The sequence below is a fragment of the Ruditapes philippinarum genome, unplaced genomic scaffold (assembly GCF_026571515.1).
Source record: "Ruditapes philippinarum isolate M1 unplaced genomic scaffold, ASM2657151v2 ctg4712_1_1_1_1, whole genome shotgun sequence".
NCBI classification, from domain to species: Eukaryota; Metazoa; Mollusca; class Bivalvia; order Venerida; family Veneridae; genus Ruditapes; species Ruditapes philippinarum.
The window spans coordinates 1-61,592 of record NW_026860575.1 but is presented as its reverse complement, the minus strand read 5'-3'; the positions used below and the strand labels follow the sequence as shown (position 1 = coordinate 61,592).

General features: G+C 33.2%; 2 protein-coding genes across 4 annotated transcripts; one reads left to right on the top strand and one right to left on the bottom strand.

The window, feature by feature from the left end:
- Positions 1-4,761: 4,761 nt before the first annotated feature.
- LOC132760661 (peroxisomal acyl-coenzyme A oxidase 1-like) lies at positions 4,762-40,472 on the bottom strand. The gene is made up of 14 exons (XM_060752690.1): positions 40,313-40,472; positions 37,149-37,311; positions 35,493-35,653; positions 32,947-33,054; positions 32,378-32,497; positions 31,406-31,521; positions 25,244-25,413; positions 18,879-19,041; positions 16,108-16,298; positions 14,019-14,171; positions 13,059-13,164; positions 12,759-12,905; positions 10,780-10,986; positions 4,762-6,582 (listed from the first exon to the last, which is right to left on the bottom strand). Exons 1-14 carry the CDS (start codon positions 40,425-40,427, stop codon positions 6,502-6,504), a joined length of 2,001 nt encoding a protein of 666 aa, XP_060608673.1. The 5' UTR covers positions 40,428-40,472; the 3' UTR covers positions 4,762-6,501.
- Positions 40,473-42,571: 2,099 nt separating this feature from the next.
- LOC132760660 (interferon alpha-inducible protein 27, mitochondrial-like) lies at positions 42,572-58,681 on the top strand. 3 transcript variants are annotated; one of them, XM_060752686.1, is made up of 4 exons: positions 42,621-42,696; positions 44,796-45,021; positions 52,268-52,544; positions 58,496-58,680. In XM_060752686.1, exons 3-4 carry the CDS (start codon positions 52,274-52,276, stop codon positions 58,663-58,665), a joined length of 441 nt encoding a protein of 146 aa, XP_060608669.1. In that variant the 5' UTR covers positions 42,621-42,696; positions 44,796-45,021; positions 52,268-52,273; the 3' UTR covers positions 58,666-58,680. The 3 variants fall into 3 exon arrangements, with proteins under 3 accessions (XP_060608671.1, XP_060608669.1, XP_060608672.1); XM_060752688.1 differs by lacking the exon at positions 44,796-45,021 and having other exon boundaries at positions 42,572-42,696; XM_060752689.1 differs by lacking the exons at positions 42,621-42,696; positions 44,796-45,021 and adding an exon at positions 45,113-45,174 and having other exon boundaries at positions 58,496-58,681.
- Positions 58,682-61,592: the final 2,911 nt, after the last annotated feature.

Sequence of the window (61,592 nt, the reverse complement as noted above, 5' to 3'; positions counted from 1 at the left end):
GAATTTGAAGTGACAGGTAAATGAAGCAAAGAAATAGTATTATACGATTGGTCAATAGTATTCCGGTAATTATCTTAACCAATCAAATCCTTATATAATATTCAGAGCGGAACAGTATATACCATGTATACATGCGCTATACATGGCGATAAAATACTGTCACAAGCGAGATCCTTGTGTATTTTTTAATGAATTACGTGCGAAGAGGGCATTTGATCAGTGAAGACTTCGCAGATCGATAGGAAAAGAGTTTGTTTATGGAACGTACGTGGAAATTCTAGCCGTTTTTTGTTTTTTTCGTAAAAATCGATCAGAAATCGTGTTTGTATACATAAATGGACTGGACGTCGAAAACGACATGGATTGAAAATATTGGCATTTTCTGAAACTTTTACTCATTTCTTTGCTATTTGAAGAATTTTAATGAAATAAAAAGCTTTAACGCTTGGATTGATCCTTTCAGATGGCGACCAGAAAGAGATAACCGTGATCTGGTCGTTTCCTGCAGCAGTGTTCTTGTTTGTTCCGCATGATGTTTTTGTTTCGTTGGGGGCCTTATATCTTTATATACGTATATAGACCGATTATGTAAAATATTTGATTATCATTATGTGACTAGCGCCTGTGCTACGGTCACTACCACAAGCACGAGTATCGGACCTGGGAAGAAAAAAATAAGACCAGATTGATAAAAAAAACCTGTGTTCATCTCAAAAGTATGGTGGCTGATTTGTGCCATTCGTGTTTTCGCCCCGCGACCCCGCCAAGCGAATAGTCGATAATTAACAAGTTAAATTGGCGGGGGCGGAGGAGGAGCGAAAACAAGCTAATAATTAGCGAGGTGGCTGGACGAAAAGTCTATATCGTTGGTAGCTCTATATCATTGGTAGCTCTGTAATGGTGGTAGCTTTATATCGTCGTTAGCTCTGTAATGATGGTAGCTCTATAATGTTGTTAGCTCCATATATTGGTGGTAGCTCTATAATATTGTTAGCTCCATATATTGGTAGCTCTATATATTGTTGTAAGCTCTATAATTTTGTTAGCTCCATATAATATTGTTAGCTCCATATATTGGTAGCTTTATATATTGGTTGTAGCTCTATATATTGTTGTAAGCTCTATAATTTTGTTAGCGCTATAATATTGTTAGCTCCATATATTGGTTGTAGCTCTATATATTGTTGTTAGCTCTATAATATTGTTAGCTCCATACATTGGTGGTAGCTTTATATCGTTGGTAGCTCCATATCTTGGTGGTAGCTCTATATTGGTGGTAGCTCCATATATTGGTGGTAGCTCTGTATAATGTTGGTAGCTCCATATATTGGTGGTAGCTCTATATTGGTGGTAGCTCCATATATTGGTGGTAGCTCTGTATAATGTTGGTAGCTCCATATATTGGTGGTAGCTCTATATCGTTGGTAGCTCCATATATTGGTGGTAGCTCTATAATGTTGTTGCAGGTAGCTCTATATCGTTGGTGACTTCATATATTGGTGGTAGCTCTATATCGTTGGTAGCTCCATATATTGGTGGTAGCTCTATATCGTTGGTAGCTCCATGGCATATATTGGTGGTAGCTCTATATTGGTGGTAGCTCCATATATTGGTGGTAGCTCTGTATAATGTTGGTAGCTCCATATATTGGTGGTAGCTCTATATTGGTGGTAGCTCCATATATTGGTGGTAGCTCTATAATGTTGATAGCTCCATATATTGGTGGTAGCTCTATAATAATGGTAGCTCCATATATTGGTGGTAGCTCTGTATAATGTTGGTAGCTCCATATATTGGTGGTAGCTCTATAATGATGGAAGCTCTATAATGTTGCAGGTAGCTTTATATCGTTGGTGACTTCATATATTGGTGCACGGATTTATATTACATAAATCCGTGATTGGTGGTAGCTCTATATCGTTGGTAGCTCCATATATTGGTGGTAGCTTTCTACAGGCATTCAAATAAAAATAATAATTAATATATACGGATTAAAATATACGAGTGACATTAAAAAGGCCGGCACGAGAGTACTTTACTGTTACGATAATTGTCTACTTCACTGCACCGACATTTGAAAACAGATTTACAAAAAAAAAAGAATAATGATATAAATGATGAATGAAATTTAAATATTCTATGAATATGGCAATATTGACAATCTCGGCAATATTTTGTACTAAAAAAAAATGAATAATTTTTCTTCACCTGTTGAGCGAATTGTAAAGGCCGCAATACATTACCCGTAAAACAATTGTGCGTTAATAAATTTGACTACATAACCCAATAAATCTTAAATATCGCATCTTTGATCATCTGTGAATAACTAACATCGGCTTCTTTTTTATTTTGAAATTGAAATTATTATGGTACCGTAATAATAAATTTCAAATACCTGCTTTTTATATAAAAAACGTAAATTTACCGCGGATTTCGTCAAGTTAATTTTTTAATCGTCGCTGCGGACAGATGAACTGTACCTTTAAAAAATAAATTAGATATTTGAATTAAACAAGTATTTTTCTTCAAAATAAACTTTAAATTTCCAAAATCGGATAATAAATGGAAAAGCTGTATGATATTTTGTAAAGTAGGTATCCGTTGCGAACGGGCATTTACGCTTAGCGCCGGTAAATTATCGATCTATGTACCTTTATCGGGTGCACGACAAGATATTTAAGCATTTATATAGGGTTAACTGGGAGTGTCCGATCCTTGTAATATAAATCCGTGATTGGTGGTAGCTCTATATCGTTGGTAGCTCCATATATTGGTGGTAGCTCTATAATGTTGCAGGTAGCTCTATATCGTTGGTAGCTCCATATATTGGTGGTAGCTCTATAATATTGGTAGCTCCATATATTGGTGGTAGCTCTATAATATTGGTAGCTCAATATATTGGTGGTAGCTCTATAATGATGGAAGCTCTATAATGTTGCAGGTAGCTCTATATCGTTGGTGACTTCATATATTGGTGGTAGCTCTATATCGTTGGTAGCTCCATATATTGGTGGTAGCTCTATAATGTTGCAGGAAGCTCTATATCGTTGGTAGTTCAATATATTGGTGGTAGCTCTATAATGTTGCAGGTAGCTCTATATCGTTGGTAGCTCCATATATTGGTGGTAGCTCTATAATGTTGGTAGCTCCATAAATTGGTGGTAGCTCTATAATATTGGTAGCTCCAAATATTGGTGGTAGCTCTATAATGTTGGTAGCTCCATAAATTGGTGGTAGCTCTATAATATTGGTAGCTCTATATCGTTGGTAGCTCCATATATTGGTGGTAGCTCTATAATGTTGGTAGCTCCATATATTGGTGGTAGCTCTATAATGTTGGTAGCTCCATATATTGGTGGTAGCTCTATAATGTTGGTAGCTCCATAAATTGGTGGTAGCTCTATAATATTGGTAGCTCCATATATTGGTGGTAGCTCTATAATGTTGCAGGTAGCTCAATATCGTTGGTAGCTCCATATATTGGTGGTAGCTCTATAATATTGGTAGCTCCATATATTGATGGTAGCTCTATATCGTTGGTAGCTCCATAAATTGGTGGTAGCTCTATATCGTTGGTAGCTCCATATATTGGTGGTAGCTCTATAATGTTGCAGGTAGCTCTATAATGTTGGTAGCTCCATAAATTGGTGGTAGCTCTATAATATTGGTAGCTCAATATATTGGTGGTAGCTCTATAATGTTGGTAGCTCCATATATTGGTGGTAGCTCTATAATATTGGTAGCTCCATATATTGGTGGTAGCTCTATAATGTTGGTAGCTCCATATATTGGTGGTAGCTCTATAATGTTGGTAGCTCCATATATTGGTGGTACATGTAGCTCTATAATGTTGGTAGCTCCATAAATTGGTGGTAGCTCTATAATGTTGGTAGCTCCATATATTGGTGGTAGCTCTATAATGTTGGTAGCTCCATATATTGGTGGTAGCTCTATAATGTTGGTAGCTCCATATATTATTGTTAGCTCTATAATATTGGTAGCTCTGTATAATGTTGGTAGCTCTAAATTATTTGTAGCTCTATATTGGTGGTAGCTCTACTATGTTGGTAGCTCTATAATATTGGTACCTCTATATATTGTTGGTAGCTCTATAATATTGGTAGCTCCATATATTGGTGGCAGCTCTATAATGTTGCAGGTAGCTCCATATATTGGTGGTAGCTCTATAATGTTGGTAGCTCCATAAATTGGTGGTAGCTCTATAATGTTGGTAGCTCAATATATTGGTGGTAGCTCTATAATATTGGTAGCTCCATATATTGGTGGTAACTCTATAATGTTGCAGGTAGCTCCATATATTGGTGGTAGTTCTATAATGTTGGTAGCTCCATAAATTGTTGGTAGCTCCATATATTGGTGGTAGCTCTATAATGTTGGTAGCTCCATATATTGGTAGCTCCATAAATTGTTGGTAGCTCCATATATTGGTGGTAGCTCTATATATTATTGGTAGCTCTGTATAATGTTGGTAGCTCTATAATATTGTTGGTAGCTCTATAATGTTGGTAGCTCTATATATTGTTGGTAGCTCTATTTTATTAATGGGGAAGTGGATTGCGAGTTGGTACACATATAAACTCTTTGTTGAAAGACAAAAATTAACCCCCCACTCTCTGTCCAAAGACAAAATTTATCCTCCCCCCCCCCCTACTTATTAGACTACTAATATATACCTTTGGTTATTGAAATCTCACAGCAATTAAATTGATGACCAGAAAAGAAGAAAAAAACAATAAAAAATATTTTTTATTTCTTTATCTTACATTATTTTTCATTGTATTAGCAAATTTTCTTTTAATTATAACGCATACACATAAAATAAAATATTTTAACAATTGTTTAATCAATCAATATATGTAATAAATCTGTTTACATGGTATTCTATAACAATTATATAAAAGTGTTATCTACATCAATATTTACAGTACTGCACATTAGTAACATGGATTGAAACAGAGTTTCAAAATGATGCCTTGGATATATATATTTATTACCCTTCCAGATTTTTTCCGCCTTTTTGATTGGATATTGATCACCCAAAAGAAATTGATATTACCGAGCCAGACGGGTAATATACACACTAAATAAACAACATGCGCTATGGCGATGCGCGCACAGTTTGATTTTACGCAATGTAAATTCCGATTTACAAGCACTTTTTAACTGTCAAATGATAAATATTTACCAAAATAGAGTAATGATACATATTCTCATCAGTATTGAAAACAAATATGACCTTGTGAAAGCTTGATATTAATTCCAAAAAAGTGCTTTCAACAGACTACTCCTTTTCTCTTGTTTCCATTCGTTAGGTTCGAAAGAATTACCTCATGTATTTATGTGACGTCATGTTGTGGTGAAAGGGTATCCTAAAGGGAATCTTATTTTGATGTTTCATTTGAAGTAGCAATGATTTGTTTTAAAATTGTCTTAACTCGGCTGGGGAAGGGTAATAAAATTATTATTTTGGTTTTAGAGTGATATATGTGGATATATTACCTGCCAAGATAAAATATCACCCGAGACAGCTCGGGTGATATAAAATCTTGACAGGTAATATATCCACATATATCACTCTAAAACCAAAATAACATTGATGCCTTGGAGATATATATATATATATACGAACAATGATTCCTAAAAACAAATTATTTCTACTAATATGCTATCACATTTATAAAGTCTATATTTAGGCTTAATTGTTTTGATTTAAACAAAAATATCACAGACTTTTAAATATCTTTGATCTACTTTTTTATTAATGATACAAAACTTTAGAAGAAAATTTTAGATCCTATCATTTACAATATAAAACAAAAATATAAATTCTGCCTTTAAGATAAAAACACAAATAATTTAAACTCACAATATGTTAACATTATCATCAACAATGTTCTGATAAAACCCTAATGTACATAAACATCAACACCACATAAACACACACCTGTTTAATATATTATATAAAGCATTTAATGTAAATTGTTCAGTTTTCAAACAAGTTAAAAGTATGCTAAAAATAGTCTTGAAGATCAATTTTTTTAAATTATTCACTAACAAAAATTTTACTGATATTAATTACAGGTTTAAGTAGTTTTTACATGTAACTGTAAACAGATATTCATATAATAAAAGCAATACAAGAATTATGTGCAGGAAACAATGTTCATATTTTTTTACAATTTATTGAAGTTTATTTATTTATTTAACTGACCTTTAGAATTAAAAACAGTATAATTATTTAGTAATATTCATGGTATGATTAAAGTGGTTTTCACAAGTTGTTCAATTCATGATTCAAAATAGTGACGGGAAAACAGATAAATATATTTTTAAAATGTTATCTATAAGACATACCATATATATTTAAAGTAGTACATGCATATTGAAGAAGTCACTGTATCAATTTTTTTTAACTTAATTCATTATATATGTCCATTGCAACAATATCACATTATGTTATAACTGTAATTGTTGTTTATTCTATAATTTGGCTGTTGGTACATCAAATGTAAGTTCACCTTTCATCAATGGCCTCAATGTTGTGTAATATGAATCCTGCACCTGTAAAATAGAAAGAGTTTCTAATCTATGTATGTATCATTTTAGTTCAATATTTTATTTCAATATATATATATATATACTCTTGTTATTGTCCAGAAACTGTTTTTCTATTTCAAATAATGGTTACCTTGACCACAATGGGGTCTAAAAGCAATACCAACCAGGGTTTTCATATAAGGTTGCCAGATACCAAGTTTGACTACAATAACTCTTTCCAAACTGTAGTTATCATCTGGAAACCATGAGGTGGACTGACCTACGGATCAACAAGCTGACTCCTATATACCCCTTTAAACTTTGTTTGTTGAAGTATAATTAAGGATTTATTAGATGCATTAGGAACATTTATCAAGTTTATATATTATTTATTATATACATTATTATGATAAATTTGTTTTTCCTATAAGAATTTGATACCACAGCAGTGGCCAGTGCTTGAATGTCAATTTATCAATGAAACACCCAACTTAAACTAAAGGTCATACCCTTAATACCATAGTACATTCACACTTTAATATAACATTATGTAATAAAGTATTTTATCTAACAAGCAATTATCATAGTATTGCAAGCAATCCATGAGTCCCCTACCGGTATGAACCCCAGCTACATTCTGAAGGGCCATTGACCATTCACTTATGTCTCTATTTTAAGTAAATTTGTTGAAAAAGATCACAGGAAACAGTTTTTATGTACAGACAGATGGACGGACTGAAGGACACTCTAAAGCTATTTTTTAAACATCTCTGTTATCAAAATATAACATTTTTAAAAACAAAATTCTTAAAAAGGAGATAACTCTTGAAATAAAGATGCAAGACATCATACATGATGTGAGTGTAACAAAGAACAATTAGTAATGAAGGTGTTGATAATGAATGTTTATTTTGAATTTGAAGTAAAATAAAGTTAAAAAAAACAATATTTTTTTCATGAAAATTCTAGGTTCAAGGGAGGAAAACCTGATAAATTTTGTGCTAGAGTTGTAAACCTTGTCCCATATGATGTGGTTGATGACAAGAAAATCAAATTTCTATTTAAAGTTTGAAGAAAATACCTTAAGAAATAAAGACCTTATAGTGAAAAAACGTAAAAACTAGAATCAGAAATCTTGAAATTTAGTCTATTTGTTGCCATAGCAACCAGAATTTTCAACATAAGAAGAAAATAAAAGACGGGTAAACCGGTAGGGGACTAATTAAGCTGTATACGCAGTCCCAATGATATCCTTTCCAAGACCGACCCTCTTTTTCGGACTGACACCCGTAACATTTTAAAAAGGCACATTATTTCAAACCCTAAAAGCGGGGTCTGAATTAATGAAGGAAACCCGAAACCACAGGCGCTAGTCACATAATCAAATATTTTACATAATCGGTCTATATATAATCTTTATATACATATATAGACCGATTATGTAAAATATTTGATTATCATTATGTGACTAGCGCCTGTGCCCGAAACGTAATAAAACGTGTGTTTTTTCAACAGTCTTAAAAACTGTAACGGAAATCAGCGTAAAAGATTTAAGTAAAGACTTATTAAGCGTAATTTCTGATAAATCTTACACATAAATACGGTTCAGACTTTTTTGCGAACGAGGAATATACCGTATTTGAACGATATTGTTGTCCATCGTTAATATTGAAAACACCGTCATTTTACCTTATGGGGATAGGTGTTTGTTTGCTGTGAAATAAAAATCTCAGATATTTATAAATGCCCAAATACGTTTTAGTATGTTACGGGTCAATATGCGGTATAGGTAAATACGATATCCACTACTTGTCAAACCGTAAATAAGAAGTTACCGTTAAATGACTGAAACGTAGAATTCCGTAAAAATGATGAATCTTTCTCGCAATAATTAATCATCTTGTCTTTAGAAAAATGTCATAAATAAGGTTTTGACAATTAAGACAAACATATCTTCTATAAGGTAGAAACATGTTTTAGAAGCCTTATTATTAGTTAAATGGAAAAACACATGGTTTAAATAAGTTAGTATTTGTAGCTTACTTTACCTACAATTGATTTGAACTAAATTACAAATTTTATTATCCAATAATATGATTAATAAACGATCAGTGACACTCTTAAACCGATTTTTATAAAAATGACATAGTACTTTTAAAAAAACTTGTTTCTTAAAACATTTATTTTTTTTACAATCTTTTGCAAAATGCTTTCAAAGTAGCTTATGCAAAATAATGTGATGAAAATATTGCCAGGTTTCCTACGACAAATCAACACCTGCTTTTGAGAATAGAAAATTTTGACACGTCTAATTACGTTTTGGGTGTTCTTTCGAAAAATAGGGTCGGCTTTTCGAGAAACGAAAATAGATACATTTAAATACATTACTGTCGCGGAAAGGATATCATCGTTTTTACACAAAATAGAAATATGTTATAATCCAATATTCTGGCATATTGACTGTTAATATAGCTTGAATTTTATAGTAAGTTGGCTGTTGGAAGATATTCATAACTTAATTCAAAGATTTTGACACATCTATTCCTCCATACTTGTATTTTTTGGGATTTCTAGATACCATAGTAACCTCCTCTGAAATCACCCAAATTGGCAGACATTAATGGAAATAGTTTCAACAAGAATGCATTTGTGAAAAAATGCTATGCCACTGCATTAATATAACAGAAGTTGATTATTTTTGTTACTATACGATTGAACTTTGACTTGGTATTTGAAATAATTTTTGTCCAATATAGGATTGCAGTATTTCAAATGAATCGTAACACATTTACTTCGGTAAATCGGCAAACTATTAATCAGTCTAGTAAGTCGACTGTTTATAAAAAAATAATTTAAAACACTAAGCCAGTTAAAATTTTAGTAAAATAATTTAAAACACTAAGTCGGTTAAAATTTATTAGTACGCATTTACAAAATTTAATTGGTGGCAATTTAATTTTGTAAATACGTTCTGATAAACTTTAACATATACATAATGCAGTAGTGTCTAGTGAATTTGGGGGGGAGGGGGGGGGGGTCAAGGTCATATTTCAGCATGTCCAATCTTTAGACTCATGTGCATATGTGTCTAATGTTAAGATACAAAGGCCATAGTTCAATAATTGATTCAAAAATAGAAGAATTTTTTATTGACAAAAAATAGGTATTAACTGAATAACATAGCTGTATTAAACTTAAAATGCAGGTAGAGTAACTCTTTTTTTTTAAAATACCATCTTTTTAATTAAGCATTATCAATTTCTAAAAACATAATCATTATTGTATACATGGTGTGAATGATAATTTCCTTATAATGTGCTCAAATTGTTTCATTTAATATCTCTACAAAGCTCATCACTGTCTTGCTAGAGTTCATAACTATTGAATATTTTACATAAATATGCATAACATGTATAATGAAAATCTATGACCCAAGGGCAGGGCAAATTTAGACCCCAGGGCTATAATTTGAACAATCTTTGTAGAAGTCCACTACACAATGTTTGATACCAAATTTCTAACCTCTAGCCTTTGTAAATTCCTAGAAATATTTTTCGTAAGATTTATGTTATACACATAAGGAAACCTATAACCACTTGGGGCTGGGCCAATTTTGACACTAGGGGCAAAATTTGAACAACTTTGGTAGATGACCTATAGATGATATTATATACCAAATATCAAAGCTCTAAGGACAAGATGATTTTTCAAGTTTTTATGTACATAATGAAATCAATGACCCCCCCTCCCCCAAGGGCAGGGCCAATTTTGACTAAAGGGCTGTAATTTGAACAATCTTGGTAGAGGTCCACTACATAATGTTTCATCCCAAATATCTATTCTCTAGCCTTTGTCAATTCAGAGAAGAAGATTTTTTAAGAATAAATGGAAAACCTATGACCCCCCCCCCCCCCCCCCCATGGCGGGGCTAATTTTAACACTAGCTGCTAAATTTGAACAACTTTTGTAGAGGAACGGAAGACAAAAAGATTTTTGAAGTTTTTATGTACATAATAAAATCAAAGACTCCTCCAGATGCTGCGATGGTATAAAAATGAAATTTTGATTGGATCTTTTTAAATAAATCTTTAACAAACAGTTTTGAAAAAAGTTCACTTATTAAGTAGAAGAAAAATCACATATGTATGGTTTTAATATTTAAATATTTTCTGATTAACATTAAGTACCATGATATCATAGACACCCAGGCTAATAACTTACATCCTGTTTATTTAGAGGTGACATTTTGGCATACTCATAGAGAGCCTCATAAACATTCCCATCATAACGTCCAATACAACTTTGCAGGATTTCATCAGGATAGTCAAATGCATCAACCAGGGCTACAGCATCAGGTCTGATCTCAGCAAACAGGGTCAGGGTCTTGTTTTGTATCAAACCTGCTTGTTGGCCATTCAGAAAACCATCCTGGTAAAATAAGAAAGAAAATACATAATAAATTATTAAGCCATTAGTTCAGATAGAACATAAGATATTTCCAACTTGCCAGTTTAGGTTAACCATTATTCATTTTCTAAGTGCTGAAAAGGGCCATAACTTGTGAAAATGGAAGCCATAGTTATGTAACTTGCCCAGATCATATACTTTGTATGGATTAGTAAGTGTGTAAATAATGAAGCCATTGGTACAGGTAGAACTTAAGAAAAATCCAACTTGCCGTTCTAGGTTAACTTGTACAGACAGACGGTTCAATTACTATATGCCCGGGGGCATAAAAATAAACAAATAAACATAGAGATAACATGTAGAGGTTACACTACAATATGTATACCTGTACAAACTCTCCAACATAGAGACAATGTGTATAGGTTACACTACAATATGTGTACCTGTACAAACTCTCCAACATAGAGACAACCTGCAGAGGTTACACTACAATATGTATACCTGTACAAACTCTCCAACATAGAGACAACCTGTAGAGGTTACACTACAATATGTATATCTGTACAAACTCTCCAACATAGAGACAACCTGTAGAGGTTACACTACAATATGTATACCTGTACAAACTCTCCAACATAGAGACAACCTGTAGAGGTTATACTACAATATGTTTATCTGTACAAACTCTCCAACATAGAGACAACCTGTGTATAGGTTACACTACAATATGTGTATCTGTACAAACTCTCCAACATAGAGACAATGTGTATAGGTTACACTACAATATGTATACTGTATAAAACTCTCCAACATAGAGACAACCTGTAGAGGTTACATACAATATGTATACCTGTACAAACTCTCCAACATAGAGACAACCTGTAGAGGTTACACTACAATATGTATACCTGTACAAACTCTCCAACATAGAGACAACCTGTAGAGGTTACACTACAATATGTATACCTGTACAAACTCTCCAACATAGAGACAACCTGTAGAGGTTACACTACAATATGTATACCTGTATAAACTCTCCAACATAGAGACAACCTGCAGAGGTTACACTACAATATGTATACCTGTACAAACTCTCCAACATAGAGACAACCTGTAGAGGTTATACTACAATATGTATACCTGTACAAACTCTCCAACATAGAGACAACCTGTAGAGGTTACACTACAATATGTATACCTGTATAAACTCTCCAACATAGAGACAACCTGTAGAGGTTATACTACAATATGTATACCTGTACAAACTCTCCAACATAGAGACAATGTGTAGAGGTTACACTACAATATGTATACCTGTACAAACTCTCCAACATAGAGACAACCTGTAGAGGTTATACTACAATATGTATACCTGTACAAACTCTCCAACATAGAGACAACCTGTAGAGGTTACACTACAATATGTATACCTGTATAAACTCTCCAACATAGAGACAACCTGTAGAGGTTATACTACAATATGTGTACCTGTACAAACTCTCCAACATAGAGACAATGTGTATAGGTTACACTACAATATGTATATCTGTACAAACTCTCCAACATAGAGACAACCTGTAGAGGTTATACTACAATATGTGTACCTGTACAAACTCTCCTAGCCTCCATAGAGACAACGTGTAGAGGTTACACTACAATATGTATATCTGTACAAACTCTCCTAGCCTCCATAGAGACAACGTGTAGAGGTTACACTACAATATGTATATCTGTACAAACTCTCCTAGCCTCCATAGAGACAACGTGTAGAGGTTACACTACAATATGTATACCTGTACAAACTCTCCTAGCCTCTGATTGATACCATACACAGCATATAACTTGCATAATGTCTGTAGAGCTCTAGATACAGCAGGGTCCATTCCTCGTCTGTTGACAACACTATTAAACATCTTCACAACAAACGCTTGACAATGAGCCTAGATACAAGACAAAACATATTCATATGAAAACACATTATTTTCATGTAAGTCTTTATTATTTCATTGCAATTTTCTATTTATATTCTTATTTATTTGAAAATTTAATAGAGTGTTGTATTTGTTTTGTAATTTAGAAATAATAAATCTCACCTTGGCAGCATACACCATGGGGACAGCAGATTTATTTCTTGCTTCCTCCATACTCATGCCACTCTTCATCAATATCTGCATTCTTGTTGCTGCAACCTTGATTAACCTGATCATAAACATAACATAATATTTTATACTCTTATAAAATTTGCAAATGTCCAGTATATCATTTATGTCCAAACCTAAAATATATAAAATACAGACTAATTTACCCAAGCCATTTTTGTCTTTATCAATCACTTAAAGATCCTGTATGTTGTAATTGAGGTTGTATACCACACTTAAGTGAAATTATATATATGTATATAATTATGCTTATAAAACAATTTTCAAACATCAAAGAATATGTAAAATATGTACTGCAAATATTTGTACATATTATATGTAATCATTAAAATATATGCATTCATTTCTTATTGAAAAATTTGACTTAGACTTTATAGAAAATAAATTTTTTATTACCTCCCTTTATTTACATGAAATGTTAAATTCGGTAATATCTTTATAAATAATGCCTTTTGGAACTTACAAAATTGATAAATCTTAATTTGAGCATCATATTTATGATATAAATCCATAACAAATTTGTGTTACAGGATCTTTAAAATCCCTGCCCCTTCATTTTCTCCTCTTACCTGAATATTGTCACAGAACATAACAAATTTAATATTGATAATTTTGGAAAAATATCAAACATGTACGTAACGGATCAAAACAGTTTTGCCAATAAATATCAGAAAGTCACGTTTTATTCTAGACACTTTACACAGTACTGGAGATGTTATGAATGTATATAAATAAAGTGAACAACTTCCCACATCTCAAAGAAAAGATATAATAATTATTAATAAATTTTGACTTATTTTTTGATGATGCTTTGTCTAAAGAAACTGTTTGTACTAAGTGATCATTTTATGTGTTTCCCTCGAGTCTCTTAATGTACAAAAAATTATTTCTAACCTGGCTGCCGTGTGTTCATATGCCTCAATCAAATCAACCATGTTGAGGGAATCATTGAGGGAACTTCTCTGTTTCACTGGATTGTTGAGGTAAGACATAAATCCTACAAGTGTATGTCCACTGGCAGCCTGGGCATACTGTTTTACTAAATATCTGTAATCAAACAAAGCCATAAAAAGTCTTATGGAAAGAGACTACAACAATATCTGTTGAATAACCGACAACTAGAACTGCAACAGGACTAGCAAGGATAGTCATGCTCCCCACTTTGTCAATAGGGTATTCATTTTGATTTACATCCAGTTCATTTAAGCTGTCTAATAATACAGGAACATGTGGGGGTAAGAGTGAGGTTTGATGCATTAGTAACCAGTTTATACTACTCTGTAGTACTATTGCTCTGCTTATTATTCCAATATGGTGCCTTCTACGGATGTTTGTCTTTTTAATTGTTGTGACACTTGTTTATCTGTGTGTTCCAGTTTGTTATTTATCAGTAGGTATCTCCTCTTCCCTAATTTTACATTTTCTACCCGCCCCCTGACAATACAATAGTAGAGATCAAAAAGGAAATGGGGCATTAAATGAACACAGCCCCAATGTTATCTGGCACCACAATACTTCCAGCACAGATTTAACAAGCAGGGCACCAAACAAAACAAGAGGGCCATGATGGCCCTGAAGTCGCTCACCTGTATATAGGCCCCCAGAGCGGAGCCAGTTTAAACCCCAGGGCTTTTATTTGAACAAACTTGGTAAACACCCATTAGAAGATGTTTCATGCTAAACATCCAAGGTCTAGCTCGTTGGGTTTTTTGAAAGAAGATTTCTTAGTTTTTTTCTTTACACATATAGTTAAAAACAATGACACCCCTGGGGCAGGGCCAGTTTTGACCCCAGGGCATTTTATTTGAACAATCTTTGTAGACACTTACTTGAAAATGTTTCATGCTTAATATCTAAACTCAAGCTATACGGGTTTTTTCAAAGAAGATTTTTAAGTTTTTGCTATATACATATAAGGAAAATGAATGACCTCAGGGGCAAGGTCAATTTTGACCCCAGGGCTTTTATTTGAACAAACTTTGTAGACACTCACTAGAAAATGCTTCATGCTTAATATCTAAACTCTAGCTATTTGTTTTCTTTCAAAGAAGATTTTTTAAGTTTTTGCTATTCATATATAAGGAAAATCAATGACCCCCAGGGCGTGCCAATTTTGACCCCAGGGCTCTTATTTGAACAAACTTGGTAGACATCCATTAGAACATGTTTCATGCTAAATATCTTAGCTCTAGCTCTTTGGGTTCTTTAAAAGAAGATTTTTTAAGTTTTTACTACATGCATATAGGGAAAATCAATGACCCCCTGGGGCGGGGCCAATTTTGACCCTAGGGTTTTTATTTGAACAAACTTGATAGACACTCACTGGAAGATGTTTCAAGCCAAATATTTAAGCTGTAGCTCTTTGGGTTTTTTAAAAGAAGATATTTTAAGTTTTTTCTTTTGGATGCAACCAGAGTTCTGCATGGAATTAAATTCTTGAACAATTTTCAAAGGTGACCACCAAAGGAACATTCCTGTGAAGTTTGGATGAAATTGGCCTAATGGTTTATGAGGAGATGTCATTTTCAGTAAAAGTTTACGGACAACGGACAAAAAGCTATCACAAAAGCTCACCCTGTCACTTTGTGACAGGTGAGCTAAATAGGATAGGGCAGCATTATTGTTCACAATTTAGGAAATCACAGGAAAATCAATAAATACATAAAAGAAGGTAATTAATTAATTAGGCTGAGACAGGGACAAGGGTGTGAGGGAAAGGGACCACAGGCTGAGAAGAGACAAATGACCATAGACACACAGTCTTGTTGATTGTCATGAAGAAGTTTTGTCTTGCCTATGGATCAAACCAGTGAATCCTAGATAACAAATCAAATGCTGTCCCTATTGAGCTTAGCAGGCCAATGATAGTTCTATTTATTCGCAGCTACTTTAGTATAATACAACTGTTATGACACCTTTACTATTCTACTCTGAACAATTTGTCAAATTAAAATGTGATGTTTAGAATTATAGCTAAATTAACCTTGCACACTGTAAATACATGACAGTATTTTCCCCTTCATATGTACAGGCTGGTGTAATATTGGCCCAGATTTTAGGGATCCCACTGGCATGTGAGTAACCATGGCCACCACAAGCCATACGTAGTTTGTCTATACCATTACTGGTTGTTTCTGAAGAAAAAGCTTTTAAACCAGCTGCCAGTGCATGAAGCTGTAATAAAAAAGATCAAACATAAATACACAAACATCAAAAGAGTTAAAGAAACACAAAGCAATGCTACAACATATATACACTAAAATGCAACAGTCCAAAAATGTTAGCTCTAGGAATCATAGTATCACACAAGAAGACTAAAATGTGCTTTCTTATGTATTTAAACCACGTCTGACCCAAGGGGAATGACTTATAATTCTAATTTTAGTAGAAACTACAAAGTAATAATACATGCCAACAAGAGCCACTGGCAGGCGGGGCAACACTCAACATTTTTTACTTTTTCTATAAGCAAACAAGTGGTTTAAAAAATCTTTAAAAAGAAAACAAAAAATATATCCTTTTTTAAAATTATAATAGGCCTGTCTAGTCACATTTGTTGTTTTAGTCCAAATATGAATTATTTTGATGAAGAAAAAAAGGTTTAAGAAAATATAGGCAAATTCTATCATTTGACGGTCAAGGTCATTTAAAAGTCAAGATCATGTATAAATCATTCAACAAGTCTGTTTGGTCCCAAGTGTTGTTTTGCACATGTATGAATCAAATCCGTACATAAATAAAAATTATGACAACTGAACCAAAATTTAATAAGTTAACCACGGAAGTCAAGGTCAAAGTCAGTTCAACCTTTTCGAAGGTCTTGTCCAAAAGATTCTCTCTTAGTATGAAGACAAGAGGGCCATGATGGCCCTGAGTTGCTCACCAGAAACAACTGCTTTTCAGTGTTGGAAATTATCCATTGTCAATATTTTCTAATAGTAAATTTGAGCATAGAATATCTTTTAACAATACTTTGAAGAAATGCCATGACCTGGAGCATTTAAGCTTTAGCTTAAACGGGGCCAATCAAATTAATATGAGCAAACTTGATAAAAGACTACCTAAGATTAGTAGGAATGCTACAGACAAAGTTTGGTGATCATCCATCAATTATTTCAGTAGTAGATGATGTTCAAAGGTTCTTTAGTGGCCCCTAAAAGGGGCCAATCAAATTAATATGAGCAAACTTGATAAAAGACTACCTAAGAATGCTACCAACAAAATTTGGTGATTATCAATCCATTAGTTCTGTAGAAGGAGACATTTAGAGGTATTTCTATTTTTAGCTTAAGCAGCCCCTGAAAGGTGCCAATCAAATCAATATGAGCAAACTTGATGAAAGACTACCTAAGAACATTGAACATTGTGGGTTAAATGGAACTTAAGTTATGCTCCAGAAAATGTTTTCAGTTTTAAGGTAATAGTGACCTTGACCTTTGACCTTTTGACCCCAAAATCAATAGGGGTCTTTTACCCAATATGGACAATCATCCTATGAAGTTTGAACATTGTGGGCCAAATGGAACTTACGTTATGCTCCGGAAACCAAATTGCTAACGGACAAATTGCTAACGGACGGAAACTGTTTTCAGTATCAAGGTAATAGTGACCTTGACCTTTGACCTTTTGACCCCAAAATCAATAGGGGTCTTCTACCCAATATGGACAATCATCCTATGAAGTTTGAACATTGTGGGTTAAACGGAACTAAAGTTATGCTCCGGAACCAAATTGCTAACAGACGGACGGACGCCAGGGGGTATAACATAATATGCCGTTTCGGGCATATAAAAAATGACATAGGTCATGGTCATTTATGTGTGAAGGTCTTTCATCTGTCCGGTTAGGAATGAAGGTCAAGGTAAGTCTAGTGTCCTTGAAGGTCTTGTCCCAAGGGTTGTCGTGACCAAGTATGAAGACAGCACACAAAGAAATAAACAAGAGGGCCATCATGGCCCTTATATCGCTCTTAAATTATATTACGGCTCTGAATTATTTTTGTTTACAATGAATGTAAAGCAGATAATATGATATCAGTTTATGTTTATGACATTATATTACAATGTCATAGACATAAACTGACAACATAACATTCATATCTGCACATGAAATAGTGCAAATGTTAATAAGATTTTTCCATATATGCCTTTTTATGTGCTGTCACCTAGTATTTAACCCCAGATAAGCAATATTCAAACTTGAGCTAGAAATCATCTAAACAACCTTTCTGACCAATTTCCAGAATATCTGAACTGAAATGGTAGCCCCTAGAGTGTTAAAAAAGGTTTTACCGTATGTAGGTTGTGTGACCTAGTTTTTGACCCAGGTGACCATGACCCATATTAAAACTTTGACCAAAACAGGAGCAACTAGAGTGTTAACAAGATTTTTCTATTTCTGACTCCTGTTACTTAAATTTTCATCTAAGATAACCAATTTTCAAACTCGTCCTAGCAATTACTTGGACAAACATCCGTAAAAGGTCAAGGTTATTTCACAGTAAAGGTCAAGTTCAGTCTGGCCAACTTGAAGTACATGTCCAAAGGGTTATTGTATCCTCCAAGTATGAAGGGAATCCATTGAGAACTTAAAAAAAATGACTAATGTTAAAGTTTATGGGGTAATGCATTGAGAATTATAGAAAATTATGACAAATGTTAAAGTTTCCGGCAGTGTCACCATGACTGTAGCAATAGCTCTTGTTTTCTTTAAAAAGGTTGAGCTAAAAAATTCATAAATAAAATAAGCACTAACAACTTGCATCTCATCAAAGCGCCCTTTCTCCATGTCTGCATTAATTCTGTTATACTCCTGTACCATCATATTTCCAGTAAACAAGAAGGCATACGCTGCTGCTAACAAGGGAAAAATCTTCTCTTGTTGTGTCTGGTAGTCTATCACCTGTGGTTCCTCACCACTAAATTAAACAAAGTTTCAATGTAGGAAAACATCAATATGTCATTAGTTCTTATAAAATTTCAACACTAATTAACCAAGGCACAAACTTTATCATAAAATGGGTATAACTAACAAAAATCCTGAATTACTTTAAAAAAATTGATTTTGTTTCAACATATTTGGTCATATGGGGATATTTTGGAGGCTGGTCTTCCCAACCAGCTTTCCAGAATTATTGACCAATATTTACAAATTTCTCAGCATGTGTCTGACTTCTTATCCAGCATACCTTCTAAGTCAACAAGAATTTTTGACAAAAAAACCAACTTCCCCCGCATAAGGAAAGTTTTACATGAAGCACAAAATTGAGTAGCTCTTGCTCTAAGAGTTATTTAAAAGAAGATTTTTTAAGTTTTTACTATAGATATATATGGAAAATCAGTACCCCAAGGGCGGTGTCAATTTTGATTCTAGGGCTTTTATTTGAACAAACTTGGTAAACACTCACCAGAGGATGTTTCCTGCTTAATATCTAAGCCTTAACTCTTTGGGTTTTTTAAAAAAAAGATTTTTTAAGTTTTTACTATATACATATAAGGAAAATCAATGACCCCCGGGATGGGGCTAATTTTGACCCCAGGGCTTTTATTTGAACAAACTTGATAGACACTCATAAGACAATGTTTCATGCCAAATATTTAAGCTCTAGCTGTTTTGTTTTTTTAAAAGAAGATTTTTTAAGTTTTTACTATATACATATAAGGAAAAGCAATGACCCCTTGGGGCGGGGCCAATTTTGACCCCAGGGCTTTTATTTGAACAAACTTGATAGACACTCACTAGAAGATGTTTCATGCCAAATATTTTAGCTCTAGCTCTTTGGGTTTTTTAAAAGAAGATATTTTAAGTTTTTTCTTTTGGATGCAACCAGAGTTCTGCATGGAATTAAATTCTTTGAACAATTTTTAAAGTTGACTACCAAAGGAACACTCCTGTGAAGTTTGGATTAAATTGGCTCAGTGGTTTATGAGGAGATGCCATTTAAAGTAAAAGTTTACGGATGGACGCGATCACAAAAGCTCACCATGTCAGTTTGTGACACTGGTGAGCTAAAAATACATTGTTGAGTATAATTAAAATACAGCAATGTCATATCTTGTTATAAATATTAAGGTAAGGTTTAGAATCAATTTAAAACTTTCTCAATACGTAATACAAACCTTAGTTACCAGTTTTTATATTTTCTAAACAGTTTTTAAATACAAACTGACCGTATCCATTTTAACAGATAAACAGATACTCCTAGAAGAAACCTCACCAGGTAACATCAATAATGTAGTAAATTTGTCTATAACATTTGTCAACAGTCTAATACAGTACAAACTCTGCAGGAAAAATTCATTTTGGAAGACATTTTAGATATTGCACAGGCAGATAAATTTTAGAGAATTTTTATAATATTTTTGTGAAATATTTTTTGCTCTACAGACTGTCTCTGAGCAGAGTTTACACTGTATATGGTTGCTACAAGTTTGTTTGTGTCAACTTTAACACATTTGTTGGTCAAATTCTGGTGTCACCTAACTAACTGTCCTGGATAACTAACCAGTAATAACTTATTTGTCTTCAGGTGATTCACTTACTACATGACAAATGACCTACCTTTGGATGGGAACAAGATAATAATGAACGACATTACCCTGGTCTAATTTCTGTCTGTCTCCTGACAGCACTGTACCTGGTAACTATAGCAACCACATAAGATAGAGCTGTAGCAGCCTTGCCTACTATTGTAGAACGTATATACACCATCAGGTACCGTAAGTAACTTTAGGACTGTATGTTCTTACATATGATCCATCTTTCTCTACCTAACAATTTTCAATATTTTCTTGATTCTTATCACTTTCAAATTGTTTGAAAAAAAATTGCCTTATGTATAAATCAAGTGATTTTACCCTGACTGACAGCAGATAATAGTCACAGAATTAATACCTGTATCTTATAAATATATCTGTAAGTTAACAATCTCGAGTGAAAAAATACCATCCAAAACCTTGGAAATACTACTACCATCATCATTTTATCAAGTAAAACTAAATTCCAGATCTGTTTCAAGTGAAAACAAAAAAAAGAGGAAATTTCATACCCCACCACAAATAGTAGATTAATTACACACAATGAAATAAAGAATATTATACCAGAAAAACAAATTCCAACAAAGAACACTTAAGGTTATCCAAAATTGTTGACTTTTGCTATGTTATGGGACCTTTGCTATGTTATAGAATGACAACAATTTTTATTTTATTAGAAACATGAACTGTATATACAGTTGACTCTCAATAAGTCAAAATCGCTTTACTCAAAATTCCGCCTTAGTCGAATAATTTCTAAAGTCCCGTCAAATTTCCTTCTTTATCTTTGTATTTTAACTCCGCTTAGGTCAATTCGACTTACCGAGACTCCTGTTTAGTCAAAAAGAAAATTTGGTCCCGTCAATTAAAGTCCAACATATTTTCATCTTAATTAATCGAATTGTGAAAACAGCAAACTGATCAAAGGTCGGCGACATCAAGGTGAGATGTTGTCACTCGTGATTTACACGTTTCATAGTAATTTTTAATTGCCGGTCATCATGTATTATTAACACGTCGTAAAAGTGGCTTTAATCCGTTTCAGGACTTAATTGGTTTTAACAGTTAGATAACTAAAATGTACATTTCTTTAAGACAGTTGACTCGTGCCAGTCTGACGGGTGTTGGTCAAATAATAGCCTAGGTATTGATGTGTGTTATCAACGTAAATGACATTTGTATAATTAATGTTCCATCATATTACATACATTAATATGTACTTCCGGTTCACGATAGTTGCTAATTTTTTTTTTTCGTCCGATGATCAATTAAATCAAATATAATTGTGTGTTTATGTTTCACTATTAATATACATGTATTAAATTTTGAATGATATATTTTTGTTCATTTATAATTTGTAGTTGTAAGTGATTTATCGTCATTTCAATGGTTAAATATTGCAGCATTGCCACTAACAACAATAACAGACCTACTTCTGTGCACATTCAATCAGGCACATGTATATGCATGTACGAATGTCAACGTAATAGTGGTAGTTCCATGTTACTCGAATTCCGTTTCTCTCGAAGTAAAATGCCCAGTCCCTTGGATTCGAGTTACCGAGAGTCAACTGTATTTTAAAATGTTAATAAGAACTTTTTGAAACGACATGTAGTAAAACATGCATAAGCATCTAGCAAAACATTAAGATAACAAAGTAAGTAGCCACAATTCTTTTAAATTGTTGAACAAATAACATAGAAATCCCACTAAACATTTTACATTTGTTACATGACATCAGGTTAGCAACATTAAAAAACTTTTGGATGTCTTATCTGTTTATTTAAAAACACATTGATACAAAGTTACAAACAGAGGCTGCTATTAGGGGTCTCCTACATGCAAGCCATGGGTTTTATAAATCAAGGCTTATTATTTCTCAAATTAAGACAAGAAAATTAGTATTATTACACAGAATCACTGTCTCCTTGACCTTTTACCAAATGACCTCAAAATCAATGGCTAGCATCTAATGGTCATGAGCCAATTTAAGTTTGCATTATTCCCTCTCAAGTGACTGATAGGACAAAGATTTTACAAATAGTGGCACTATAACAATCATAGTATGCTCCCACCTTTTTAAATGCTGGTATAAAAAGCAATTGTGACAATGTATTGACAAATCAGTGAAGTTATAACTGGAACAAAAGAAATGCATGTTGTAAGTATATATGAAACATATACTTACAGTATGTGGTTTCTGAGAAAGATGGAACATAAAAACTACAGTAATATAAACAACACACCTTGTCATAGGTTGATGGCATACCTGTACTCATGTTTTATCTCCCCCAAAGAAAATCATCTTAATATTGTCTATGTGCTTGTCTATCTATAACTTACCAAAGAAAATCATCTTAATATTGTCTATGTGCTTGTCTATCTATAACTTACCAAAGAAAATCATCTTAATATTGTCTATGTGCTTGTCTATCTATAACTTACCAAAGAAAATCATCTTAATATTGTCTATGTGCTTGTCTATCTATAACTTACCAAAGAAAATCATCTTAATATTGTCTATGTGCTTGTCTATCTATAACTTACCAAAGAAAATCATCTTAATATTGTCTATGTGCTTGTCTATCTATAACTTACCAAAGAAAATCATCTTAATATTGTCTATGTGCTTGTCTATCTATAACTTACCAAAGAAAATCATCTTAATATTGTCTATGTGCTTGTCTATCTATAACTTACCAAAGAAAATCATCTTAATATTGTCTATGTGCTTGTCTATCTATAACTTACCAAAGAAAATCATCTTAATATTGTCTATGTGCTTGTCTATCTATAACTTACCAAAGAAAATCATCTTAATATTGTCTATGTGCTAATGTCTATCTATAACTTACCATTTTCTTATAAAAAAGAAAGACTAGAAATGTCTCCATAGGGCACTAATCTCATTGGCTGTCACAGTTAAGTAAGTACATGCATATTCTATTTTTGTAAGTTAAGTGTTATATTAAATATAAATATTTCCATTACAAAGACAGCAAACTGTTGTCTGCTAATTTTTGCATTGTGATATGGTGTATGAATATTGGTGTGAATGCTTGTTTTCTAGTGCTGAGTTTAAAAGAACACGTAAGCGTGTTTTAAACTTATTTTTCTAGTATTTCCCACCCTGAAACCATTTCCTCTACAACCCATGGGCCCTTGGCCCTCAAACTTCACAGGTGCATTGGTCAAGGTGAAGTTGGCCATGATGATGATGATGAAACTCTTTCTGAATACAATACTGTAGTTCTTGAAATTATTTCCCGCTTTTTAAGTTAACACTTTTTGCAGTAGGCACAGTTTCACTAATGTCTAATGTAATAAATCTGCCAGTATTTGTAGCTTCAACAAACTTCATAAAATTAAATCATAATGATGCACTATACATAATCTATACCTAAGCTTGAATGATATACAAAATTTCCCTTTAAAAAACAGTCTTGTTGTTTGAAAGTATTAATCATTCCATTATTTACATATTAAATAAAAACATAGAATCAGCATGTTATCTACAGTTTGCATACTTTGAAAGAGTGTAATTTTACTTATTAAACAAGATGGTGTTTTGGTTTGTTTGTTAAGAACTACAATGGCCTATAATAATTATTTGTAATGATGAAGATTTGTTTAATTCCTTGACTTTTGAGCCTGCGACCTGTGAAGTATCAGGGCCAAAAACCCATGTTTTTGTGTTATTGGTCAAAAACAGTTTTTACATACAAGGTAAATGTGACCTTGACCTTTGGCCCTAAAATCAATAGCAGTCATTTACTGGCCAAAACCACATTTCTGTGAAGGGTCAAGAACCCATGGGTTGTAAACTTATTGGTTGGAAACTGTTTTAATAAACAAGGTCGATGTGACCTTGAGATTTGACCCCTCGACCACAATCGGATTTATCTACTTGCCAAGACCAATGCACCTACGAAGCTTGATGCAAAGGGCCCATTGCTTTGTAGAGTTATTGGTCGGAAACCATTTTGATAAAAAAGTTAATGTGACCTTGACCTATGACCGCTTGACCCCAAAAACATTAGGCTTCATGTACTGGTCATGAGCAATCTCCATACCTAGTTTGAAGTTTCTCGATCCAGGTGTTCTCAAGTTATTGACTGGAACTGTTTTGTCTACAGGCTGACCGACCCATTGAACAACATGTGCAAAGTAAAATACCCACACTTCTTCAAGAAGGAGCATAATAAAGTGAAAAGTTGGAACAATCTAACCATGTCAAATAATATCAACCATCATACCTTTCATACTATGACTGCTTCTAAAAACACCCTTCAACTTATATAATGTCAAACCTATGGAAAAGACCACCTCAACAGTAATATAGAAATACTGCTAAACAGTTATTCTAATAAAAATTCCCATGCTGACTATCTGTAAAAAGATCTCACAGACTTTTTACCAAAGAAGTGGTCTTTAAAAACACGTTTGACCCTTTTTCAAAAAGTAGCTTTTTAATACAATTTTGACCCCCTTTTTTAAAGCAGTTTCCAGCACAAGTTTGATCTTTTTCCCAAAAGTGGACAGTTAAATAATAAAATAGTCTGTGAAATAATGTTCACTTCATACCCAGGCCTTATTTCAGTTTGTCTTCTGACTGCACTATATCTAGTTGTTATAACACACGCCTGAGCCAGAGACCGAGCACAGTCGCCAGTAATCAAGGCTCGTATAAATACCATGGACCCGTATGCAACTTTGGCATTATGTGGAGGAAGGTAGGTGCCATCTTTCTCGACCTTAAAGCAAGGGAAAGAAAAAAGCAGGGTAGTTATGATTTTTTAACACATTTTCCTAAAATTTACTTTTTATTTGCACTTTGTATGTTTAAACATTCAAAGGTGTGTTGTTGGTTTTTTTGTTTTATTCTTTTTTCATTTTTAACTCATTCCTGTTACAAAAGATATTAAACATAATAAATCATAATTTTCATCCTTTAAAGGATTAACTCAGGCAAAAAAATGACAAAAATATTAAAATAATTTTATGAACTCAAATCAAGCTAAAACTACATTGTTTAAAATCCGAGCATGAATTTCTGTAATAAATTCTATATATTTCAAGTTTAAAGCGTAATTATATTTTATAGATCTTTATGTTGAACGATATTCAGAAGCGTGGGTCAGGTAAGAAAACCACTATTTAATACTTTATAATAAGAAAAGATTTGTTCATATGACTGGCTAATGTTCTCACTTGGAGGACATTTACAGAATAATGAATAAACAAGAGGGCCATGATGGCCCTGAAGTCGCTCACCTGTATATAGGCCCCCGGAGCGGGGCCAGTTTAAATCCCAGGGCTTTTATTTGAACAAACTTGGTAGACACCCATTAGAAGATGTTTCATGCTAAACATCTAAGGTCTAGCTGGTCAAGTTTTTTCTTTACACATATAGTTAAAAACAACTAGAACTATCACTAAATGTGATTAATACCCCCACAAGTCTGCTTTGGAAATGAGGATGTTACTAGTAACAGAATACCTTGTAAAACAATTGAAACATAGAGTTATGTTCATGTATGTTGCATTTCCTTTCAATGTGGTTGGCCATTGATGAAGTTTAATTGAATTACTCTGTAATAAGTCCAGAAAGACAAAGAAAAAGAACAAAGGGCAATAACTCTATAAATACTGAAGATAGAGTTATAGTTCTTGTGCACTGCACTTCCTCTTATTGTGCTTGACCATTGTATGAAGTTGTTTTGAATTCCAACCAGTACGTTTTAAGTTATGCTCCGGACAAGGAAAAGTATCAAAGGGCAGTAACTCTGTATTTTGTCAAAATGGAGTTATGGCTATTGTGCACTGCACTTCCTTTGAATGTCCTTGACAACTGTATGAAATTGTACTGAATTCCAAACAGTAGTTTTCAAGTTATGCTCTGGACAAGGAAAAGTAACAAAGGGCAATAACTCTGTAATTAGTCAAGATGGAGTTATGGTTCTTGTGCACTGCACTTCCCCTTATTGTGCTTGACCATTGTATGAAGTTGTTTTGAATTCCAACCAGTAGTTTTAAAGTCATGCTCTGGACAAGGAAAAGTAACAAAGGGCAGTAACTCTGTAATAAGTCAAAATGGAGTTATGGTTCTTGTGCACTGCACTTCCTCTCAATGTGCTGGACCATTGTATGAAGTTATAATGAATTCCAACAATTAGTCTTCAAGTTATGGTCCGGACAAAAGAAAGCAATGGAAAAGTAATAAAGGGCAATAACTCTGTAATTACTTTAGATAGAGTTATGGTTCTTATGCACTGCACTTCCTCTCAATGTGCTTGACCATTGTATGTAGTTATATTGAATTCTAACCATTAGTCTTCAAGTTATGCTCCGGACAAAAAAAAGAAGGCAATTGAAAAGCAACAAAGGGCAATAACTCTGTAATTACTTTAGATAGAGTTATGGTTCTTGTGCACTGCACTTCCCTTATTGTGTTTGACAATTGTATTAAGTTGTTGTTTTGAATTCCAACCAGTAGTTTTCAAGTTATGCCACGGACAAGGAAAAGTAACAAAGGGCAATAACTCTGTAATTAGTCAAGATAGAGTTATGTTTCTTACGCACTGCACTTCCTCTCAATGTGCTTGACCATTGTATGTAGTTATATTGAATTCCAACCATTAGTCTTCAAGTTATGCTCCGGACAAGGAAAATACAACGGACAAAAAAAAAGCAATGGAAAAAGGCAACAAAGGGCAATAACTCTGTAATTACTTTAGATAGAGTTATGGTTCTTGTGCACTGCACTTCCCCTTATTGTGTTTGACAATTGTATGAAGTTGTTTTGAATTCCAACCAATAGTTTTCAAGTTATGCCCCGGACAAGGAAAAGTAACAAAGGGCAATAACTCTGTAATTAGTCAAGATAGAGTTATGGTTCTTGTGCACTGCACTTCCTCTCAATGTGCTTGACCATTGTATGTAGTTATATTGAATTCCAACCATTAGTTTTCAAGTTATGCTCCGGACAAGGAAAATGCAACGGACGTCTGGACCGACCGACCGACCACCGGGTGACTCCTATATACCCCCCAAACTTCGTTTTTGGGGGTATAATGACACACCTGGGGCAGGGCCAGTTTTGCTATACACATATATGGAAAATCAATGTCCCCGGGGCAAGGCCAATTTTGACCCCAGGGCTTTCATTTGAACAAACTTTGTAGACACTCACTAGAAGATGCTTCATGCTTAATATCTAAACTCTAGCTATTTGAGTTTTTTCAAAGAAGATTTTTAAGTTTTTGCTATATACACATATAAGGAAAATAAATGACCCCCGAGGCGGGGCCAATTTTGACCCCAGGGCTTTTATAAGAACAAACTTAGTAGACACTCACTAGAAGATGTTTCATGCTTAGTATCTAAACTCTAGCTATTTGTTTTTTTTTCAAAGAAGATTTTTAAAGTTTTTGCTATACACATATAAGGAAAATCAATGACCCCCTGGGGCGGGGCAAATTTTGACCCAAGGGCTCTTATTTGACCAAACTTGGTAGACGTCCATTAGAGGATGTTTCATGCTAAATATCTTAGCTCTAGCTCTTAGGGTTCTTTAAAAGAAGATTTTTAAGTTTTTACTATATGCATATAGGGAATTCAATGACCCCCTGGGGCGGGGCCAATTTTGACCCCAGGGCTTTTATTTGAACAAACTTGGTAGACATCCATTAGAGGATGTTTCATGCTAAATATCTTAGCTCTAGCTCTTAGGGTTCTTTAAAAGAAGATTTTTTAAGTTTTTACTATATGCATATAGGGATTTCAATGACCCCCTGGGGCGGGGCCAATTTTGACCCCAGGGCTTTTATTTGAACAAACTTGGTAGACACCCATTAGAGGATGTTTCATGCTAAATATCTTAGCTCTAGCTCTTTGGGTTCTTTAAAAGAAGATTTTTTAAGTTTTTACTATATGCATATAGGGAAAATCAATGACCCCCTGGGGCGGGGCCAATTTTGACCCCAGGGCTTTTATTTGAACAAACTTGGTAGACACCCATTAGAGGATGTTTCATGCTAAATATCTAAGCTCTAGCTTTTTGGGTTCTTTAAAAGAAGAATTTATAAGTTTTTACTATATGCATATAAGGAAAATCAATGACCCCCTGGGGCGGGGCCAATTTTGACCCCAGGGCTTTTATTTGAACAAACTTGGTAGACACCCATTAGAGGATGTTTCATGCTAAATATCTTAGCTCTAGCTCTTTGGGTTCTTTAAAAGAAGATTTTTTAAGTTTTTACTATATGCATATAGGGAAAATCAATGACCCCCTGGGGCGGGGCCAATTTTGACCCCAGGGCTTTTATTTGAACAAACTTGGTAGACACTCACTAGAACATGTTTCATGCCAAATTTCTAAGCTCTAGCTCTTTGGGTTTTTTGGAAGAAGATATTTAAAGTTTTTTCTTTTGGTTGCCATGGCAACCAGAGTTCTGCATGGAATTAAATTCTTTGAACAATTTTCAAAGGTGACCACCAAAGGAACATTCCTGTGAAGTTTGGATGAAATTGGCTTGGTGGTTTATGAGAAGATGTCATTTAAAGTAAAAGTTTACGGACGCCGGACGGACGCCGGACGAAAAGCGATCACAAAAGCTCACCCTGTCACTTTGTGACAGGTGAGCTAAAAATTCAAAAAGAAAAAATGAAAATTTTGCCTGTGTCTCCCTTTAAGATGGATTTTTTTTTTAAAGAATAACACGGCCTGGGGTTCAAACCAATGACTATTCACAAATAGCAGCTACTCAAGACTATCTTATAAATATAAAAGAAATATGGACAAACATAAATCTAAATAATATTTATAATTTTAAGCAAATAAACTGGAATATATTACAAGAACTGTCGGAGGACAGTATTGGCTCGACTATTCAAAAATTTGTCACAAGAGAGTTTATTGAGTATAATAATGCTAGTTACCTATGAATACATAAAATTGACCGAAAAGGTACAAAGGCTTATTATTAAGATGTTTTATCAAGTAAATCACTGCTTTATTATTAATAATGCATAAAAATGTCCAAAAAACACACAAACTCTTCAGTAGTTATGGAGATAACAGCTTACAAGCAAAACTTTACCATGAATTTCTAAGTTGAAAAAGGGGAGAAAAATCAGCCTAAATGCAAGATAGAATTATGGATCTTGGTCAGTGACCTACAATTAAATTCTAAATGCATATGTGAAGTTTTAAATAAATATCTTTAATACTTACTGAGACATGTAAAACTTGCATATAAACATTAACCTAGAGACTAAGTAAAAAAGGGGAGATGAATCAGCCTAAATGCGAGTAGAGTTATGGAACTTGGTCAGTGACATACAAGTATGACTCTCCAATTATGTCCCTAAGTACATGTGTAAAGTTTCAAGTAAATATCTTTGAAGACCTTTAACCAAAATTTCTAAGTTTCAAAGGGGCAAATAACTCTGCAAATATTGCAGGCAGAGTTATGTAATTTTTCAAACTGATGTACATTGTTACTATAAAAAAGTATTGTAAATTTCAATTGAATTTCTCAGGCAATAATTGAGATATTTGACTTTACAAAAAAACTTTAACCAAAATTTCTAAGTTATAAAGGGGCATTATTCTGTAAATATTATAGGCAGAGTTATCCAACTTGTCAATCTGATGTACATTGTTACTATAAATAAGTATTGTAAGTTTCAACTGAATATCTCTAGCAATAATTGAGATATTTGAATTTACAAAAAACTTTTACCAAAATTTCCAAGTTAAAAAGGGGCATAATTCTGTAAATATTGTAGACAGAGTTATCCAACTTGTCAATCTGATGTACATTGTTACTATAAATAAGTATTGTAAGTTTCAATTGAATATCTCAAGCAATAATTGAGATATTTGAATTTACAAAAAACTTTAACCAAATTTCTAAGTTAAAAAAGGGACATAATTCTGTCAATATTGTAGGCAGAGTTATCCAACTTGTCAATCTGATGTACAATGTTACTATTAATAAGTATTGTAAGTTTCAATTGAATATCTCAAGCAATAATTGGAAATTTGAATTTACAAAAAACTTTAACCAAAATTTCTAAGTTAAAAAAGGGGCATAATTTTGTCAATATTGTAGGAGGAGTTATCCAACTTGTCAATCTGATGTACAATGTTACCATAAATAAGTATTGTAAGTTTCAATTGAATATCTCAAGCAATAATTGAGATATTTGAATTTACAAAAAACTTTAACCAACGCAGAGGCCGACGCGGACGCTGACGCCGAAGCCGACGCCGGGGCGACTACAATAGCTCTCATATTCTTCGAATAGTCGAGCTAATAAAGGGAACAGTCTAGCAAATACTTAGGAAACAGATGGAAGAATACTGGAAAATGTTTTAAAAAACTGACTAACTGCTAGGAGATTCTGATTGAACATATATCAAAATACAGGGTATTGTTACGGAGGTATACATATTAAGGAGAAAATACCAACAAGTAAATTCTTACACAGATATTGACCACAACAAGCAGGGTATTTTAACATATAGATGACCTCTTAGGAAGTTTCAACATCGCAATTACATTATGCAGTTATATCAAAAAGCAGGGTACTCTTTATACATATATAAAGGTAACTTTATATAAGATGTTACATAACATTTTATCATTATTAAGGAAACAAATTTTAAGTCAAGAGAATAAAAATTCAAATAGCTTATCAAAAATACACATATAATACACTACCATGATAAACTATTACCTTAGCATATCTCATTAACATGGCATCTCTGGGAACCCTGTAATTGTTGAACATAAGGTAGCCATTGTCCATACCTTCATAACCCAACTTGTTACCTATATCACCCACTGATACTCCTGCAATAATATAGTAGTGATCATACTACCAGGATACACATAAACTTCATTCTTCAATAACCTATTTTTGCCATTCAACTTTTAATCTGCTGGAACCAAAAGAAACAAGCAATTATCGAAATATTTCAAGCAATAAATAGTTCCCTAGAACACAACAACCAACATTATGAAAGGCCATGGCCATTCAATTATGCCAATGTGGAAGACATGAATGAACTTAAATCTTTTGAGTTTATCTATATCATAGTAATATGTTAAGTTTCCCTGCCTAATAAGGAAATGTTTATACAACAGAAAATCAAGATATCAAAACTTCTCAGGTAGTAAATAGTGACGCAAGATTTATACACCTTGTCATATAATCATAATGTGGGAGTTTGAAGGAAATCCTTTAAGAAACAAGAACATGCCCCCAGCCCAGATTCTTGTCAGTAAAATTTTCTCATAAAAGTTTACCCATTCACTCAGTTATAGAACAGCTCTCAATATACTTTGCATAGTCAAATCAAAAATGATGTGCATAATCTCCATACTGCCATCTATCCATGTTTCTAGTTTCATAAAAGAACTTTTTGAGTTAACACAAAATATTGCCATTGAATGTGCCATATTTCAAGTCTATTTGTTGCCATAGCAACCACAGTTTTTACATAGGAAGAAAAAAGAGGTGCATAATCTCCATACTGTCATCTATCTATATTTCAAATTTCATAAAAATATATTATGTTTCTGTATCCTTTACATTTACAATTCAGATGGTAATATGAGCTAATTATTTCAAGATAGAACCACTCAGTTTCCCTATGTTATGCTGTGATGATTATTTGACATTTACCAATATATAAGACAGGATTACCTGGCATAGGTGTATGATCCTTCAAACTTCTAATCTGTACAACAAATGCATGTATACCATGACACTTTCCTTTTGTATACAGCTGTGCCATCAATATCACATAGTTACATGTCTTTCCCACTGTAATTTGGTAAAAAACCTAATGATTAACTCTATTTAAAACAACAGATAATTTTTTATGTAATTTACTTTTTATTTTAAATATGACTATACCATTCTGGTGAAAAAACAGCTCCTAAATAATGCTATACTTAAAGTAAACATATTGATTCAGACTGAACTGACTTTGGCTATTAGGGAAGGTAAATTCATTGCATTATGTTCTGTGATAATTTGTGTTTAAGTTTAAATGCTAAATGGCCTTTGTTTACCACCATGTTTCAAAAGATGGGCAAATCCATTTCACAAATTGAGCAGGTTAAGGGTTAAATACAAGAGCTTCCTTTATATATCAAATCATTAACAAACTCATCATAACATTTTTATTTGCTCAACTATTGTTCAATATTAATATCAATAGTCTATCTTTCAACTATTGCTATCCTGATTCAAGACTTTCAATTACTTACTAGATCCTGGCCAGTACTTCATAGAAGATATGGTTGGGCTGTTAACAACAAACTCCTCTGTGGCAGCATCATATGTTGCTGTTGTCTCTAAACCTCTGATAAATGTTCCTGAAAATATACTCTCTATTTATAACATGTAAACTGAAATAGATTTATACTCTCTATTTATAACATGTAAACTAAAATAGATTTATACTCTCTCTTCATAACATGTAAACTAAAATAGATTTATTCCCTATTTATCACATGTAAACTAAAATAGATTTATACTCTCTATTTATAACATGTAAACTAAAATAGATTTATACTCTCTATTTATAAACACATTAAAACATTCCCCCTTTCTCACCTCAAATTACATTTTTAAGACAAAGGTATAAATCTTTGTAGAATCAACCTTGCATTATTTCAGCTCCAAATATGAAACCATTCAAACATTCCCTTGGTAGATTTAACAAGAGCACCGCTAGGCGGGGCATTATATGCCCGAAAGTACTTTAGCTGTAGGTTGATTAATGCTTGAATTATTGAGCGAAAACTGTTTCCAGTTTAAAGGTGATAGTAACCTTGATCTTTGACCTTGTGACCCCAAAATCAATAGGGGTCTTCTACCCAATATGGACAATCATCCTATGAAGTTTGAATACTGTGGACCAAATGGAACTTAAGTTATGCTCCGGAAACCATTTTCAGTTTTAGGGTAATAGTGACCTTGACCTTTAACTTTGTGACCCCAAAATCAATAGGGGTCTTCTACCCAATATGGACAATCATCCTATAAAGTTTGAAAACTGTGGGCCAAATGGAACTTAAGTTATGCTCCAGAAACCATTTTCAGTATTTAGCTAATAATGACCTTGACCTTTGACCTTGTGACCCCAAAACCAATAAAGGTCTTCTACCCAATATAGGCAATCACCTGTGAAGTTTGAAAACTGTGGGCCAAATGGAACTTAAGTTATGCTCCGGAAACCATTTTCAGTTTTACGGTAATAGTGACCTTGACCTTTGACCTTGTGACCCCAAAATCAATAGGGGTCTTCTACCCAATATGGGCAATCATCCTATGAAGTTTGAAAACTGTGGGCCAAATGGAACTTAAGTTATGCTCCGGAAACCATTTTCAGTTTTACGGTTATAGTGACCTTGACCTTTGACCTTGTGACCCTAAAATCAATAGGGGTCTTCTTCCCAATATGGGCAATCATCCTATGAAGTTTGAATACTGTGGGCCAAATGGAACTTAAGTTATTCTCCGGAAACTATTTTCAGTTTTACGGTTATAGTGACCTTGACCTTTGACCTTGTGACCCTAAAATCAATAGGGGTCTTCTTCCCAATATTATGCTCCGGAAACCAAATTGCTAACGGACGGACGGACGTTCTAACAGGAGAGTAATTATGTGGCTACTCTATTGTTCTCTCTATTGTTCTTTTTAGCCACACAAAAGAAAATAGCCACATAAAAGCATTACGGAATGAATGACATCAAAGAGAAAGAACAGTTACATATTGTCCCTCTAGCCACATAATTACTCTCCTGTGAGTGCGGACGGACAAACAGACGGACGCCAGGGGGTATAACATAATATGTCCGAAATTCTTTCGGGCATATAAAAAGGAACATTGAGGAGTATGTGATAAGAGGTAATTGAGTAAATTAACATTAACCACTGATACATTCTTTCCAGGTAAGTCAATAGTGAAGAAATCTACTAAATTATATAACAAATAATATAATAACTGAATTAAGTGAATATGTACTGTATTCCTATCTGAAAACAAATTCATTGTTTGAATTAAATAAATTCTAACTGTTAGAAATAAACAGTATAATTAAATAAACAGGTATTATTCAAACAAATAATAACACCTACTAATTACCTTGTAAAATTACCTTCAAAGTATAATGCAAACTGTAAGTAACCTGCATTATATGATTTTATTTAATCTGTATATAATGGAGACTTTCAAACAGCAAGACTGTTTAAGCCATCCAGTTAGCTCAATAGGTAGAGCGTTGGACTGTGAATACGGCGACCCGTGTTCAATTCCTGGACAGCGCAGGTCACTTTCGTTGTGATTCACTGATCATAAAATCCTTTCTACGATCGTTCCCAATGTAACTCTGCTTTGGCATGTATATAAGTTTCGGTTCCTTGCTAAAGTGAAGGCAACTAGTACTGGTAAACTCTATGACAGCCTGCTCAGGAACGATGCGGTGGCTGAACTGTGCTCTGGTGAATTCAATGTGGCTTACTGTGGTGATCCGGAGTGAAAACTACCAACACCACCACCACCCACAGCAAGACTGTTTGCAAAGGGAAATTTTATCTTGAAATGTGTGTAATAGTTAAGCATAGGTAAAAGCTATGCATACTACCTCATAGTACTTGATAATAACATCATGATAATTTACGTTGTTGAAGATACAAATGTTCCCGGATTTGATACATGCTTTTTTTGCAGATACAAACATTCGCAGAAATGTATTCACCGTGAAAAAAGCACTAATCTAACTTCATTTGTAATATATATCCACATACCATGCCCAAGTTCAGTCTGTGCATATGTTCCTAGAATCTTGAATTTTTTGGCTGGTTCCACATATTTTGCAATCTGTTCCTTGGTACCCTGTTTTTCAATGGTTGGAATGAACATCACTTGATGGAGCCCCAAGGGATTATTCTCCTGACAAGCTGCAGCCCTAAATTATATACAGGTATAAATTGTTGTTACAAGTGTACACTGGGTAGGGCTGGAGCCATATTTTACATCAGATTAAGGCCAGATATAATTAACCCTTACCACACTATGAAATATCCCAAAAAGGGGTACCGTATTGTTTCTATAAATAGCCCCCCTTCTAATTAGCGCCCCCTGGGTGAAAAAAAAAAAAAAAATTCTTACCGGACTTGAAAATTTTAATATCCGAAGTGTATTTAAAAAAATAAACAGAAAAAAACTAACTGTTGTAACTTCCAAGTAACATTTAACTTCCAGTTTGAATGCATTCATGTACGTTTTCTTAGAAGTGCAACCTTCCATTGTGTATTGATTTAATCATTAAATCAAGTTTTTTTACACACAGGTAAACTGATGTGTGTTACGTCATAATTTCCCGCCAGAGCAGGAAAAATCAATACATGACAAAGTTTATGTCGGTCAGCGGACTACCATATTGTCTACAATAATTTTGTGCATCTTATTTATCATACGTGAACAAGGGGTTTATAGGACGAAAATAGTTGGGAGATTTTTAGTTATTTTTAAACATTAAATTAATTTTCATTTTATGCAAATGTGCTTCTAATTAACGCCCCCCGTTTCCGTTTTTGCAACGCCCCGGGGGCGACAAATGGAAACAATACGGTATATTAATAAAGCTATATCTGATGAAATATTTTTATAAAATCAATCAACAGTAAAATTATGTTGGTTCAATAATCTTACCGTCCATTCTTGAAAGAACATCATATAAGAAAATGTCTTTGTTTAAGAAATAATATATCCCAAACAGTGATTTTATCGCTCAATAACATCACTGTTTGGAGTTCGGATGCGACGAATTATATCATGAGGGCGTAGCCCGAGTGATATAATGATGCGCATCCGAACGACAAACAGTGAAGTTATCAAGCGATAAAATCACCGATTTGGATATATTATTTCGATTCTAACACGACATCAACAAATAAATGCTCTGTACCTCAGATATTAAGCAAAATTGCGTCTGATTTGTTTCCGTACTTATTTTCAGCGCGTCACATTTTTAGTGGTTACGTCACGTGTATAATGATTACGTCACATATCTAAATATAGAACGTCAAACAGTGACTTTATAGCATAATAACACACACTTTCGGTTCTTCTATGTTCAATAGGGAAAAATACCGGTCGTGTTAGAATTAATAATTTAACACACAGGAATATTTTAGGTACACAGAATAAAATATTCTGCAACAAAAGTCCTTAATCAAATTGTGAAGGTTACAGGAGTCAATTAAGGTAAACACTAGTAGGACAATTATTTCTTGATAGGTCATATAGGGCAATGAACTTAAACAGTTGTTATATGAAATACACTATATATAGATCTAATTTTCATAACAACTGTGTATTATTATCTGAAACAATTTTGTTTGCTTTAACAGATTTATTCAATACCTATATTTTACAATATAAATTCCTTTAATACTTACTCTCTGATGTAGAACTGTTCAACATTGTTGGTGATGTTGAGATCTTGTACAAGTTTATTGAGGTAAACACTTTTCTTGACAGCAATGTCATAATGTTCCTCACGACCACGATTCCACCATGGTGTGAATGACTTTATATATTTGTCTTGGAATATCAGGTTTTCTGAAAATATTCAATAATTTAAGGTTAAAACCCTTCTTCCACATTACCTCCACCTACGAAAGTTAAGTAATAAGGGCTGAGAATTAATGTCACTTACATACAAACTGAGGTGTTCAAATCACATAAGTGACATATTATATCATAACAGCGGGTCTTCTCAGTGGTCATAAATCATCACAATGAGGATTATTACACTGTACAGTAACACCTAATGCTAAATAAGTTATTTTGATAATTGTAAAATAAAAAGCTATTATAATTTGACCAGGAAACTTTTCATTAAGATGAATATGCTGTGAGGGGCCAACCAGAAATATTTAATAATGACATTATTTTGACAGTCATTGACATTTTCTAGATGCAAAACACATTATTGCAATATAAACTTAATTGGTCCTTTCTGTAGTGCCAACTTAATTAATTCATTGCTTATAAAATTTGCATGAGTTGTCACAAAAGTTATCAAAATGGCAAACATTTAATTCTTTTCCTTACTTACAGTTGGTTTATAAATAACAAACTTTTATTTTTTATGGTCAAAATTTAGGATGATATATACACATAGACTTAAGGACATGATCAAACTCTCGTAACTCATGAGGGCAAAATCTAGATTGACATTCATACCTACAATCTAATTCATGACCCCAGACATGTATTTATAAATGGGTGTGCTTGATTTATTTAAATTTTGAAAAATGATATTTAACAAACAAGCACTTATTTCATAAAATTTCTGAATTATCATTTTCAAAATTTCGTGACAATGTATTGGCTAATGGAATATTTTTGCTGCAGTTAAAAAATAAAATTTACGCATTAATTGTTTAGTATTTATATGATGATGATAAATATTAATGCACATTTTTTAGAATTATTTCAAAAGGGAGATGTAGTAATCAGCCATTAGCTATATTATAAATATATGTACATTGGGCATGCTCAATAACATGTCTAGCAAGTCTCAATGTTAGGAATTTTAGAAGAATAAATTGAATTCTTGTTAAGTATACATTTGTGTTATATCACTATTTTGTGAAGTCTGCTTGATTATTATATCTCCCAACAACAAAACACTATCCGTTGTATGTATATCTGTGTTACTGTGCAGCAGGCAATATATAATATATTATATATACAGTATATATTTTTTTTTATAAAAATTACTTAATATATTTTCAGTATATATTTTTTTCTAGAATTACTTTTTACACTATCCAAACACTGTGCAGAGTCCCCGCGATACGGAGAATGAATTCATCATGTAAATTTTGACAAACACAGACTTCCTGAGAACTGTCAGACTGACGGACATTATCAACATATTTTAACACAGTCTGACGATTTTTAAGCTTAAGTCGGTCCACTATCCAGCACAAGGGAAACTAATATTGACAAATTCCTTGTTTGCTATTGAGATTACTCTTCCTTGAAAATCTTGCTAACAGTACACAGTAAACATGATGTGCTTGAAGTATAATGATGGCATTGCTTAATGGTAAAAAGATTCAAATTGCTGTAAATGTGTCAGTCTGAGTTTGACAAAAGTCAAGGGTTTGTCAGACCAAATGCCTGACTCTTTTTTCAAACTTTCAGGAAGTCTGCAAACGGATTTTTGTAGAAAACTTCAACGTGAACTACCAGCATGCAAGTAGCTATAGAGTACGTACGCCTATAATACCCAAAAGTTGTCAAATAAAAAAAAACCAGGAACTATTTAACATACTGCATGGAAGGGTATAAATAGATATTATATTATAAAATAGATTAATAGATATTATTACCTGATACCTTATTTAAATGTAATTTGGTATTTGTTACTGTTTTCTGAAATTCTAAAAACTTCAACGTTTGCGAACTGTTGACCGGTCAATAGTATATTTTATGGTATATAAAGCGATGAATGAATTAACGCCAGCATATATTTCTAATCTAATTCCGTTATCTCAAAATAAAACTTACTTACTAAGATCAACACATAAAAAAGATATTATGCATAAACGACCTAAAACAAATTATTATAGAAACGTACTTTTTATTATTCTAAGTATGGAGTTATGGAACACTATTCCTTTAAAATAAAGAAATTTTCAAGTCTTAAATTATTTAAATCACATTTCAAACATTTATTATTATCTTAGAGATGAATTTATAGAAAATTTTACCTATATTATAATATAATATTATGTCCTGTCTTCTTTGTTGATTAAGATTAACTGAATGTTGTAATCTTTACAATTGTTTGAATATGTCCGTTGTTATGTTTATGTTTTATTGAAGGCCTTGTTGAAAATAAGATTTTGCATTATATGTGTTGTATCTAATGCTTTGATGTATTGTCTTAATAAGTTACCTTCGTTAAATAAAGAGTTTATTATTATTATTATTATTATTAATAGTTTCGACTGTTCCCTCACATGTTCTGACGTCATTGACGTCATAGAGGATTCCAACTTGAAGCGTCCATCGATCTTGATCACGAACCTGATATAGTCTCAATATTTCCACGGCAAGACAGACCGATTTTATAATCTGATATTTCATATATGTCTGTCTTTACGAAGGGAGACCATCGTCTATATAAAAAAAGCCCTCAAGCGCACAATTTGTTGGGCTAGAACCAGATATAGTTAAAGCATTAAGTTTAATTATGAACATATGTGCAAAACTATTTTCTTGTTCCTTTTTTCTTCTGCAAGTACTGTTAAAACAGTAATTGATCAGGTAATAAAACAGTTATTTCATATGTGATTTGGGAACAGACAAACAGTTGTCCCTCGGTGTCGGGGGATATTGTTTTGAACTGTTGCCCTCGGCCTATGGCCTTGGGCAACAGTTCAAAACACTACCCTCTCCACCTCGGGCCAACAGTTTGACTGTTCCCAAATTACATATGAAGTAACTGTATACTGTTGTGTTTTTATTACGTCCTAGTTATTAACCTATTTTTGACAGCTGAATTGAATCCGAAAAAGTTTTAATTGAAAAATGCATCACTTACGTAAAAATCTCCGACGTCTGACCATTTGTTTTCCATTATACAAGATTTCTGTCAATTTTTCACTGTCAAAAGAAGCCGACTTTCTTTCCTTTCGTAAATCATTGTTCACGTCCATGTTTGCCGAAGTCTGTTAAAGTATTGCTTGCTTGATTGTAAATTAAACTTAAACATCGGGTGAATAACACCGGAAAAGATACCTTTACACGGAAAGGACCAGCCGAAATGGCACAGATAAATATTTAGCTCCATGGTAATCGGATTTTTCAAAAGATTTCAATATGTATAATTACAATTAATCAAAATAAACAAATATATATCTATAGAAGTTGATGTCTTTCATTTAAGAATTGGTGAAATTTTGAGAGAAATATCACACCTTCCTCAAACCGCCCTGGCCGAAAAGGACTATATTTAATTTACATGATCGGAAAGGGCAGAATATAAAAGATATTCTAAAAATACTGTACAAGTATCGTAATGATTTAATAGAGAAAATGATAATTCGTTTGTTGTAATTTTTTAAAGGTACAATATACTAATTTATTGATAGGAGTAAATTACAAAGTCTGATTCTGAACAAGTGGAAATCACTAAAAAAAAAAATAAAAGATTTATTATCTGAGTAGGAAAAACTTTATTATAAAAGGTCACTTTTTTTCCGACGAATCCAAAATGTATTTAAATAAAATAAAAAAAAGAAGCCCGGCTAAATCGTAGCAATCACAACTTTGGTTCACCTCAACAGTCTAGCCTGACGCTGATATTAAATATTACAACTGAGCCATCGTGTCATCTACTGTCAATTATGCTCGAAACCATCAAAACCAAACTCCGTCAGAAAAAAGATACACAGAGAGCATTACGACATCTGTAAAAAAATGGCAGGGGATTAATTACTATTTTAGTTAAATACATTTAGCCAATGGCACCTTGCATTAATGAGTTTCTGAAAATACATGTATATGTCAATAAATGAATTGATTGAGTTGACAACTTATATTTACTTTTTTCTTATTACATATTATTCATATTATGATAAAAGTTTTGGTAACATACATTTTTAAGAATATATGTTATACATGTATTATTAAACTTTTATCATGATGTTTATGATGGACTACACCAACAGTCACGTGTTCAATAAGGGGCCCCGCAGTCTTTGATAACCAATACACAGCGACTTCCACCTGCCATTAACATTGTACTTTCCAAAAATTTAGGATTTTTTTAGGGTGTGTGACATTCTGAGGTTAAGTAACTCTCTCATGCGTGAAAAAATACGTTAGCAGATTTTTTTTTCATAACTACTACAAATCAAACTTATTCAAAAAGCTCTACAAAAACATTAAAATAATAATAATAATAATAATAATAATAATAATAATAATAATAATAATAATAATAATAATAATTATGATAATTTAAACTTTATTTCCGTACAAATTGTAGTATTTGTAGTATGGCTGTTATTAATTAAACGTTTTCATTATTAAACATATTAAATAACCAACCAAGAAACATAATTATATACAGTACCGAAAATCATTCAAATACAAAAATATATCATAGTCATCAACAATAAAAAAAAAAACATCATTAAAATTGTCAACAAGCATATCACAAGCATATCTTTGACGAAATGCATGAGATAATCGATAATTCATCGTCGACACCGAGAACTGGTGGTCAATTCCCGGGATTACTATATGTTTAATACGATCCCGGATCCCGGCTTTTCTGTAGGGTCTCAACCCGGTACGGAATTAGACCCAACCCATTGTAGTTCTAGAAAGTAGTTCTTTTAAATTTTGAAATGGCCTATTTCAAGTAATCTTAATTGATACTGGTTATATTTTAAGTATATTTTTAGTAATTGTGTACATAAAGTTTCATTTCTGAGTACTTTAAAGGTTGTTTTTGATGTATTTTTGCAGGATTTCATTTCTGGGTGGAAGGTTTCAGGAGGCACTATGCACAAGAATACACACCAGTTACTATTTGGAATATTCTATAGTGATTACAGAAATTAAAAGCTTCAGAAAAACTCCAAGGGCTAATGTATTATTTTTTTTGTGCTAAATTTACTTGGACTGCATTGGTGTTTAAAGAAATGGTCATGAAGTTTCGGAACCGGATTTGCTTTGTCCAGAATTTAGCCTTAAATGTGATGGATTTACTATAGGATATATGGGTCGAAAATTCAGTGGGCCGTCTCCGTAGGCGATCCCGGGATATTTCCCCCATTATAAATATGAATCAAGTGCACAGTATGTAAACGATTTGAACCCCAACCGGATCTTGTGAGAAGATGTCAGTGTCAGCCATTTTCTAACGCTTGACTTACATAATATATTGGTATTTATATTGATACTTATGGACGTTAGGTTAGTAAATCTATATTTATATCGTAGAAGAGAAACTTTATTAAGCGTTTAAGTTATGCAAAATATAAATGTTAGCATTAAAGCTATAAAATAATCGAAACTCACGAACTGCTTTCAGGTGATAAACACTGAACACTAGCAAAAATCCGTCTTATTTCAAGGTTTATTTAGTTAAACATTGAATTGTGATATCGAACTTCTAAAATAATCAATAACAAACGATAATTTAGTCATCTGCAAAAAATATTGCTGTATTTTGAACATTACTGTAGATTATCATTAAGAGTTTAACCAAGGAGGTCAATTCCGTAAACTGAACGTTACTTGCTGGTGATTGTGAACCCTACTTGTGAGTTTACGAATTTTATCTGTACCCTGACTTGTGAGTATTTTTAAAGATTTAATGGAGAGAACGTTTATTATTTAACGTATTTATTTGTTTATTAACAGGCAAAATGGAAGAATTCAGTTGTTTTCATTGCCACCCTTCTCTTAAAAAAAATCGGAAACACTATTGTTCATAATTTGGACATCAGAACAAAAGCTTAAAATAACATTTCTCAGTTTGACAACAATAACAGAAACATTAAAATCATACTCAAAAGGCTTTAGAATTATTCCAAAAGAACAGAATAAATTAAAAAGGACTTTAAAAGCAAATGATATTACAAAAACAGTAAAAATTTCAAGACAAGAAGGACTTGAAAAATAATCTCCAATCAAGAAATGTCAAAAAATCAAAACGCCTGTTAAAGATATTCTTACATCGACCAAAGATACGTTTTTTAGTACAGATGAGGAAGGGTTTAAGTTTAAACTTGGTGTCAACTTATTCCACAGATCCCACATTTATGTTGTCAAGATTGTGTTTTAAGGGGAGTATTTGTTACACGAAAGCTACTGTCAAGACCCTCAACTACAAATACTTCATCCAAATCCATCTGAAATACATGTATATGGCAATTTATAGAAAGGAACTGGGTTTAGATATATCTTATGATAGCCAATGATAAACTTTTTAAGTTGTGTGAAGTTATCTTAGACACTGGCAAGACTGTAAACTATTTAAAAATAAGTGGAAATAAACTTGCAAGAGTGAAAACTACCTTTAAGACATGTAACAAAAATATGCAGGAAACTCCTTAAAATGATTTATTAAGAGTGATCCTAGTCGTGTATGTCAGAAAAAGAATGTCAGAAAATAAAAGTCGAGGCATTTATGAGAATATAAAACCATGTTTCAAAAAGCATCTTGAAATCAACGGTAGGTGTAAAGCTTTCAACATGTTGAAATACTAGTAAGTAATCTGCAAAAAAAATCCTGTGATGATCTTTCGAGGAGGATGGATTGATATGTGACGTTATACAACGGTCACGTCAAAACCAACAACAATGCCGTTGACTTATTAGTAGAAACGTTTATAGTACTTATGTTATATCTTAGCTCTATATCTTTTCAAAGAAAAATGAATGAAGATAAGATTTGTTGGTTGATAATTCCTGTCAAGACAAAAATTTCTTCCTAATTCGTATTGCCAGCTACTTCATGCTGCTATTTCCATGGAAAGTGAAAACATGATGAAGGCCCATTCATGTGCAGTATTGGTTACTTATATAGAACTAAAAGATGTGTCATGCTCTTGTGACACAATAACTTCATATTCTGCAACATATAATTTGGAACATAGGACAAAAACAATAAAAATCATCAAAAGTGACTCGCAAGTTATGGTTCAGTGAAAACACAAGTAGGGTACAGATCATTAAAACTGTTTTAGCAAGACGGGTACAGTTATCAGAATGTTCGCCTCTATTATTTACTATGTTTTTATCAATATTCAAAGATATCTACACAAGTGTCTGTGCGGTAACATGAGGTAAGACAATAAAGTTAAGATTCAGATATTAGTTATAGTGAAATAAAACAATTTTAGGCATAAATTTGCTTGTGTAATCGGCGTGTGTAGACATAAACAAAACACGAAGCGAAGAGCAAAGGGTTTTATGCGCATAAATTTAAAGAAGCTGGTTATAGATGTGTCTATAAGCAAAGAAAAAATATTTCTTAATATGATTCAAATGTTTACATACCGTCACAGATTAAATGCTAGCCGTCTTAAAAAGTTTTATGGGTCACCCCACTTTTTTGTACGGCACTGATGTTGATATCTTCTCACAAGATCCGGTTGGGGTACAAATCGTTTATATACTGTGAAGTGTGTCTACTTTCGTTTTCACTTGTGATACTTTACATCAACGAAGAATTTTCGACAACATTGTTATTTAGAATGAATAATACATGCGTTGAAGGATTTTATTTTAGAGGTAGAGCATTATATTTATAAATAAATAAAGCATACGTGTACCAAATCAATCTTATTTTCTCGGAGTCACTCTTTTTGACTCGGAGATTCACGGACTGACGGAGTCCCGCTGACTTAATTGTCACTCGTTATCGACGCGGAGTCACTCTTTTGTGTACGAGAAATTTATAATCCACTCGGAGTCACGCTTTTTGTAATTACTCGTAGGAATTTGCATATTCCTCGTTATCTGTACTGTACTTAGATAACTTATGTTTGATTATGTAATATTACCAATCATGATTTGTAGAATCATTTGTCTCCACACTGATTCTCATAAGAATTGTGAAATTGACAGATCAAAAGTCGAAAAAATCGACCTTCTTAATAGGGCTTAATTTCAAAGATTTCGAAAAGTAGAACCCTTACATGAGACAATTGTGAAATTTTTTGAACATCAACCAAATAGTGAAATACTTTGCGAGTACTACTCTCTGAAAGAAGCAACCCTACAGGGTTCTCACTAGGACTTTAAAACATGGAGTCCATGGACTCCCAACCCTGAAAAAGTTGGAGTCCAAAAGCGCATCGCAATTAATATGTTTACAGATTAGTCATTCAATACTCACAATAGCATTGCTGATATTTTGAATCTTCAAGAGACTTCCAAAGTTTATAGTTATTCAAAAGAAACTCTGAACTACATAGTATAATTATTGTTTTGTTGTTAATATTTATTATGAAATTATTTCATTATAATGCATCAACACATGGAAATCGTCTTTTTTTTCACTTTTATACCAAATCAAAATTTTATTCTGGTTAAATAAGTCCACTCTAAAGACAAAAGTTTGTATTTGTAAAAGAAAAACGTAAATGTATATAGGCAGCGTTTAGCGGAATGAATAGGAAAATCGTGTACAGCTTCACACAGTGTGTAAGAGATTCATCCGATCGACAATTATTTTAGCAAATATCTTCAAAAGGGGGCAAATTGAAGATTGATTTTTAAAGATTTAATGTTTATTAAATAATAAAGGAACAATTTATCGCATGTTTGGCATGGAAACGAGAATTTTTGCGAAATTTTAGGGTTTCTGGCGAACGTGAAATCGCCAATGTTTGGATCAATTTTCGGATAGAATCTAAATATCAAAGAAAAGCGTATGCGTACCTGGCATTTCGGCACAATATCTTAAATTCTTAATACCCTTATAGAACGATTTTGCAAGAATGAAACTAAAGCAAAATTGTGCCTAGAAAATGCCGAAAATAATCGACAATCATTATTATGCGAACATATTCGACAATCATTCAAATTACACTCATTTGTAATTGAGAAAACAGTCTTTAAACTTGCGGCGTAAATAGTCGGTAATTTTTTCCTTTTGTCGGTAAAATTTGCTAATTTCCAATCAACTGTTGATCTATCACCTTGTGTTATATCTGAATTACATGAACTGTACAGCGCGTGTATACATTTAATTAGTCTGATCACTATAGCGTGATAATGATCGGAAGCGTTATCGCTGATTGGCTAATCGCTTCATGGGTTGATGTGCATAGGACCGCCTACCTATAGACTGACACGCGCTAACGCATTTGTGTATTTCTGGTTGTAAACAATCGGTAATGTTTATGCGTCCCCAGGCAAAATTAAGCGTACGTGGAATCCTTGCTCTGAAATATTTGCGTCCAGCTGTAATAAACATGCGTACCGGGACGCCGAAATAAGCGTCCCCGAGAACCCTGAACCCTAGTTGTAAAATTTATCCTATTGTAATGTACGCTACTACCAGTTTATTAATTAAAACATTCCGAATTTCATAAGAAATATTAAACATATCCACTTCAGAGAACTTTATTTTTGCCATGTATTCATTACATTTATAAAATAACAAAATATTTCACTATGAAACGCTTGAAATATTTTTTTCTTGAGCTTGCAAAGTTATAGCAATAAAACGCAATTCTATACAAAAGTATGTTTATTTAAAATGCGAAATGTTTGATGATTGGTTTCAATTGTATGATTCCATTTATTTGTTCTTATGTTTTGTTTAAACCTTACTTCAATAATGATAACGTGACGAAAAAAAACTTTGCAAACAAAATACATGACTAAAATTTTGTGGTAGAGTCTTTTTGACAGAACATCAATTGTCTCGGACATTACGTAATCCAGTAAAATATTTGTTGTGGGTAATAGTAATAGTTATTATTATTATCATTTTATTATACAATCATTTTTTAAGTTTAAACTTAATATTTATTAAGTGTGTTCATTAAAGCTTGTGTTAATAGCATGGGTAAATAATATTGTACAAACGAATTAAATTACGAGTATAACTATGTATCCGGCATACAAAAGAAGTTATATACCTGTCCTTATATTAATATCAATGTCATAAAACATATTTACTGAGATCGTGGGCATATATGCAGCGTACAGAATAACAATACATATATTACAATTCATGCCTTTGATATTATTAAGGCTACATCAAATTTTAAGATTTGAACAGAACATTTCAAAAAGGGCATCTTACTAGCCAATATTGAGATAAAATGTATTTTAATTATTAATTATTATGTGCTTCCTACGTAGTTTAAAATATTTCAATTACAAAGAGCCAACATTGTCATTTCCTCTTCTACACTTGTAAGTGCAATTGCTACTTATTTCTAATACAGATTTCACCATACATGAATGTAGAGATGAAGAAAATTTTCAAGATCTTAGTGTAATGTTCGATACTAATATTGTAATGTTTGATACATCGTTGTTATATGTTGTAGACACTAGCATGTGTATAATATTGCAGATGATATATTTTAAACATGTCAGCAACTATGTTAATAGTATCTGATAATATTTTCAGTTATTATATGTATGTTTATAATAGTAGTTTTTTTACTAACGCGGTGAAACGTTATTGGGGTTTGAAACTGATTTAGATGATAATCAACAATATTGCCTCATATATATTGACGCATTTAAATTACAAACACCTATTTACTTTATTTAAACAATATATAATTATGGAATATTTTCTCAAAACAAAAGCAAAACCGCTGAAAACATTAACAAATGTATAGATTGCCATCAGAATAATTCAGTAATGTTCGATACGAAATGTAGTGAACATTACAATACCTATTATGAAAGGCATATCACTTATAATCTATATCTAAACAATTTCAGTAAGGAAACCTTGCATACAGATTCTGGCTTTAGAAGAAAATAAATATTAAACGTATTACATCTTTGTTTTTGTAGTTACTAGAATCTGATATTCAGTTACTAGATTCTAAAGCCTTATTTATACAAAATTAAGAAAATTTGATTATAACTGTAAAAATACAAGGAATGTATACATTTATGCTGCATCTATGATTAAGTATAACACAAAAATGACTAGTTTAAGTCCTGGTAAATTGAAAATTAAGTATACTAAAGCCATGTTACATTTTTATTGTATTGGACATTACAGTCGCGTACATTACAGACATATGTGTATTAAGGCCCCCACGATTACACGTTTAAACGGATTCGTTTCGATTTTCATTCATAAACGTTTACGACATTGTTTACCGTTTAATCGAAATGACCATATTGTCTTACAAAATTTCTTAATCATTGCCTGTAATCATGGATTTTATCAATTCTAGTTGTTTATTCCAAAGTAAACAAACGGAAAATAGGTGTGTACAACCCTCCACACAGCATTACATTTTTACATAATACATTTTTGGTAAAAAAATGTGGTTACAATTGCAACAAATGTGTGCTGACTCAATCGTGATGAGCCCTTCGCAATCTTTATTTGTACATGTGTAAAAAATAGAAAGAAAGACATCATTTGGTTACTCAAATACATGGTGTGTATAGTACATAGAGGTACCACCGTTTAAACGGTATCGTTTCGGTTATTAGCAATCGTGTAAACGTTTACAAAAAATTGTAAACGTGGGAGCCTTAATGTGTATATAGATATATTAAAAGATTCGTGGGCACAATTCTTTCAGATTTGGTTATTATATATCCCTCCAAATGTAAATCATTTATTAAAAATTCCTTAATTGGGAAATAGTGCATAGAACGTACTAATTTTTAAGTAGCGAACATTACATGCTTAAGTCATCATCTGGCACAGGCTGTCAAAGTAATAGAATCTCGGTTAATTCTTAGAATTTATCATAAGAAAGATAAGTCTGGCTATAGTAGCATAAGTATTTAATTGTAAATAAACATATAAACAACTTAGATTACTAAGTTATTTTCAGTTATGTGCGGCACTTAATTTACAAGTCGCGTACATTACCGATGCCAGTAAATTTTGGCGACAGTTCTAAAACATTCTACATATGACAAAGATCAGTCTTTTCAAGTGGGTCAAGCTTCGAAAACAGATAAGAAGACATACATGCTCCTGCACAAATTAATTTTTTGCCGAAATTGTATAGGTTTTTGGGGTTACACTAGCTCAAACACGAATAATCCAAAATGGCGACAGTCTCGAACATTACATTTCCAATAGCTTCCCTCATAAAATTTTGGTATCGAATGTGTTATCAATGAAGTCTATGGATCAAAAAATTACCTTACATACTTTTTGCACGTTACCAATCAAATAGCAAGTTTTTCTGAATCGATTATGTTCAGAGTGTGCAGCGACATCAATTTCACAATTTGCGTGAGAATAAGTGTCCAATCAATAGGCAGGCTGCCCGAGGAAAATTTATTATTATCATTAAAACATTCAAATATCTATCCAGAGCCAGAGATACAGTACAGCTCGAAGAAATTGTTACACATTAAACATTACTTTCTGTAATGTAATTTAGTTAAGTGCTTATCATTTACATTTTGTTAACATGGTACATGTTACCTATTTTAATTATCAAAATGTTAAACTCATATTATGCAAAGTGAGTAATTATTTCCCCCAACTTAATTTTGATTACTTATTGTTATTATGCCCCCGGGCATATAGTAATTCAACCATCCGTCCGTCTGTCTGTCCGGACATTCTTACCAGAGCTACATTATGGGGTTTTCTTTTGTTTATGTTATTTCTCTTTTGTTCTTTTTAACCCCACAATGCAGAAAATAACCCCACAAGAGAAACGGAATGAATGACATCAAAGACATCAATTGTTATGAGAACAATAGACCAACCCCATAATGTAGCTCTGGTGTCCGTCTGTCCGTACGAGGTTAACCTAGAACGGCAAGTTGGATTTTTCTTAAGTTCTACCTGTACCAATGGCTTCTAAGTTTACACACTTACTAATCAATACAAAGTACATGATCTGGGCAAGTTACATGACTCTGGCTTTCATATTTACCAAGTTATTGCCCTTTTCAGCACTTAGAAAATGAATAATGGTTAACCTAAAACGGCAAGTTGGAAATATCTCATAAATGACGTCAAGTTATATTATCATTTGGCACGCTTTTCATTAAATATTAGGTTAAAATGTCTTTTTAAACGTTTCTTTGCATATAATAAAAAGAAAATTTGTTTAGTTAAGAGTAAGATTGAAATATATTTCACCTTGTGAACACCAAAAGTTCATATTTCACTCTCAGTGAAATACAAGCGTTCACAGTACTGGAAACCAACTTAATGACGTGACGTCATAAATGACGTCAAGTTATATTATCATTTGGCGCGCTTTTCATTAAATATTAGGTTAAAATGTCTTTTTAAATGTTTCTTTGCATATAATTAAAAGAAAATTTGTTTAGTTAAGAGTAAGATTGAAATATATTTCACCTTGTGTACACCAAAAGTTCATATTTCACTCGTGGCTGCGCCACTCGTGAAATATACCTTTTGGTGCTCACTCGGTTAAATATATTCCGATCTTAAACTGAACTAAACAAATATCCTCTATATAAACATTTTTGCTCAAACAGCCTTTATTTTTTACTTGATGTCTTAGTTTAATACAAACATGCCAAGGGAGGTCCTCCTTCTTTGGGTGTAGTAAGGGGTCATTTGGGTCAAGGTCAATGTTACCAATGTCAAGGTCACCAATGTTAGAAATAGATTTTTACATATCTACAGGACTGGTGTATTGACCTAATATTCTATAGACAGATGTTATTTATAATTGATAGAAACATAAACTTTGATGGAGTTAGTGGTCAGTTGGGTCAAGGTCACCAGTGCTAAAAGTAGATTTTTACACATTTGCTTGTATGGTATTCTTCCTTTGAATGGATTAAGGGGTCAGTTGGGTCAAGGTCAGGAGTGCTAAAAATAGATTTTTTACACATTTGCCCATACAGCCTTTATTTATTGACAGATGTATTTCATATTTGGTAGGAAGATAACTTACATGGTATTCTTCTTTTGGATAGAGTTAGGGGTCAGTTTGGTCAAGGTCACCAGTGCTCAAAATAGATTTTTACACTTTTGCCGATACAGCCTTTATTTAATGACAGATGTATTTCATATTTGGTAGGAAGATAACTTGCATGAAGTTGAATGTTTTTCAACTTCACAAGTCAGAGCTTATATTTTTCACAATTACAAAATGCCATGACTTTGTCAAGCTATATAACTTGTGTTTACAATTTTTTGGCAATTTTTCTGTCCATAACTGAGTGAATGGTAAACATTTTTTGAAATATTGACAAGAATCTGAGCCGGGGGCATTTGTGTTTAACAAACACGTTCTTGTTATTATCTTGAAACACATTGTCTAAAAATTGTATATTGACAAACATGTATTAAAAATTCTTGAGATTTTTTATTATACATTGTATTCTTGGACTGTCTAAACCATTAATAAAGGATATTTTAACTAATACTGTCTAATAAAACATTGTGTTTTTCAAAAATAAATCCTTCCCCTAAAAGTTAGACGTTTGTAAAAGATACACAATAAGTGTTGTCACACTTCATAATAATGGTTTCATTAAAGGGGTCTTAAACTTTATATGATGACATTTGGCCGTTTACTCCCTTGCCCCCCAAAAAACACCATTGCGTATTTTAGTCATACCCGATTGATTGGTAGGTAACATCTGTACAAGTCTGGGAAATCCAACTTTCATTTCTGCATCAAAAGCTCATGTATAAAAAATGCATTTTCTAGCGTAATTGTTTTTAATTAAAGATAAATCATTGTCATTTTAGTTATAATATTGTGATTTGTGTTGAAATTTGTGTACATTTTTTTGGGACACATAATTGCCTGACAAACCTCAGTGGAGTTCCTTTAAAGGCTAAGCAATATTTGATTTATTTCAGACAAATATGTCAACACTAGAGCAAATAAACCAAGCTGTATCAAAAATACCTTTGAAGAAAATAGGTTCATGCATAGGAACACCAGAAAGGCTTGAAAATATACCATGGAAAAAAATTGGTATAGCAACAGCTGTGGCAGTACCATCTGTATATGTAGGAGCCCCTTTCTTTATATCTACCTTAGGATTTAAAGCAGGTGGAATTGCTGCTGGCTCTGTAGCAGCCAAGTGGATGTCCATGGTAGCTGTAGCAAATGGTGGAGGAATACCAGCCACTAGTATGTCTTTGTTGTATTCCAGAATTTTTCTTAGACATTTGACAATGCTCTGATTTAAACTTTAACCTGATGGATTTTTGCTCTCCATTTGGATCAGTCCATCTGATGTGTATCTAATAATTAAGGGATTATACAATATGTTAAAAAAATAAATAAGTTTAGGAGCGTTACCCCTGCCCAGCAGTGGCTCTTGTTACTTAATATGTATCAAATTGATCTATTTAAACTGGATTGGTCTACAATGGACAAATTTTTAATAATTTTTTCAAGTTATCTATTAGAACAATAGAATTTGCATATTCTTATAAAATATTTCTAAGTAAAAATGTTGATAGCCTAAGGTGATTTAGTAACAAAATTTAAACAGCATCCTTAATTATATATAATTATTTTTAGCTCGACTTTTCTATGAAAAGGGGAGCTATCCTACTCGCCCCGGCGTCGGCGTCGGCGTTGGCGTCACACCTTGGTTAAGTTTTTCGTACCACCCCACTTTATTTCAGAAGTATTACAAGTATGGCTTTGAAACTTACCATACTTGTTCACCATCATAACCTCCATCTACAGACAAGAGTACATAACTCTGTCAAGGTTTTTGACAGAATTATGGCCCTTTTTTGACTTAGAAAGTGTATTGAGCTTGGTTAAGTTTTTTGTACCACCTCACTTTATTTCAAAACCATTGGAGGTATTGCTTTGAAACTGACCATACTTGTTTACCATCACGACCTTCATCAACAGACAAGAGGACATAACTCTGTCAAGGTTTTTGACAGAATTATGCCCCTTTTTGACTTAGAAAATACATTTAGCATGACATTAAATAATGAATTGAACTTCCTTCATGTAATTCAAATATCAGTTTACAACGCATTATCTACATAGTGGACCCACGAAAAGTAACCAGTCACCCACAGCCTGTGTGAAAGAGATCCACTTGTGACCAACTGACAACATCTAAAAAAGCTTGATAAAATTTATCTATTACTTGTATTATAAGGTAACTATAATACTTTCACATACAAAGTCAAATCTATATATTATGCTGATTGTACAAAAATATACTGCTTCCTTGGCATAGATTTCTTGAAAAATTATGTTATTATGTCATTTACCAAGGTGTTCTGAGTGACGTAAAAATACCTTATTCTCTCAAAGTGGGTTTAATACTATTAAATTTATTTAAGGCTCAACTCAGTTTTTTTTTTCTTTCTTACCAGCCCTCTTTTGACTTAAACATTTCAAACTTTGCTGCAGTGTTCAAGGGTATCACACAATTCAGTAAAATAATTCTTCACTAAATATCTTAATGCTCATGGCCATTGTTCACTTTAAAAATACAGAGATTCTTGTATTGCCTTTTACTGCAAAAACTTTTTTTATTGGCAAGCAATAAAAAAGTCGAGCGCGCTGTCTTACGGACAGCTCTTGTTTGGTTTGTTGTTACATATGATACTATATACTATGGACATATTCAATTTTGGTGTACATACATGTATAACAGACCTTCCAGTATAAATAGACAGATTCCACGGTGCATATCCATATCGGTACCCTCTTTGCGAAATCGACTGAAACGGTACCCTCTTTGCACATGCACAGGCCACTCTCTGCTAAAAACAAACCAGCGATGGATAACAATACAGTAAAAATTCAATATAATAAGGAAAGAAGGTATGACACGTAGAAAAGATGTATACCACGGAACACTAGAATGTTTTATCTATGTGCTGATTTGTCATGTTCCCGTTTTTCATGTACTACAAATTCACAATAAGCTACAAAAAATCGACATGTCTTGCTTCACCCATCACCTCGACATATTTTTTGGGCTGAAATGAACCTGTGGCTTGATTATATATGCATCATACATATTTAGTATGTTCAGTTCATATGTTCAATATTGTAAAATTCATAAAAACACCCTACTTTCAGTTTTGCAGTGGCACGGGCTACCTCTCTTCATTTGAATTTTTATATCACAGGTACCCTCTCATTTTTAGCTCGACTATACGAAGTATATGGAGAGCTGTCCTACTCGCCCCGGCATCCGCGTCCGCGTCCAGATTTTAGATTAAAGTTTTGGTGCAGTAAAATATTTTTCACTATAACTTTGTCATTTCTTAAGGTATCAACTTCAAACTTCAAATATATCTTCCTTATCATCAACCACATCATATGTGACAAGGTTCATAACTCTAGCACCAATATTTTCAGATTTATCTCCCCTTGAACTTAGAATTTTCCTTAAAAAATACTATTTTTTACTGTTACTTCCTTATTTCTTAAGGGATCAACCTCATACTTCAAATATATGTACCTTATCATCATCCCCATCTTATGTGACAAGGTTCATAACTCTAGCACCAATAGTTTCAGATTTATCTCCCCTTGAACTTAGAATTTTCCTCAAAAAGTACTATTTCTTACTGTTTCTTCTTTATTTCTTAAGGGATCAACCTCATACTTCAAATGTATTTACGTTATCATCATCCCCATCTTATGTGACAAGGTTCATAACTCTAGCACCAATATTTTCAGATTTATCTCCCTTTGAACTTAGAATTTTCCATAAAAAATATTTTGTTTACTGTTATTTATTATACCCCCGAAAACGAAGTTTGGGGGGGTATATAGGAGTCACCCGGTGGTCGGTCGGTTGGTCGGTCGGTCGGTCGGTCGGTCCAGACGTCCGTTGCATTTTCCTTGTCCGGAGCATAACTTGAAAACTAATGGTTGGAATTCAATATAACTACATACAATGGTCAAGCACATTGAGAGGAAGTGCAGTGCACAAGAACCATAACTCTATCTTGACTAATTACAGAGTTATTGCCCTTTGTTACTTTTCCTTGTCCTGGGCATAACTTGAAAACTACTGGTTGGAATTCAAAACAACTTCATACAATTGTCAAACACAATAAGGGGAAGTGCAGTGCACAAGAACCATAACTCTATCTAAAGTAATTACAGAGTTATTGCCCTTTGTTGCTTTTCCATTGCTTTTTTTTTTTGTCTGTTGCATTTTCCTTGTCCGGAGCATAACTTGAAGACTAATGGTTGGAATTCAATATAACTACATACAATGGTCAAGCACATTGAGAGGAAGTGCAGTGCGTAAGAAACATAACTCTATCTTGACTAATTACAGAGTTATTGCCCTTTGTTACTTTTCCTTGTCCGTGGCATAACTTGAAGACTTATTGTTGGAATTCAAAACAACTTCATACAATTGTCAAACACAATAAGGGGAAGTGCAGTGCACAAGAACCATAACTCTATCTAAAGTAATTACAGAGTTATTGCCCTTTGTTGCTTTTCAATTGCCTTCTTTTTTTTGTCCGGAGCATAACTTGAAGACTAATGGTTGGAATTCAATATAACTACATACAATGGTCAAGCACATTGAGAGGAAGTGCAGTGCATAAGAACCATAACTCTATCTATAGTAATTACAGAGTTATTGCCCTTTATTACTTTTCCATTGCTTTCTTTTGTCCGGACCATAACTTGAAGACTAATTGTTGGAATTCATTATAACTTCATACAATGGTCCAGCACATTGAGAGGAAGTGCAGTGCACAAGAATCATAACTCCATTTTGACTTATTACAGAGTTACTGCCCTTTGTTACTTTTCCTTGTCCAGAGCATGACTTGAAAACTACTGGTTGGAATTCAAAACAACTTCATACAATGGTCAAGCACAATAAGGGGAAGTGCAGTGCACAAGAACCATAACTCCATCTTGACTAATTACAGAGTTATTGCCCTTTGTTACTTTTCCATTGCTTTCTTTTGCCTGGACCATAACTTGAAGACTTATTGTTGGAATTCATTATAACTTCATACAATGGTCAAGCACATTGAGAGGAAGTGCAGTGCATAAGAACCATAACTCCATCTTGACTAATTACAGAGTTACTGCCCTTTGTTACTTTTCCTTGTCCAGAGCATGACTTGAAAACTACTGGTTGGAATTCAAAAACAACTTCATACAATGGTCAAGCACAATAAGGGGAAGTGCAGTGCACAAGAACCATAACTCCATCTTGACTAATTACAGAGTTATTGCCCTTTGTTACTTTTCCTTGTCCAGAGCATAACTTGAAAAACTACTGTTTGGAATTCAGTACAACTCCATACAGTTGTCAAGGACATTCAAAGGAAGTGCAGTGCACAAGAGCCATAACTCCATTTTGACAAAATACAGAGTTACTGCCCTTTGATACTTTTCCTTGTCCGGAGCATAACTTAAAACATACTGGTTGGAATTCAAAACAACTTCATCCAATGGTCAAGAACAATTAGAGGAAGTGCAGTGCACAAGAACTATAACTCTCTCTTCAGTATTTATAGAGTTATTGCCCTTTGTTCTTTTTCTTTGTCTTTCTGGACTTATTACAGAGTAATTCAATTAAACTTCATCAATGGCCAACCACATTGAAAGGAAATGCAACATACATGAACCACAATTATCTTTAATTGCCCACAACCATAACTCTATGTTTCAATTCTTTTACAAGGTATTCTGTTACTAGTAACATCCTCATTTCCGAAGCAGACTTGTGGGGGTATTAATCACATTTAGTGATAGTTCTAGTTTATTTCTAAAGGGATCAACTTCATACTTCAAATATGTTTACGTTATCATCATCCACATCTTATGTGACAAGGTTCATAACTCTAGCACCAATATTACAAGAATTATCTCCCCATAAACTTAGATTTTTTTACTAGAAAAATGTTATTTTTTATTATAACTTTTTTATTTTTAAAGGTATCTACCTCAAATTCCAAATACTTATTCCTTATCAACAATTACATTTTATGTGACATTGTTCATAACTCTTGATGCAACATTTACAGATTTATCTCTCTTTGAACTTAGGATTTTCTTTAAGAAATATAATAGCTTCTTTTCTTTTTAAGGTATCTGCTTCAAACTTCAAATATATGTTTCTTATCATTACACAAATGTTGTGTGACAAGGTCCATAACTCTAGCATGACTATTTCTAGCATTATTCCCCTTGATCTTGGAATTTATGTTAACAAATATTATTTTTTTACTATAACTTAATACATAATTATACATAATTTTTTCATAGTTTTGTCCTCCTTACTGCGTCCAGTATTTCATTAGTCGAGCTTCGCTGTCTCCTGTGACAGCTCTTGTTTTACACAGGTACCCTCAAGGCACGACATATGCTTTTATTTGCGTTAATCGTTAGGTATGTAATATTTCTTTATTTATGTAAATATTACATACTTAACGATTAACGCAAATAAAAGCATATGTCGTGCATTGAGTATATATACCTATGTGTTAAAAAATGAGAGGGTACCTGTGATATAAAAATTCAAATGAAGAGAGGTAGCCCGTGCCGCTGCAAAACTGAAAGTAGGGTGTTTTTATGAATTTTACCATTATTTTTGACAATGTACTGCCATTTGTCCGAAGATGATATGTAAATGAACATATTAGATATGTATGATGCATATATAATCAAGCCACAGGTTCATTTCAGCCCGAAAAGTATGTCGAGGTGATGGGCGAGGTAAGACATGTTGATTTTTTGTAGCTTATTGTGAAGTTGCAGTACATGAAAAACGGGCACATGACAAATCAGCACATAAATAAAACATTCTAAGTGTTCCGTGGTATACATCTTTTCCACGTGTCATACCTCCTTTCCTTATTACAATGAATTTTTACTGGCTTGTTATCCATCGCTGGTTTGTTTTGAGCAGAGAATGGCCTGTGCATGTACAAAGAGGGTACCGTTTCAGCAGATTTCGCAAAGAGGGTACCGATATGGATATGCACCGTGGATTCACTTTAATAATTTTTGTTTAATACATGTACTTAAAATGATTTATTTTATAACTTTTGATATTGTTTAAAAACTGAATTGATTTATTTTATAATGTTTTTTTTTTATAATTTAAGGTATTGTTGCAGCAATGCAAATCAGCTGGTGTTTTAGGAATTTTCTGCTAAGACAGGCATTATTTATAGGGAGTGCTGTCAGTGGGGCAGTATGTCTAGCACCATCTACAAACAATATCCATGTTGCAGAAGATACAAGTAGCAAAAACTGTTATAGAGGATTCAGATAATAAATCAGTTGTAAATGGAGGTAAGAACATTGTGAAATATGCATATTTCTTTCTGCGTCATATAACCTGAACTGTGTTTGTGTGCCATAAAACCAAACAAAAAATTTGGTTTTTTTACTAGAAAAATGTTATTTTTTACTATAACTTTTTTTGTTTTAAAGGTATCTACATCAAACTTCAAATACTTATTCCTTATCATTAATTACATTTTATGTGACAATGTTCATAACTCTTGAAGCAATATTTACAGATTTATCTCTCTTTGAACTTAGGATTTTCTTTAAGAAATATTATAACTTCTTTACTTTTTAAGGTATCTACTTCAAACTTCAAATATAATTTTTTTATCATTACACACATGTTATGTGACAAGGTTCATAACACTAGCATGACTATTTCTAGAATTATTCCCCTTGATCTTGGAATTTATGTTAACAAATGTTATTTTTTACTGTAACTTAATACATAATTATACATAATTGATTTTTCTTTCATAGTTTTTTAGCTCACCTTGCACAAAGTGCATGTGAGCTTTTAGGATGGCCAACCAAATGGCGTCCGTCGTCCGTCGTAAATATTCTAAGGACATCTTCTATGATACCGCAAGGCCAATGTTAATGAAACTTGGCAGGAATACTCTTTGTATGAAGCTCTATCAAGATTGTTCAAAGAATTCCATTTCATGCAGAACTCTGGTTGCCATGGCAACCGAAAGAAAAATCTTTAAATATCTTCTTTTAAAGAACCGTAAGAGCTAGAGCTTAGATATTTGGCATGAAACATCTTCTACTGAGTGTCTACCAAGTTTGTTCAAATAAAAGCCCTAGGGTCAAAATTGGCCCGCCCCAGGGGGTCATTGATTTTCCCTATATGCATAAAGTAAAAACTTAAAAAATCTTCTTTTAAAGAACCCAAAGAGCTAGAGCTAAGATATTTGGCATGAAACATCTTCTAGTCAGTGTCTACCAAGTTTGTTCAAATAAAAGCCCTGGGGTCAAAATTGGCCCCGGCCCGGGGGGGGGGGGTCATTGATTTTCCTATATGCATATAGTAAAACCTTAAAAATCTTCTTTTAAAGAACTGTAAAAGCTAGAGCTTAGATATTTGGCATGAAACATCTTCTAATGAATCTCTACCAAGTTTGTTCAAATAAAAGCCCTGGGGTCAAAATTGGCCCCGCCCCAGGGGGTCATTGATTTTCCCTATATGCATAAAGTAAAAACTTAAAAAATCTTCTTTTAAAGAACCCAAAGAGCTAGAGCTAAGATATTTAGCATGAAACATCTTCTAATGAGTGTCTACCAAGTTTGTTCAAATAAAAGCCCTGAGGTCAAAATTGGCCCTGCCCCAGGGGGTCATAGATTTTCCCTATATGCATATAGTAAAAACTTAAAAATCTTCTTTTAAAGAACCCAAAGAGCTAGAGCTAAGATATTTGACATGAAATATCTTCTAGTGAGTGTCTACCAAGTTTGTTCAAATAAAAGCCCTGGGGTCAAAATTGGCCCCGCCCCAGGGGATCATTGATTTTCCCTATATGCATATAGTAAAAACTTAAAAAATCTTCTTTTAAAGAAACGTAAGAGCTAGAGCTTAGATATTTGGCATGAAACATCTTCTAGTGAATGTCTACCAAGTTTGTTCAAATAAAAGCCCTGGGGTCAAAATTGGCCCCGTCCCAGGGGGTCATAGATTTTCCCTATATGCATATAGTAAAAACTTAAAAAATCTTCTTTTAAAGAATCCAAAGAGCTAGAGCTAAGATATTTAGCATGAAACATCTTCTAATGAGTGTCTACCAAGTTTGTTCAAATAAAAGCCCTGGGGTCAAAATTTGCCCCGCCCCAGGGGGTCATTGATTTTCCCTATATGCATATAGTAAAAACTTAAAAAATCTTCTTTTAAAGAACTCAAAGAGCTAGAGCTAAGATATTTAGCATGAAACATGTTCTAATGGGTATCTACCAAGTATGTTCAAATAAAAGCCCTGGGGTCAAAACTGGCCCCGCCCAGGGGGTCTTTGATTTTCCTTATATGTGTATAGCAAAAACTTAAAAATCTTCTTTGAAAAAACCCAAATAGCTTGAGTTTAGATATTATACATGAAACATCTTTAAGTAAATATCTACAAAGTCTGTTCAAATAAAAGCCCGGGGGTCAAAACTGGCCCTGCCCCAGGGGTGTCATTGTTTTTAACTATATGTGTATAGTAAAAACTTAAAAAATCTTCTTTTAAAAAACCCAATGAGCTTAGAACTTAGATGTTTAGCATGAAAAACATCTTCTTATGGGTGTCTACCAAGTCTGTTCAAATAAAAGCCCTTGGGGTAAAAAAATTGGCCCGGGGGGGGGGGGGGGGGGCTATATACAGGTGAATGACCTCAGGGCCATCATGGCCCTCTTGTTCCTCCTTACTGCATCCAGTATTTTATTAGTCGAGCTTCGCTGTCTCCTATGACAGCTCTTGTTTTTTAGCTCACCTGAGCATATGCTCAGGGTGAGCTATTAGGATCACTCTTCGTCCGTCGTACGTCGTCCGTCGTACGTTGTCCGTTCACACTTTTCAAACGACATCTCCTCTGAAACCATAAGGCAGATCATAATGAAACTTTCACAGGGATGTTCCTTGTGTGAAGCCTTAACAAAGTTGTTCAAAGAATTCAATTCCATGCAGAATTCTGGTTGCCATGGCAACCAAAAGAAAAAAAACTTTAAACATCTTCTTCTAGAAAACCCAAAGAGCTAGAGCTTAGATATTTGGGCATGAAACATCTTCTACTGAGTGTCTACCAAGATTGTTCAAATAAAATCCTGGGGTCAAAATTGGGCCCGCCCAGGGGGTCATTGATTTTCCCTATATGCATATAGTAAAAACTAAAAAAAACTTCTTTTAAAGAACCCAAAAGAGCTAGACTAAGATTAAGATA

Bases quoted from the DNA above. Each gene is read 5' to 3' on its own strand.
- LOC132760661 (XM_060752690.1), bottom strand. From the start codon at position 40,427: ATGGACGTGAACAATGATTTACGAAAGGAAAGAAAGTCGGCTTCTTTT. The intron at 35,654-37,148 runs GTAAGTATTAAA...TATATAATTTAG, and splicing joins GAACAGTTCTACATCAGAGA to GGCTGCAGCTTGTCAGGAGA. The intron at 25,414-31,405 runs GTAATAGTTTAT...CCTTGCTTTAAG, and splicing joins TGTTAATGAGATATGCTAAG to GTCGAGAAAGATGGCACCTA.
- LOC132760660 (XM_060752689.1), top strand. From the start codon at position 52,274: ATGTCAACACTAGAGCAAATAAACCAAGCTGTATCAAAAATACCTTTG. The intron at 52,545-58,495 runs GTATGTCTTTGT...TTATAATTTAAG, and splicing joins TGGAGGAATACCAGCCACTA to GTATTGTTGCAGCAATGCAA.